Source organism: Molossus molossus, unplaced genomic scaffold (assembly GCF_014108415.1).
Source record: "Molossus molossus isolate mMolMol1 unplaced genomic scaffold, mMolMol1.p scaffold_m16_p_9, whole genome shotgun sequence".
Lineage (NCBI taxonomy): Eukaryota > Metazoa > Chordata > Mammalia > Chiroptera > Molossidae > Molossus > Molossus molossus.
This window is the reverse complement of record NW_023425403.1, coordinates 34,732,943-34,805,031: the sequence shown is the minus strand read 5'-3', so window position 1 is coordinate 34,805,031 and position 72,089 is coordinate 34,732,943.

Here is a 72,089-nt window from a genome sequence, read left to right as displayed (position 1 = left end):
GCATTCTCACCCAGTCTGTGTGGCTCAGTGGACTGAGCCTTTTCCCACGGACTGAGAGGTCCTGGTCTGATTCCCGGTCAGGGCACATGCCTGAGTTGGGGGCTCAATACTCAGTGGGGGGTGTCCAGGAGGCAGCTGATGAATATTTCTCTCTCACATGGATGTTTCTATCTCTCTCTCCTTTCCTCTCTCTCTAAACAAATCAATAAAAACATATATATTTTTAAAAATCACCTATTCTCTTGTGTAAGTTTTAGAAAATTCTTTTTCTCAAGATATCATAAGAACCCGACCCCCAGCACCCAGTGGGGAAAGGGATCCCCCACTGCCACCTATACCATAAGTATGTGGAGAACAGGCTTGTATCATCTCCTATTGGCAGGTACAAAGGCTGTGGAGAGCAGCATGCATCTACCTGACCCCCATGGTTCTTCACTGTGATGGGGGAGGACAGGTATGACTAACCTATTCCCTGAGTTTGGAGTCTGCTAATGATATCTGTAGCTGATTACTTCATTGTGTCTTATTCTGGTATGGCCATGTGCTGTGGTCCTCCCTGTAGGATGATTGTGTCTCCTATTTTGTTTCTATATTCTGCTGTAAAACTTATCAACAACTTACTGGCTTAAAACAACAAAAAATTATTACTTTAAAATTATGGAATTCAAAATTACTAAAACGAAAGTATTAGCGGGGCTAATGTTCCTTCCGGAGGTTCTTTGAGAGAACAGGATTCTTTGCCTTTCTCGGGTTAAAGGCCACCTGATTCTTCCACAGCCCGTCAGAACAAGGAACGCATCTCACGATTTCCCTCTCAGCTCTGCTTCTGCTGTCATGTCTCCTTCTCTGACTGTGTCCTCTAACCTCTAATAAAGACCTCCCTGTAATAAGCACCCTGTGATTACATTGGTCCCACCCATATAATGTAGGGTAATTTCCCCATCTCAAAAACCTTAACTCTACTCACACTCTCAAATTCCCTTTTGCTATGCTAGGCAACATATTCACAGGTTCCAGGGGATAAGATATCTGAAGAGGGAACAGGGGAACTATTCTCTCAACCATAGTCTTTCATCTACTTGGTTACCTTGTCCCATTCATAATGACCACTTCATCATTTTTATCACACAGCATTATTAAGCACATTTCATATACCTCTATGGGACACTGGAAACTGGAGCCAACATAAACTTAGGAGGTCCTTTTCTGATCTATCACAACTTATTGCCACATACATTTCTCTCTGGTTACTCAGTGATTGCATGGACCGGCTCCTGGGGGAACCTATTGCAAAAATCTGTGAGATCATGAACCAAACCCAATCTGGTTTTGATTGTCCCATCACAAACCCAAAAACCTCTTGCTTCCTACTCTTTTTAGGCAATAAAAAGGAAAAAATAAAATGCTAAAAAAAGGCTTTCAGTACCTCTCAATCTTTTTTCTTCCCAAATGAAATGGTCCTTTTCAACTGAGGGGTCTCTTTTAAATAATTTTCTTATTTGTCAGGGGTTCTTTTATATCAAAACTATTTTGCCAGTGAGTTGGTGATTATATTTTTGAATGCATATGACTTGGTATTTTATAACCTCTCCCTTACTGGAATTCAACTACTAGTTCTGAACTAACTGCTATTAATTTTTAAATATATATGCCAGAATTGTACTATCACCTCTTACTTTGTTTTATCCTCAGTGTGGAAATATTACAACATTGGAGTTCTTATTACTTATATTCTTAGTCTAGCTCTAAATATATTATCTGACCTTGGGAAAGTCAATATTCTCTCAAGGCCTTGTGTGTTTTTTAATATAAAATGAGGTTACTGGACTAAATATTATTTGAGACACAAGTTTTAAATTCTCTGATTCAAAGAAAGCCTCTTTATGATTTTTATCCTTTATGTAGCTAGAATATGAAACTATTGGCACTAGAAATAAATTTTGAGTGATTTTGGGGTGGTGTCAAAGAGAACCAGAACCAGATACTAATTAAATCAGTGAAGATAGATTTTATTAAGAAACTATTGGCCCGGTCAATAGTGGCTCAGTGGATTGAGCACAGTTCCACGGACTGAGGGGTCCCAGTTGGATTCCTAATCAGGGCACATGCCCAGGTTGTGGGCTCGATCCCCAGAAGCCAATCCATGTTTCTCTCTCACATCGATGTTTCTATCTCTCTTTCCTGTCCTCTCTCTCTAAAATATCAATAAAAACATTTTTTTTTTTTAAAGAGAAGCTATTGTAATAGAGGAAAAGAGAATTCAGGATATAACTGAGCTCAGTTCTGAATATAGCAAGTGAGTATTTATAGCCAAGGAGCTAGGTGGGAAGTCAGGAGATAAAAATTGAGTAAGAGGAAAAACAGAAGAATTCTTGATAAATTGACTGACCGGAATTTTTCCTAAAGGCCCAAGGTGATCAGATCAGAGTGCGGTATGAGGAATATTATCAGATGTAGAGGGTAGTCGGCTAAGAAGTGTGGGACATTTTCCTTAAGCTGATTTAGCAAGATTCCCGATACAACTGGACTAGGAAGATTTGAGAACAAGACCCATGGACAGCCTTAGTCAAAGAGAGGCCTCAGAGGAGACTGAAGTTTGGTGAAGGAGTTTTTGTCAGGTGCTTACAACACCTGCTATCTCTGTACCTGCCAGAGAATGTAACAGTGTCTTGGTAACAAGTTATATTAGGAACTATCCATATGGAGCAATGCATGATTTCTCATGCTTACTGAACGTTAGAAACAGCAGAGAAGCTTATCAAACGCGTTTGCCTTGGAGCTAACATAATTTTTAGCAATATTTCTTGTTGGGAGTTGTCCACTGGACTTTTAAAATAAACCCCCCTACGAGATTCTAGTGTATGTTTAGAATTGAGAACTATTTGTGCAAATTGTTATTATTTTGTTGGTTTTAAATGAGTTTACAATAGTAACATATGTTTTTGGTTACAGAACATTAAAAGAAACAAAAAATAGATGATATGTTTTAAATTGCCTTAATCTCACCTTCCAATCCAAAATGTATTGCCCTACAAGAGTTCTAAGGTGAATATGGTATTTAAAAGGAAACAAAGAAAGAGCATTTCAGAAATTACAACAGAAAGGTATAACCATAAATAAAAATATGTCTGATATTTTTGCCAATCCTGTGTCCTAAGTTACTTAAAAGGAATATTGCGAGAATTTTAATAATTAAAAAAAATTTTTTTATTGATTTTAGAGAGAGAGGAAGGGAGAGGGAGAGATAGAAACATGGATGAGAGAGAACATCGATTGGCTGCCTCCTGCATGACCCCCACTTGAGATCCAGCCCACAACCTGGGCATGTGTCCTGACCAGGAATCAAACTAGTGACCTCTTGCTGCATGGGTTGACACTCAACCACTGAGCCACACTGGCCAGGTAACCACTGATTTTTAAAAAATTTCTCCATAGTTTTGTATTTTTCAGAATGTTATATAGTTGGAATCAGACAATATGTGGCTTATGAGATTGATTTTTTACAAACTTAATAGTATGCATTTAAGTTTCCTCCATGTCTTTTCAGAGCTTGATATGTTATTTCTTTTTAGTGCTGAGTAATATTCCATTGTCTGGATGTACCACAATTTATCCATTCACCCACTGAAAGACACTTTGGTTATTTTCAAGTTTTGGCAAATATAAATAAAACTTCTGTAAATAGCCTTGTGCAGGCTTTTGTGCAGACGTAGTTTTCAACTCCTTTGAGTATGTATCAAGGATTGTGATTGCTGCGTTTCCACCACCACTGTCTGAGGGTTCCTGTTGCTCCACATCCTTGTCAACATTTGATGCTGTCAGCATTACCCCACCGTTGTGTGCATTTGCACTGCCCTTATATATGATGGGAAGCATCTTTACATATACTTATTTGTCATCTGTATAACTTATTTGATGAGGTATCTGTTAAAGTTTGGTCTATTTTTTAATTAGATGGCTTGTTTTCTTATTGTTGAGTTTGAAGTGTTCTTAGTACATTTTGAATAACAGTCTTTTATCTGATGCGTTTTTTGCACATTTATTTTAGTCTTGGCTTGTCTTCTTAGTCTCTTGCCTTTATCTTTCACAAAGCAAAAGCTTTTCAATTTATTTAAGTCTAGCTTATCAATTATTTTTTACATAAATCATACTATTGATGTTGTATCTAAAAAGTCTTAGATAAACCCAAGGTCATCTAGGTTTTTTCCTGTGCTATCTTTTAGGAGTTTTATAGTACTGCATTTCATATTTAGGTCTGTGATCCATTTTAAGTTTGTCTTTGTAAAAGATGTAAGGCCTATGCCTAGACACCATTATATTTTTACATGTAGATGTGTAGTTTTGTAACACCATTTATTGAAAAGAGTATCTCTACTCTATTTTATTGCCTTTGTGGTTTTGTCAAAGATTAGTTAACTACATATATATGTGAATGTATGTATATATTAATCTATTTGGGTGTTTGGGGCTCTCTATTTTGTTCCATTGTTCTCTTTGCCTCTTCTTTTGCCAATACTACTATCTCTATTGTAAGACTTGAAGTTGTACAGCATCAGTCCTCAAACTTTGTCCTTATTCAATATTATATTTTTTATTCTGGATAATATAATTAATTTGTTGATATCCATAAAATTGAGATTTTGACTGGGATTGCACTGAATCTATTTATCAAGTTGGGAAGAACTGATATTCTGACAACTTTGAGTTTTCCTATCCATGAACGTGCTATATTTTTCTATTTATTTAGTTCTTTCTTGATGTCATGCATCAGAGTTTTATAGTTTTTCTCATATAAATTTTGTACATGTTTTTTTGATTTAGACCTAAGTATTTCACATTTGGGTGTTAATGTAATGATAATATATTTTAATTTCAAATCCCACTTGTTTATTGCTGATATATAGTGATTGATTTTTTAAAATATGTTTTTATTAACTTTTTGGAGAAACATCAATATGAGAGAGAAACATTGATGGCTGCTTCTTGCACACCCCCTACTGGGGATGGATCCCACAACCTGGGCAAGTGCCCTGACCAGGAATCAAACCAGGACCTCTTAGTTCATGAGAGGATGCTTAATCCACTGAACCACCCCTGCTGGGTTATAGTGATTGATTTTTATATATTAACCATGTATCTTGCAACCTAGCTATAATTGCTTACTGGTTCCAATTTGTTTTTCATCAGTTCTTTGGGGTTTTCTACAAACATGGTCATCTCATCTGTGAACAAAGAATTTTATTTCTTCCAATTTGTATTCCTTTTCTTTTTTCTTGTCTCTTGCATTAGCTGGGACTTCTAGTACAATGTCAAAAAGGAGTAGTAAGAGGAGACGCCTTGCTTTGGGCCTGATTTCAGTGAAAAAATTTTCTCACCTTGTATGATTTTAGCAGTATTTTTGTTTGGTTTGCTTTGTTTTTAAGATCTTCTTCTTCTTCTTCTTCTTCTTCTTCTTCTTCTTCTTCTTCTTCTTCTTCTTCTTCTCCTTCTCCTTCTCCTTCTCCTTCTCCTTCTCCTTCTCCTTCTCCTTCTCCTTCTCCTTCTCCTTCTCCTTCTCCTTCTCCTTCTCCTTCTCCTTCTCCTTCTTCTTCTTCTTCTTCTTCTTCTTTAATTTTTACCTGAGGATATTTTTTCATTGCTTTTTAGACAGAGTGGAAAGAAGAGAGGGAGAGAGAAAGAAACATCAATGTGAGAGAGATATAATTGGTTGCCTTCTGCATGACCCCCACCAGGGCCAGGGATCAAACCTGCAACCCAGGTTTGTACCATTGACCAAGAATCAAATCTGAGATATTTTGGTCTACAGGCCAACTCTCTAACCACTGAGTCAAACTGGCCAGGGCTGTTTTATAGATATTCTTGATCAAGTTGAGCATGTTTCCTTCTATTTCTTTATTACTGAATGTTTTTATGATCAATGGATTTTAGATTTTGTCAAATGCTATCTCTACATTTATTGATATAGCCCTATGACCTTTTCTAGCTAATTGACATAATGAGTTACTTTAAATGATTTTCGCATGTTGAAGCAGTTTTGCATACCTGGGATAAATTTCACTTGGTCATGGTGTATAATTCTTTTAATACATTGTTGGACTCAATTATCTATTTTGTTGAGTGAAATACATTTTTAAAAAGCATATGACTGTCACTTTAATTTCCTCTTTCAACATAGCTGTAATTACAATAGCTGTGTTCCGGAAATAACATCTCTACCTTCCATAAGGAGCCCCAGGCCAGGTTCTAGAATAGAACATAAACAAATTTATTCAGATCCTATTTTCTATGAAGAGATTACTTGTATTTGCTTCTACACTTTCATACTGAAACAATGGGCTAAGACATAGTTCCTTCAAGGCATAATTCCACTAAAGCCTTTATCATAATAAGCTCTTTGATTTAAATTTAGTACCAAGAACCATTATGCAATTGTAAAGAAAACCATTCATGCTGTTAATTCTTGGCTGTGATTATGATGTAATCCTATGTATTTACCGATTGAGAAAAATGCATATTTTATGTTTGCCATTAACAAAGTAGCTTTTATTTTATTAATTTCTGAGTTATAGATTAAAAGTACTATTTGCTACCAGTTTTAAGAAAGTTGTATTGTGTGAGGTGTAACATTCTAGGACGTACCTATGTGATCTATTGCCAGTTTCATGTCAATTATATGAAAAGCAAAACTGTTTGCAAGTGAAATTACCCTCTTTATGCTCAGGCTCTCAAACTGTGGATGCCACTGGGGGCTTCTTGGCATGCAGGCTTCTTCCACCTGTTCTTAGATGAAGCAGAAATGCGAAGCATAGAAAATGCGATTTTCAGTGCTAAACAGAAAGCATTTACTTTACAACTTTGCATGGGAAAATTACCAGTATGTCCAAGTAGGTAATAAATACCTTAAACATTTTTCTTTACCAATCTGACATGTTTGTCTAGAAACGATTTCTTTGCCCCACCCCCCAAAAGTTTACATATTCAAGTAGGCCAATATAATAGAAAAAAAAAAAAAAATGAAGCAATGATATGGGAAATTAAAGTGAAATAAAATGTCATTGGGCTTAACCCTGTTTAGCTTTATTAAAGTTCAACTTGATTGATTGGAATCCTCTTTGGTTAACCTATAGAAGCAGATTTAAGGAAATAGCTGAGTAAAACCATGGTAAGCTGAAAGGGTTTATTTACTTTTCTCATGTATATTATTTATAAGTAAGGATAATACAGGAAGTGGTAAAAATGAGTTGTATGCCACCTTAAATTATTACTGTAAGACCTGGAACATTTTTTTAAATTATTTTTTTTTATTTTTATTGATTTTAGAGAGAGAGGAAGAGAAAGGGAAAAAGAGATAGAAACATCAATGAAAGAGAACATCAATTGGCCGCCTCCTGCATGCTCCCAACTGGAGTTGTGGCCCACAACCTGGGCATGTGCCCTGACCAGGAATGGAACCGGCTATCTCTTGGTGCATGGGTCGACGCTCAGCACTGAGCCACACCACTGGGCAAGACCTGGAACATTTAACATTGAGAATCTTTTCTTGCACTGTTCCTGTTCTCTCCAGAGTTTTAATAAGGGAACTCCTTGTTAGTAAACTTGATTGGACAAGGGCGGTACTTCACTCAGTAGGTTTCAGAATATGGAAGTAGATTAATATTGAAAGTAATATTTTTTACTAGAAAAAAAAAACTAAAGATAAAACTTGAGTTTTTGGTATCTCCCTTGATATGTGCATGATGCAAACCTTAACACAGTAAAAACAAAAGAAACGGATTTAAACAGAAAACAATCTTTAGAAATGTTAACATACAAATCATGATTTATTAAAGTTTTTTGAAATGTTCCCTGGGGTCTGAGATCAAATATATTTCTCTTATTTCTTAAGGTACTTTAAGAAGAATTTCCATTGCTTGTAACCAAGAATAAAAAAATGTTTAATTTTAGTTTAAACAGGATTTTCATTTTCCTTTGTTTTCATAATAAATGGCCTTTATTTTTGAAACACATAAGCAGCTCCTTTAAATATAAATTAAAAAAATTAATATTCTTAAAATAGAGACAAATCTTTGGGAACTAAATTGACAAAGTAAAAGAACAGTCAAGACCAGATCATTATTAGGCTACAGAATTATTTTAAAAATTAACATAGCTTAATTGTATGAAAACATTTCACTTTTTTCCCCCAATTTGGATGTTTTAAAGAAGCTATGCCCAAATAAAACCTGTAATTAACAGCATTTTACCACTGGAAATCATCTTTTGGATAAATATTTACTCTTTAATTACAAGATTTTAACAACATTTGAAAATAAATATTTATCTGGAAGCATTTAAAAATGAAATGAACTGTTCAATAATGGAAGTGTTTTTTTGTGTGTGTGTGTGTGTGTGTGTCTTTGTTTTGTTTTGTTTTTTTAATTAATGATGCTAAAGTGAAAGAAGTAGACCAAGAGAGTATGACAGGGATATGCTAAAAAAAATTGTAATAAACTTTTTTGGTGCATTTTAAGGGCCCTTTAGCATGGTATAATTGACATGATGTGCACTTTTTAGGGCTGAAAACATTACCCAGTATCTAAGTCCTGGAATAAACTTGTAAAATACTAACAGGTTTGTGTTGTTGTTTTTTTGTTGTTTTTTTTCCAGCAAGCTCAACAACTTCCCCTTATATTTCTGGTAATAGTACCCCAAACTTACTTTAAGTTAATAGTCATTTCCAATTATCTTTTCATGTTTCACAGGTGAAATCAATTTCACCTGTGGCTCTGAGGACTGGAATTTAGTGCAGTTTTAGCAACTCAGAGTAACCGATTACAAAATACGTCATTTAACTCCATTGGAGGCTATGAGGCATCTCTGTAGGTTTTTCTTGGTCTATGAATATAGAGAAGCAGACTGTACTTTTCATGAGTTTGGAGGACTGGAGGGCATTAGGAATGACTGTGGTGTCACTGCATGGCGATACCTTATCTGACCAAGATGACAACCTTAAAACCAAAGAGAGGGTACTGAGGACACATTAGCTCTTAGGTCCAGCTTCACTAAACCCTGGATTTGAGCAGTGTAAGTTCTAAGTTTAATTTTACTTAAAAAAACTTTGTATTGGATTTTTTTTACTTGTATTTAAAAAAGAAAAATCAGTCAGAAACTTTAGATTCCCAGAAACAATGTAGAAATAAGAGATACATTTATAATTATGAGCTTGAATATCATCTGCGGTATTGTCCTTCTCCCATTTATCCATCCTTTTTTTCCTTCTGTCAATTTCTGCTACTAAAGGATTATTGTATAGATCCTCAAATTTGTGTGTGTATAAAATGACTTACCATTTTGACAGTGCTAGTTATATCACAAAGGGAGTAATTACCAAAGCTGATGCAAACACATTCAGATTTCGGAAAAACTGAATATAATATTGGGAGATCTTGGAATATCTTCTGCTTGCAATATAGGTTTAAAATGCAAATGCGCTGGAAGTAAAATAAATGTGTGACAGTGTGGCAGTATAATAAAAATATCTCCCCTTCTCTCTCTCTCTCTCTCTCTCTCTCTCTCTCTCTATATATATATATATATATATATATGTATGTATATATATTCTGACTCAGGTTGTTATGGAGTGCCACAGTGTCCTTTGAACTATATTTGCTAAATTTAATGCAATTTTCATTACTTTTGAGGTTATGTTGGAAGCAGAAACAGGATGTGGAGAGACTGTTTGTGATTCCATACATCAAGACACATAGCTTCCAAGTTCATTTTCTCTGTTTTCCTGCCTTATTTTCTAACCTCGCTTTCTTATCTTAGACTACTAATCCCTGCTGTGTTTACTCTGATCTTCCAGCAGCATCAGAGGGAGCTAGAATAAAAATAAAAATTTTATACTGTAGTAATTAGAATAACAGGTAGGGAGATCAGTGAATCCCTGGCTCAGTGCTAAATTCTTGCAGATGTTTTGACTGAATTCTTGCCAACTGAATTTGAAAGCAATGTATGACTGTTTTGGGGAGCTGCAGACAATTAGCTCTCCCTTTCTGCACTTTTAAATCCAAACTACTTACAAGCAACACAATAAAATAACTCACATCTCTCCAGTCTGTTGAGACAGAAACAACATTCTGAATCTGAGTGACTTGGTCACAGTTCATTTTTGAAACTTTTTCAAAAGCCTGATTGTGTTATTATTATAAGCAAAAGTATCCTTTAAATCATAATTATCTGAGTTTCAAACATCTGTTGATAATTTATACTCTTATTCATACAAAATTATTTTTAGTCCAACATTGTCCCAAGTTTTTGGATTGTGAGATTATCAGGGAATTTAGATAAAAGGGTAGATATCCCTGAACTCATTTCAACTCTAATCTAACCAGAATCTATAGTGAAAGGTCTTGTATCCAAAATTTTAATAAGGCCCCCCAAAGTAATTCTTATCCTCAGGCAAGTCTGTGAAACATTTATTCAGTCTTGATATAATTTTAAGGCAGATTTCGCCTGCTTCCCCTTTGTCTTCTACAAATAACTAGTAACCCAAAATACTTGTGTCCTTTGATTAATCTGTTCCTCAATCTACTTCAAGACCTTATGTTCTACCTGTGCCCTTCACACAAACTCCTGTTCCTTGAACTGTACCTCTTTTCCCATATTTTTGTTCCTTTGATACTCAGCATGCAGTTAAAACTTCCTGAAATTATATTTTTGCTTACATATGCTACATAATATGAAATAAAATCAGCTTTGGACACTCACATTGACATTTACTTTAGAAACTCACATGCTTTTCCCTCTATATCAGTTTGCATTCTGGTTTGAAAACAGAAAAAACTAACTGTAGCTAACTTAAGCATAAAGAGACTTTTTGTAAGGATATCTAGTTACTCAAAAAATCCTCAAAAAGACTAGAGGACAAAGTTTCAAAAAGTTACCAGGAAAAAAGAAAGCTAAGCAATGTGAAATTTGACAAAGAATTTATCACAGAAACTGATTCCTTTGGATGTTCCCAATTGGCCCACTTCATTGGCTCTCAATATCACCTCTAATCTACACACCACCGATGTTACTGGCCATCTGTTTTTTAAATTTTATTTTAGCATGTATTTTTAAAATTTTATTTTTCAATTACAGATTACACTAAATATTACTTTTTTGTATTAGTTTTAAGTGTACAGCATAGTGGGATCCGACAATCATATACTTTACAAAGTGACCACCTCAATATTTCAAGTACCCACCTGGCACTTTACATAGTTGTTACAATAGTATTGACTATATTCCCTATGCTGTACTTTACATCTCCATGACTATTTTGTAACTACCAATTTGTACTTCTTAATCCCTTCAACCAGCTCCCAACCACCTCCCCTCTGGCAACCACCAGTCTGTTCTATTCTATGTATCTATGAGTCTGTTTCTATTTTGTTTGTACATTTATTTTGTTCTTTAGATTCCACTTATAAATGAAATCATAGCATTTATCTTTAATTGTCTGACTTATTTCACTTAGCATAATACCCCTAAGGTTCCATCCATGGTGTAGCAAATGGTAAGATTTCATCCTTTTTTTTTTTTTTTTTTTTTGGTACATGCCCCTAGTGAAACCTGAACCTGGGACTCTCTGGTCCACAGGCTGATGCTCCAACTGCTGAGCCAAACCGGCCAGGGCAGATTTCATCCTTTTTATGGTCAAGTAATACTCCATTGTATTATGTACCACCATTTTTTATCCACTTGTCTATTGATGGGCACTTGTGTTGCTATCATATCAGTTACTCATAACACTGCAATGAACATAAAAGTGCATATATTCTTTCAAATTAGTGTTTTGGATTTCTGTGGATATGTACCCAGAAGTGAAATGGTTGGGTTAAAGAGGCAAGTGACAGACTCATTTCACTGTCATAAAGTGTTAACTAGAGAAGCTCGTCTTGCTGGAAGCCTTTTAAGGTTGGTTGTTTTTCAGATCACAAGGTAAACAGACTGAGTCAAATTGTGTCTCCTTTTGATGTTGGTGAGCAAATGGTACAGCAAGTCATTCAACAATGTGGGGGAATCACATAACCTTCCCTGAAATGAAAGTCTTACATTGTATGCAATGGATTTTTTATTCTCTGACAAATGTATTACTATGTCACTAAATTATTTATTAATTTGAATTCTATAATTTAACAGCATAACATAATAAACATACTAAATCCATGTGTTAATATCCTTTGATCTCAAGATCAAAAAGTGCTATCAAGCCCTGGCCGGTTTGTCTCAGCAGTTAGAGCGTCAGCCTGCTGTCCAGAAAGATCCGGGTTTGGTTCCCACAAAGGGCATGTACTTCGGTTGCAGTTTGTCCGCAGCCCTGGTTGGTCGTGCGGGTGGCAGCCACTTGATGTGTCCCTTTCACATCGATGTTTCTCTCTCTCTCTCTTCCTCTCCCTCCCACTCTGTCTGAACAAAAAAATAGAAGAATGTCCTGGGGTGAGGATAAAAAAAAAGTGTTACCAAGAGTGAGAAATGGCCTAGTTTTGAGGGAAGATGTTAAAGTATATTGATATATCTATTAGATTAAAGCAAACTATGATATTCTATGTTTGAAGAATAAATAGAAAAACATCGCTATATCAACAATGAAATGAAAAGTAGTAGAGAATAAATTAATTTGTTCCCAAATGATCTTCTCCAGAATAGAAGCTATAATTATGTATTAATATACGGTCATTCTCTAAGACTTCTTAAATTTCAATTCAGACCAAAATGGTTTTAGTTGGCCTGTAGTAACAATTATCATCCTCATATATTAAATGCCTCTAAGTTTCAACAGTACAAAGACAGTGATTGCTTTTGATGAATTATTTTGGTAGTGAGAGGGAGCTCCAGAGACTTGCACTAAAATTGCTATGAAATCCTTTAGTCTTCGGAACAGGGAGTCACTGTGAAGACAAGGTCATTGTGACGATTCTTAACAATATCTTTCATAATTTTATACCTAAAATTTGCTACTATTACAATTAGATGGATTCAGAATTTCAATAAGTTGAATATGTGCTAGTTTTAGGTCAAATTCCATTTATATACCTTTTCGTCTATAATTCTATGCTCCAAACAATTGACCACTGTGATGATCTAGATCTCTGGGCAATAATGCAGCTCAGAAGCATTCTTTTCTGATCCCTGAAATATATCAGTTTTTCTCTTTCCACTTCTTGCTTTCCTTGCTAAAATATCATGATAATTTTGCATAGTCTTGGGAAAAGCCTTATAGTTTATTTTCCTGTTGTTATCTACTATGTGTATATATAAATATATATGCCAAATATATAACATATCTTTATCTTTATGATATTTATATAACTAATACACACACATTAATTAAAAATTAAAATAAAGCAGCCTTTCTTGCTTGAAAAGAAATATTATACTTGCTAGGATGCAAACATGACTAAACATAACTTTAGAATAGATAAAGGAGAATCAAGAGGAATTTATGTAATTAGCATACTGAGGTCTACTGGGAAATATTTCATTCTTAGGGAATAGTAAGATGAGATAAATGGATGAGTAAAAAAAAAAAAAGGTTGAAAGATTTCTGATCCCAGTAATGACGGACTATGTTGTTTAGCATAACTCTTCAACAACTGCTTATTGAACCAAGTGAAAATGTGTCAGAGGAAAACAGGGCAGTGAGGAATTGTGAAGTCGGGTCTGGATGAAAGGAGATTAAGTGAGTGAAATGGATTGTGGGACCTTTGCTCCTTTAGGAAGGTGCAATGTTTGAAAGCAGTAGGGGAGAGGGTGGGAACTGAGCTAAGCTTTGTGTAAACTCACCGGCCTAGAGGCACACATTTGGGGTTCATGACCACTTGGATCAAAATCATAGAATTTGCAATGGGCCCTCAAAGAGTGACGATACAGAAATAAAAGTGAACTAAAGAGACTAATCACCAAAATTGAAGTCAGGTTCAGATTATCTCAACTTTATAATATTGCCAAAAGCAAAGATAAATGATCTCTGGATGAAGATTACACAATCCAGAGTCTCAAATTATCTTAATAAGGTATAATACAATGTGGTAAGCACTCAGTCAAAATTAACCAGGCATATGAGAAACAAAATGGAAATGAAAACCAAGAGAAGCAACTGGCCAAAGGTAATGATGCATAAGGGATATAGATAATGGAGTGACCAGTTACAGACTTTAAAATAAGCAATAATTAGTATGCTTAAGGATCTAACACACACACACAAATAAATACAGAAAATAAAATAAAAATGAGAATATTGGAAGAAAACCAGAATCTATGATGAAGAAAAAAATATAGTTAGAACTAAAGTTATAATAAATGAAATTAAGAACTCAGTAAATGCATTTAAGGTCGGATTAGATACTGGTGAAAAGGGATTATTAAACTAGAACATAAAACAAAATTTAAAAAGTTAATACCCAGATTGGAATAGAGATACATGTCAAAAATTATAAAAGATTTGAGATTATACCCTGCTTGCAAGTTAACAGATTAACAGTCTATCTTGACTTTATAGATGCTGTCAGAAGACACTAGATTCTTTAGACAGAAACAATGAACAATGAACTTTACTAGAGAGCACAGCAGTCAGTGTGAGCTTTATGTTCTTATCCAATATTCTCCCCACACCCCACCAATTCCACAAGGTAGGTGCTCAGGTAGATCCAGGTAGAGGCTGGGTTTATTTCACACCAGAGGATCACCTAGCTTAGAAAACTGCCATTCCTAAAAGAAAGTCGCAAGCAAACTACACAACTTTTGCTCTAGAGAGAGATAGTATCTTTATTATCCTGGTCAGGAAACAAATCTTTCTTCTTCCCTATGGGAAGACAACACCTCAATCTTCCATTGTTGTTTGGTAGGTAGACCTCTTTTAAAATATACTCTGACTCGAAATCTACCCCGCAAATATATATCGAAATACCATAGAGAATTGCCAACAAAGAATACATACTTTACATTGTCATATTTTCTGGAAAAATTTCCCATGAACATTTCACCTCATTATCCACTCAAATTAATCTGAAAGACATGTACGGCCACTCAATAAAGCTTCCATCAGCAGGATTATAAGCAGTGGGATCCGGTCAACCAATCATGCCAGCCAGCACTGCATATAGTAATAACAGCACTGTTATAATAACCTCTGACTGGAAACAGCTCGGATAATCATCAGAGTAGAAGATATTAGATTAGCGTGTATGTACACACAGAAAATTCCTGAAATTGATTATCCAAATTACAACTACAAGCACCAATAGAAATGAATCTCACAAAAACAATTTTGAATGACAAAATAGAAAAATGAGTGTTCATATTAAGATTCAATTTACATGAATTTCAAAAACAAACAAAATGATTCATGGACCTAAATGCATATTTTGGTTAGTCACTTGGAGGAAGCCTCAGAGGGTAGAGGGACTTAGTGAAGTTCTCTTAATCTGGGTGTTGTTTACATAGGGTTGCTAAGTATATAAATATTTTACTGAGCTGTGGATCTAGGCTTTGTGCCCTTCACTAAAAGGCCCTAAAATAAATATTAATAAATATATTATACTAACAAAATGAGGAAAGAGAAGAAACAATCATAACTTAGAAATACAGATATTGTAACACAAGCAATACAGGTAAGTCATTTGAAGACACTTAGTCATTTGTGATTAAAACACTTAGAAATTTTAGTATAGAAGTTATATATTTAAATAAAAAGTATGTACCAAAAATTTACAGTAAACATTATATTTAATGTGAAATGTTAAACTAATTTTTTTCTGAGATCAGAAATGAGAAATGATTAATAATTTTCAGTACTTTCATTCAATATCGTATAGAAGGTATTAGTCAATAAAAGAAGACAAAATATTAATTAAAATAAGAATTTTAAATAAAAACATCTTAAATTATTCAGATTACATCATTGTGTATGTGCCATATAAGAGTCTGAAAATAAATTACCAGAATTGTAACTGAATTTAACAATGTACTTGGATGCAAGATCAAAATACTAAAATCAATTTGCAACTGCTATATGCAAAATCAATTGTATTCATATAAAATGAAATAAAACAATTATAAATAAATATAAATAAAACATAGAATAAAATAAAAATATATCAAATATCCAATAATTAATCTAAATAATATTTGTAAGATATCTACATTATTGAGTAAAATTGAAGAGAGTGTTAGCAAATGGAGGGATATAAAAAAATTCTTGAATTAGAGATTTATAAATTCAAGGTAAACCCAGACAAAACTATAGATTTTTAAAAGTAAATCAAGTTGATTTAAAGACTAAGAACAATAAAGAGAATTAAAAATGAATAGAGAGCGATATTAATTCTACCAGACATACCATGTTGTTATAAAATAGCACTAGCAAAGCACTCTGTTTTATTTCCTATAGCACAGGCAAAGAGACTCATGGATCAGGATAACTAATTCAGAGAGAAACCCACTTCATTGAATACAAAATTATATTACAGTGCTGAGAATGGTGCTTAGATTGCCATATGTAAAAATATAAAAATGTGTATCTACCTCAAACCACTCATAAAATTTTGTTACTCTTGTATATATAAATCTGAAATATATATCAGTTAATCTTTCAGATCAGAGAATATCTTCATAAACTTAGAGTAGAAAAAATTATTAATTGACACTTAGAAAACTGTAAACATTAAGAAAAAGACTTAATTGGACTACTTAAAAAAAAACTTTTATTAAACAACAGAAACAAAGGAATGAAAAAGAACAAATATAACTGATGAGGTGCTTATTTAGAACAGAGCATGAATTTCTACAAATCAATGATAATATGACAGAAAACCCAATTTAAAAATTTAACAAGTGCCTCAGAAAGAAGAGGACATCGAAATATCCAAGGTGGTCATTTTTTGAGCAGTGCAAACTGAAGGAGACAGTCACCTGCATCGGCAACTCTGATCCCAGAAGCTTCCGCGAAGTAGAACAATGGTTTGGTTCTTCAAAGAAACGCATCCTCAAGGCAGCCATAGGCAGAACCATATGCTCTGACAATGGGATTTGTCTACAAAGCTTCTAATGTTTCCATTCATAGTAACACAATAATTGACTGAAGCAAACCTCAGTAGCTTAAAAAAAAAAAAAAGCTGTCTTGAAATATCAAGAGAATCACAGAACACAGGAAAGATCAGGAAGAAGTCTGGGAGACATCCAGAGAAACCCGAAAGAGATTTGATTGGATTATGATTTTCCAAAAAACACAAGGAGGCCATGGGTGGAATACCCTATGTGATTGTTATAATAACCCTCTTTTATGATCACCTGCGCATGGCAACAAAAATATTTTTACATAAAATAATATCAATCAAGTCCTGTTGACCATAATTCAGAGGAAATCAATGAGCTATAAGTCATTATGAAAACTCTCACTGTTGCCTTTGTTCCTCAGCTTTGCTTTCATTTAGCCAATTTACTCTAATTTGAAATGAGCCCTTGGGAAAATCCTCACTCCTCTGGATAAACTAGGCTCACATTATGAGACACATTTTTTGCTTACTATGATTGTTCCTGCAAAGGCCTTTGTTTGGCTGTTTAATGAACTAAGCCATAAAGACTGAATCCCCCAAAGTTTCTTAATCACCTTATTTTGACTATCCTTCAGAAAAGCTAGTTCAGTTTGGAAACGCGGCTGTTTATTTAAAATGAAACAAATTAACCCTCAAAGGTATCGCTTTAGGACAAGAAAATTTTTCGCTTTCCTATATGAAGAGTTACTTCCTAGAAGTATGTTATTTGATGTTAATTTAAAGATGCTACTTTAGTTTGTACCAAACATAAAGAATACCATTTCAAGCATATGAGAAACATATTTTTTAAACAATTAAAGGATAAGGTTAGTTTTGAAGTAAAAACAGATGGTTTGAAAATTTAGGATACGACGTAATTCCCAAATCAGACATTTCAAATCAACTCACATTTGAATGGAGGATGTAAAGATACCATTCTGACTAAATGTCTTGAAGATGAAGAAATGTCTCAGAATGATTTTGGAAACTGAAGATGGGACCAATCATATATATCACTGCATGTCCAAAACACTTACGTCTGCAAGAGTGTGTCCAAGAGGTGACCTGTGGCTTCAATTCTTTTATTTTATCATAAGGCCTAAAAGCATTTCAGCCCAGAGTTTGTTCTATAAATTATATTCCCCTTTTGTTGAATCTGGGTTTCTTTTCCACAGCAGTTACGCTTACTCTACCCTTCTTTACACTTCTCCCTGCACATTCTTGTTAGATGACAGTCTCTCCATCGAGGGATTTCTGATTTGTGGTTCATCACCGCCCCGAAGTTGTCAGTACACAGTTGCCGAGTCTCAGGGCTGCAAAGGCAACACAACTGATAGGAATGTTAAGTAAGAAAGAAAAGGAACCAAGACAGCAATACGAATTAAAAATACTTCAGAATCCAGTGGAGGGTGACTTCACAAGTAAAAAGTCAAACATTTCTTTGTTTGTAAAAAAATACAAATTTAAAACCTCATCATGCTGTTAAAAATGTATTTCTGCAAACCAGCTTTAGAATTTTTCATACATTTTAATCAATAAGGCTGAAATACATGTAGATAGGAAGTTCTCCCAATCTGAATAAATTAATGTTAAGGTAATTGAATGAATAATTAATTCATATTAAAATGAATTTTTGGTAATTTGAGTAACTCTATAAATAATCATAAAGATATCCAGTCATCCTGCACGAATCTCATAAACATAATTTGATTATTTTATTTTTCTGTTATCATTCCTAGTAGAAAATACATTAAATGGTCAGTTGAAACATATATTCACCAGGTCAGAATGGGGTTGTCTAGTTCCTCCAAGTGAGTGATGGAGAAATCAGTGCAGACTACCAAATGAGAGCAAGGGAAGGGCCATCCATGCTAGCCACAAGCAGTGAGGATCCATACCACCACCTGTGCTTGGCCCAGGCTCAAAGGGAGCAGCAGAGGGGGAAAGCTTTATAGTGGAAGAAAGGAGGGACCTCAGGGGTGTCCTGATTGGAGGTTGTTGGCATGAGGAAACTGGAGGTGACCTAGTAGAAATGAGGCATCCTATGTTATTGATAGGAGAGTATATTTAGCTTCCTGTGGTTGGTCCTAAATTGGAAGTAGGACTAAGAAGAGAGGAACGTATTAGGAAAACTGGCAGTTGGAGATTAAGTTTTGACCATTCTGGACCAATTGCTGCAATGTTACCGAGGCTGTCCTTGGGTTTCTTGGGCTATAGATTGTGGGACAGAACTGTATGTGTCAGAATTCTGTTTTTGTGTCTGGTATGGTCATTGTCCACTTGTATAATCAGTCTCTCAGAGACAAGTGTTAAAATAATAACTGTCAAGTATTTTTCTGTTAGATATACATTTATTAGATAGTAAATATTTATTAGCTATTTATTAGACATTTAACCCACCTTATGTGGATACATTTCTTTATGTAAAGAGACATTGACTTTCTGAATAGTTGAAAAGTTCACACAAAGTTTTATTCATTTGTAATTAAAATCAAGGAGGACCCTTGACCTGTGTGGCTCAATTGGTTGGGTGACATCCAGTGCACCAGAAAGTTGTGGGTTGGATCTCCAATGGGGAGCGTGCAGGAGGCAGCTGATGGGTGTTGACCTCTCACATCAATGTTTCTCTCTGTTTCTCCTTCTTCCTTCCTCTTCCTAAAAATCAATAAACTGCCCTGGCCGGTTTGGCTCAGCGGTTGGAGCATCGGCCTGCAGACCAGAGACTCTCTGATTCGGTTCCCACTAGGGGTATGTACCAAAAACAAAACAAAACACACACACACACACGCGCACACACACACACACAAACAAAATAAAATTCAATGAACTGTTATATATATGGAGAAACGTATACCCTTTGTTAAAAATAACAGAATGATATGCTTTTTGACAGTGAATAGACAAAATACCTTGGCAGATTTTTATGTAGAAACGTGGTTTCCCTAAAAACAAATGCCTATAAGAGAGCAGTGGTTTCTCATCACTTATAGAATGTAAATAAACCATCAGGAATCAGTCGCCTTCAGTTCCCTCTCTGCCTAGTGGCAATTTGGGTGGCATTTTCCAAATTTAAACCTACTCAGGCCTAACTACTCAGAAAACAGAGGGGACCATTTGGCCTTAAAATAAATCTCCTAGCATGGAGACTATTGTGTATGTGCAGCTCCATCTCAGATGTGGTCATTGAGAAGAGTGGACAAGATTCTCATAGGGAGAGCGAGATCCAGAGAGCACAGAAACATAGACAATGAGGAATTTTTGACAAATACTGCTGTCAAGACCTCTTATTTAAGGGCCGGCTTAATACTATCAAGCTCATACTCATATGATGAAGGATTGGGGGCACAGAGTTTCCACACAGGAATTTTTTATACTTGCCCTTTGCTGAGGAGTCTCTTCTCTATTCCCAGTTTGCTGAAAGTTTTGGCAGTTGACTTTTCTCAAGTGTTTTTTCAGCATCTGTTAAGCTAATCATGTTTTGTGTCTTTATAAAGTCTGTTAGAAAGTGTTTCTTCCTCCTCTACTTTTGAAAATTGTGCAGAATTGGTGTTCTCAACTTTTGTTTATAAGATTTGTTCATTTAATATAAGTTGTTGAATTTTTTGCCTTAATGTTCATTACACACACACACACATAAAAGTAAGTGATAGGAAAAAAAATTGGAGAAATCACTATAGATAAAGAAGATAGGGTCCCTATCACCCACTTTCTGTGGCTGTGTGGGCCTCTAACTTTAGTTGGCACCTTGCTCCAAGTTTCAAAACTGTTTCCTGTCATAAAAATATGAGAGGTTTGTTTTTCCTTCGGATAAAGCCAATTAACTAACAGATGATCACACTAATTACCAGGTGAATCTAGGATGACTATGCATGACAAACCAACAGATGGCCATACTAATTACCAGGTGAATTTAGGATGACTGTGCTTGACAAATAGTGCTGTCAAGACCTTTTATTTGAGAGCTAGTTATTGTTTATCCTGAGAATATTTATGTAATGGGTTATTTATGCTTGGCTATGTAAAAAGATGGGGTTTCTTAATATCTTTGAGATGTTTTTAGTGGACTGCTGTGATGAGCATTACACTATTTTATTTTATTTTATTTTTTTCTTTATTGATTTCAGAGAGAGGGAAGGGAGAGGGAGAAAGAGACAGAAACATCCATGAGAGAGAACATTGACTGGCCTCCTCCTGCATGCCCCCCGCTGGGGATTTAGCCCACAAACCAGCGCTGGGAATCAAACTGGTGACCTCTTGATGCATAGGTTGACTCTCAAACACTAAGCCACACCAGCCAGGGAGAGCATTACATTTTAGATGAATGTTTATTCAATGTTAAAACTGTTTCCTTTCTTTCTTACCTTTGTGGTGAAGTTTGCTGGATTGAGAGTATATTTTGTTTTTAATTATACTTCCCCAATAGTTGCATTTTTGTTAACATTAAGTTTGAAAAAAAATTTTTAATTTGAGTTTTTTTGTCCCTAGTGCTTGTTTTTTAATTTTCAAACATTTGAATTTAGTCAATTTTTCTGCTTCTTTATATGTTACTCATCAAATTAAATTTCTAAGTCTTAGTTCAATACATTGAAATTTCAAATGTTATAATGGATAAAAATAGGATTTAAATTAATATTTTTTGACTTAGAAATACAGTTTTGTCACTTAATATGTGTGACTGGAAATGTTAGTTAATGTGTCTAAGCCTTAGTTTCTTATCTATAATATATTAAAAAGCAGAGTTAATTGGTTTGTTTTAAGACATAAATGAAAGAGAGAGAGAGGATCTGGGTTAAAGCAAGAATCAAATTATTAGGCTTTTACGTTGTCATAGGAGACTCCTTACACCCCACTGCAGAAAGTAATCATTATCATTTAAAATTACATTTAATCTCTGATGTAATCAATGCAATCATATAGGTAATGAAAGAATAAAAGGGTGAGGTAAGCAATAGGGATATTCTTGAAGAGCAGAAATTAATCTCACTGTTTATTTAAGCAGCAGGAATAAAAAATCAGTTTACATCACTGATTGTAAGCAGATTTGGGAGTATTCTCTTTGTTTAGTACTTAAATGAGGACCAAATGAGTTAATATAAAATGAGTAAAAAGATGTGTTTATCAAATAAATAAATAAATAAGTACAACTATCGCAACCAATGGCTTAAAAGTAAAGAAAGCATTGCTTTAACAATAGGTCAATGCTAATTTCTATTAGAATTATTTTCTGCTTTTCCTTATTGATTGATATGTATTAATATCAAACATTTACTTTCATTAAATACAGAAGCAAAGTTTTAGAATTCCTTACATTTATTATATTTAGTACTTCGTACCAATAATGAATAAATATGAAGTTGTCTACTTATACTTGATTACAATATAAGATTTTAGTCCAGTTTTGCTCCTTAACTTGTACCATAATGATTTATCTGTATGTGCTAAATGATACTTCATTCAAATGTTCTTATATGGTGCTTGCTTTTCAGTTATAATTATAAATGTATAATATATATATTTGTTTCTGGAAGTCATATGCAGTTTTTTAAAACTGGAGTTTTTTAAAAACTCCTCTAGAGAATGAGTAATTTCTTACTGTAGGAGTTAAAATATTCTTACCTGGAACTTGGATATCAAGGAAAAGGCTAATAAAATGATCAAATCAATAATACTTTATTACTGAAGGATAGATATATGAAATAATTATTGCTAATTTTTAAGCTCATCATTTATTAGTGAATCAAAATCATTAAGGAGTTATTGGAATGGTGACAGCTGAAAGATGTAGAGATGTTATAAAATGTTTTCCCCGCCCTGGCCAGTTTGGCACAGTGGTTGGAGTGCCGGCCCACAGACCGGGGAGTCCCAGGTTCAGTTCCCGCTACGGGCATGTATCTTGGTTGTAGTTTGTCCCCGGCCTGGTTCGGGTCTTGTGGGTGGCAGTCAGTCCATGTGTCTCTCACACGTCATTGTTTCTCTCTCTCTCTTCCCCCCTCTCTCCCTCCTGCTCTATCTGAAGATAAATGCAAAAGTGTCCTCAGGTGAGGATAAAAAAAATATATTTTCTCAACAAAAACGTCCAAGATTATAGTAGCAAAGGCATCAAACACTAGATTCTTGACGAAGTTATGCATATCACAATATTTTTTCCAGTTTAAAATATTTTTAAATGTAACCATTTGCAATATTAAAAAATTGTTCAAACCACAAATAATATTATATGTCAGGTAACAATTTAATATGAATTTTCTTTTTGTTTTTCAAGAATCCCTGTGAGATAGATGAGTCTTAATTATTAATTTCTCCATTTTACTTATGAAAAAAAATGGACTGCCCTGGCTGGTGTGGCTTTGTTGTTTGGAGCATCGTCCCATATCCCAGAAGGTGGTGGGTTCAATTCCCAGTCAGGGCACATGCTAAGGTAGTAGCTTTGATCCCAGGTTGGGACATATTCAGAAGGCAACTGATTGATGTTTCTCTCTCACATTTATGTTTCTCTATCTTGCTCTCTCTCCAAGGAAAAAAAAAAAATTTAACCAAAATTTGTGCATCTACTGTGTAAAGATATAATTTAGACCCTGGGATAAGTTCAAATTTTTAATATCATTTTCATCTGTGATTCCTAAATTTTTGTGTTCATAGGAATCTCCAGGAGTCCTTGTAAAATAAGATCCAGATCCCAAATTTCATATGTATTCTGATGAGATTCATAGAATAGATATGTCTTTTAAGTAAGCACCAGCTATTATTCATAATCAAGTTGTCTACTGATCGTATTTTGAGAAAAACTGCTTTTCAATCTGTGCTGTTGTATATATTAAATGTACATGATTAGTATGGAACATATACTATCTCCTATTATGTTCCACCTTTGGAAAGAAATAAATATAATAGCTTTGTTTTTGTTAGGTGATTGTTGAGTGTATGGTATACCCACAAGGTTTTCTGAATGTCAGACATTTGCTATCGAAACTTCCTTAAAGGTTATTATTTTCTACATAAATAAATGGGTTATGCAGGTTCTTAAGCACCCTTTAATTAAACCCACACCCTAAATTCCAATTATTTTCTCACATCTTGTTTGGATTTGATTAACATCTATTTTAATCCTACAAAGTAATTTTTAGTCTCTGCTAAATTATTGTACTATAAATAAGAAATAATCATTTAAACTTCAACCTTGTCTTTTCAAAGATTATGACAATCAGGTTTGATGGTATTTCCACAGAAATGTCAGCTCAATTATTTTTAGAGTAATTAGCTTCATTATATACAGAAGGTATGCAGATATAAAATTCAGTTTCTTGATTCTTAAGTAGCTTCAGTTGCAATCAAATCCAAATTGAAAGAGGCTCACATCTGCTACCTTCATCTTTTGTCACTCTCCTATGGAAAGATTTGCTGTCACAGGATCTGAACAAGTATTAAGTATTAGCATAGAAATAATTTCAAACACTAACACAGATAGTCAGAAGTTAGTGATTTAAAATTACTTAACTTTTTTCAAACATAGTCCTATATAGGGTTGTCTGTGTTGCTAGAGCATTGGCGGTACAAAGAACCTTTATTGTTTGATCAGAGAAAAGCTTGCAATAGGATTTAGGTGATCTGACATATCACTCCTGCTACATCCATTCATCAATCACATGCATAGAACGTTGACATTTTCTGTATCAACTCAAAGTTTTCTGATAGGTCCATATTAATGTCCACCTACACAATTTTTTGAAGATCATGCAATGAATAATATACAGTTTGGAGAGGAAAAAGTAAGATTAGGTTTAATTGAGAGAAGGACTGAGAATGGGGATTAAGATAATCATATGCAGTATAAGTCAAGGGCAAAGGGTAACAGCTGAGAACTACGCTTATCTACAAGTTACCCTAGAGGACACCTTGGGGCTTTTCAGGTTTTATACATCACTTAGACAGGTAATGCTTCCCATCTGAATAAATATCATGAAGATATTCAATAGTTTTAAAGGAGTAACCTTAGGCGTATCCTCCCCAAAATTTGCTCATACAATAATTATACTTTTGTGATGAATGAATTTCAAAGATATTTACATCAAAATAAATGTTAAAAGGTATGTTTTCCTTTCAAATGTGTTTTAATAATTCTATAATTATATGAACTTGGTATATAATGTTAAATATTTTTTACCCAAAATATATTGCTAGATATGAGATGCACTTTGATTTTTAAAAAATTAATACAATAAACATTGTTACTATGAATACTGAAAAATATTTCGATTTTTACAAGCCATTTAAAAATTGTAATTTAATTTTACTTACTCTTCTAAAACTGGTGAACACATATTATATGCAAAAATGTGTGTTCCAAAAATAAATGCATGCACCTCATTACTCAACAAATTACTAACATTGCGTGATCCATGAACAGACGTCTTGATGTTGTTGTCCAGCTTAAAGGGAAGGATGTTCTTATCTTAGACCTGGCAAGAAAAAATTATCATCTTGACCTGTCATTCCTTTTATTCAAAGGTAACCAAGCATTTCATTGAATATTTAGGAAAGTTAATCTATGCATTTTTTTAGTAGATTACTGTTGTTGAATGCTTGAATCATCTGATGAATCTTGGCAGTTGAAAATATTTTCTGAATGTTGCAAATATTCAGGCATTTATTTTTGTTTTCATAAAAATAAAAACAGAAACAAAGATTTAGTGATTAGAGAACACCATAAATAAACCAAGTTTCTGAGTCCAGAGAACATCCAGTCAAGACTGCCAACCCCGGCCTGCTGGGGGTCGTTGCAATGCAATGACCCACAAGCAGACACGGCTTGGAGTGAGGGGAGCATCACAAGGGAGCAAATGGTCCTGATCTCTAGACGCGAATTGATTTATTTGCAAAGCAGTTTTCTTGGTTACACTATGCTTTAGGTAATGATGTCCTTGAGATAGCGTCTCTGCTGACCCAGCTTTCCCACTGTTCTGGCTACACATTCACTTCCTTGGTGGGCGGTTTTCCAAGCCCGATTTTCCTCAGATACACATCGACTCCCTGGGGCAGTTTTCCAAACTCTTTGTCTTTTCTCAGACATACTTTGTCCTTGGCTGGCCAGGCCACGAGAATGCATATCTCAAGGTTACGTTTTGTTCATCCACCAAAACTCCAGTCCTGTAGAAGACTTTTAGACACTGGACTCAAAGCATCTTTAGATGATGCAATAAACTGTCTAAATTTCCCAGTCCGAAGTTGGATGCTTCTGGTGATGACATAGACATTACAGAGGTTTTGAGACAATGATAATAACAGCTTTTTGTGACACTAAACTATTAAGAAATATAGATAAAATGTTTTAGGGCATAGTAGGTAAGCTTTATAACAAATATTAGTTATTTTATAAATGATTATATCTTGTTAATATCTTTTATAAGCTAAATAGTAAAACATATAAAACAATTCTATTTTGTGATTTAGAAGAACATTTGCACATACCACAATATTTTTTTCTTATATAAAAAATATATATTTTGTAAATCCTCACCTTAGGATATTTTTTCCATTGGTTTTTAGAAACAGTGGAAGGGAGTAAAGGAGGGGAAGAGAGGGAGAGAAAGAGAGACATCGATGTGAGGAGACACATAGATCGGTTGCCTCTTGCATGTGCCTAACCGGGGCTGGGGATCCAACCTGCAACCCAGGTACGTACCCTTGACCAGGAATTGAACCCATGACCTTTCGGTGCTTGGGCCAACACTCCAAACTGAGCCACACCATCCAAGGCTTGTATAAAAATATTTTTAACTGTAACCATTTTTAATTTTAAAAAATGTTTAAACAACAAATAATACTGTGTCAAATAACAATTTAATATTTATTTTCTCTCTGTTCTTCAAAAACCCCTGTGAGATAGATGAGTTTACATTGTTAATTTCTTCATTTTACTTATGAATTAAAAATTAACCAATTAATTTTTTAGAGAAAAACCTGTTTCTTTCGTATGTTATAATGTCTTGGACAGGATATAGAATCCCCAGATAGGAAATCTTTTGTGTGATATGGGGGAAAATAGGCTAATATTAGACAAAAGAAAATAGACTAATAAACTAATATCATCCTTGCCCAGATTTCTAGAAGTTAATATGTAATAAAATGTTGTGTTTAAAAAATTATGTATTATAATAAGTATTCAGATATATTCTTGAGAGAACTAGAGAAACTAAAATATTTTTATATTTAAAAGCTTATATTCTATTTAAGTGAGTTTTAAATGTTGATATAACCTCGATTTCTCTTCTTTATTCTCTGATAAACATAGCTCTGAATATTGGAAAACTCATAATTTAAAATAATGAGGAAACAACTATTTACTTATTACTCATCAGTCTTACAATTAGCTGTTCCTATCGTAAATGCCAATGAGATAATTCACATAATTGCAGATGGTTCGGAATGCCATGTTGCAGTAACATCATTTCTAGTACAGAATGATCAACTGCTGCATTAAGTTTAAAAGGGCTGTTCATTTCAATTGAGTAAAAAGGTGCTCTTTCCACTGTTATTTATGAGAAATAAGAACGTCATTACAACATTTTAGAGTTAGAGCAGTAAAACAATTACATGTGCTCTAGTAATTGTCATGCATTTTCTCATATATTTTACTCAAGTTGATTGCTTCTGAGGGGTTACTTTTGACTTTTTCATAGAACATGAATGGGTTTATCTTTCTTTTTCTGGTTATATAACATATAATTTATATTATCCTTAACCATTTCCTTTCTCTTTAAAATCACTGCACAAAGTATTTTAATTTATTTAGTCTTTTAAGAGCTTCACAGAGGAGGTTTAGGGCCTAAAAAGAAGACTATATCAATTCCCTTGTAGGTCTTTTTCATCAAGTAAAACAACCATCAAACTTATTGGCTGGAAACAGTCTTTGGCTTTAAGTGAATAGACTAGCTCATTTACTATATTTAAGGAGTCAAATTAGGGCAGTCTTGAACTCCAACTGCAGTGTTGCTCATCTTAACCAGGACCTGAGGTTAGGATGCTAAATGTCAAACAATATGAATATAAAGCAATGACCACAATTTTTATGTGATTTTTGATAAACCTGTCCATTGAAAGTTATTCTGAAATTGAAAAAGCCAGAACTTTTTTTTGGCAATGAAGCGACACCAGAATGTTACCAGCAACTAGATCTCAGTTAAGCCACTGCATTCGGGCTAAGAAAGAATTCAGAGTCAAGACTCAAATACAAATCAAAGTCTATTTAGAAAGTCACAGAGGTAGAAGAAGTGAGCCAGCTGGGGTGTGTGGGCTCAGGAAACAAGTTACAGAGGCAGAAGAAGGGCCCTTGGAGCTTAGGGGGAAAAAAGGCAAGGATATATGCACCTGGGGGAAGGAAAAGGGTGAAGGCTTGGCATTATTCAGAAAGAGTAGGTACTGAGGAAAGACAAGCCGGGGGTGGGGAAGGGCTAGCATGCTTGAGAGAAAGAAAGAGTGACAGAGAGAGAGAGGGAGAGGGAGAGGGAGTTTTGCTGGCTGCTTTGTCTTAAGGGCTTTTAAGGGTAGGGATTATAGGGGACGTCTTAGGAGAGAATCTCAATAGAATATTCATCAACTTTTCAGGTGTGTTATTTTGGGGTCATGGTCTCTACTGATTGGTTAGCACCAGGGCAAGAGGTCATGGAAGCTGATCCTAATGTCAGGGTAGATTTGCCCTGCCTGGCTTTGCTGTCTGTCTGGGCCTGGAGCTGAAACACAACTGAGGCCTAGATGTTATTTCTAGGACTTAATGCTTAAGGGAGTGGTCATGAAAAGGCTTGTCATATGAAGCTCTTCTCCAGTCCCCTTGTTCCTCTTCTAAGGGGGTCTACCACATGAATAGTGACATGCCCAGGGCGGAAAGGTCAGGGGAGGGTCTAAACCACACAACTAGTGATATGTATGGGGGTGGGGGGGCAGGGGTCTGGTATGCTAGGGGAAGAAAGATCCCACCCTACAATCGCCTATTGCTGAACACCCAGGGCTCTTTGCTCTGCTGACCTGTAGTGCCTGACCCACAGTCTTTGCTCTGCTCATGCCTAACTGCCTACCATATTTCTACTTGTAATATATTTTTATCACAGTATATAGAAGGAGCTCCTTTGAAATTATACTCGTATTTAAATTCAATACATATTCTGTAACAGGATACTGGGATAATGTGGGGACAGAGAATAACGTTCATTTTACTGTGAATTTAGCCACCTTTAAAAAAAATTACTTTCAATATAGTAGTTAGGAAAAAAGAAAACAATTACAAAAAAGAGTTTAAAGAAAGCATGAATTGCCTGCCAGCCTACACAGAGGTGAATAAAACTATGAGAGTGAGTAAAGCCAAAAAGGGAGAAAGAAAGTCATACTGTGGTCGGCAGTTAGACACACATAAGCAGAGCAAGGATGATGGGCTAGGGAGAGAAGGTCACCAGGATGAAAAGCTCAGCTACCTAGCAATGAACAAAACTGGGAAAACAAGGACCTCAACCCCGGGGTAACCTTCCCTCCCCTAGCATATCACGGGTCATGTGATTTGGACCAGTTCGTATTGCTGGTCCATCAGTTTGGACCATCCCCTGATCTTTCTTCCCCTGGCATGTTGCTAGTCAAGCAGGTTAGACCTCCTTAGAGGGGGCATGAACAAGGTGGCTGGAGAATAGCCCTTAAGCATTAAGCCCCCAGGACAATGAGGTTCTGACCCGCATCAGATACATCTAGGCTTCAGTTGTTTCGGCTCCAGGCCCAGAAAAGCAGCCAAAACAGATAAGCAAAGCCATGGCTGACCTCAGCAATCCGCTGCATTGACTAATAACCTTGCACTGGCACCAACCAATCAGTAGAGACCATGACTCTGAAAGGACACACCTGGAAAACTGATAAATATTCTATTGAGATCCTCCCCTGGGACCTCCCCTAAAATCTCCACCCTTAAAAGCCCTTAGGACGGAGAACTCAGCGTGCTTTTTCTCTCAGGAGCACAGCACTGCCTTTCCCATATCTCTCTTCCCGCCAAGGTGCTTTACCTCTACCTTCGTCTCCCCTAGGCTGCAAGGGCCTTTTTTCCTCCTCTCTAACTTGTTTCCTAGTCCATTTCTTCCATCACAGAGGCAGCCAATTAGCACCGTCACACAAATCACTCACTTCTACCTCTGTGACTTTCTAAATAAGCTTTCTCTTATAGTTTGAGTCTTAGCTCTGAAGTCTTTCTTAGCCAGAACTCAAGTACCAAGGTCACTGAACTGAGGAGGTCTGGTTTCACTGCACTGGTCTAACATCTGGTGCTGATTTGCTGTCACCAACATTACTTCCTGCAGTTGTGCATACGGGGGCATATGAAGGAGTCCTGATAATCCAGATATATAATACACATCCTGGGAGAATAAAAATAGAAAAATATGTATTTCTTTTTCTCTCTGCACTGGAGATTTCCTCCATGAGAACTAAGAAGTCAGCCTTGAACAATCATATTGTGGACAAAAAAGGGGCCACACGCTAAACCTGACAAGCTCAGGGGAGGCCTGCATGGTGGCCTTACAAACTCAGAGACCTAAAATAACCACAAAGGGTGTTCTGAAATTAAAACTTCTTAACTAAAAGCAAGTCATGGAGGGTAGTCATGTCCTTGGCCAGTACAGTGGAACCTTAGTTCTTGAACTTAATTTGTTCCAGAAGGCTGTTTAAAAAACAAATCATTTTTTCCCATTAGAAATAATGTAAATTAAATTAATCCATTCAAGAGTCCTAATAATTCCTTTTTTTTTTTTTATCCTTACCCAAGGACATTTTTTTTTTTTTTTGTATTTATCTTCAGATAGAGCGGGAAGGAGAGAGGGAGGAAGAGAAAGAAAAAAACATCAAAGTGAGAGAGACATATCCAGTGGTTGCCATCCACACGACCCCAACCAGGGCTGGGGACAAACTGCAACTGAGGTACGTGCCCTTAGTAGGAACCGAACCCAGGAGTCTGGTCCTCAGGCCGATGCTCTAACCGCTGAGTCAAACAGGCCAGGGCTGATTCCTGTTTTAACCTTTCTTATACACAGTGCATGTCTAATGTACTGTTTAATCGATAAATGAACACTTTTTTAAAAGGCAGAACATAAATTATAAATAAAAATTTAACAAAAAAGAAATAAAATGTACAGTAAAAAACAAAAATGTTATAATAATAAGCAGCAACAAAAGCAAAAAAAAATACAAAAATATTGACAGCACAATTTCCTGCGATGTTAACAACGTGAGGTTTATCAGTAACCTGATTCATACTCACACATTCTCTCCTTTGTTTGTCACCTGAAGGATGTGTCTGATTATACAGGTAACAGCATGAAAGGGTTGTCAGGTTGAGAAGGGAACTCTTCTACATGAGAGGTTTGAGAACCAAGGTTTGACTGTATCTTCCTTGAAAAAGGTTTATTTTTCCCTTAACTGCCCCTGTCTATTGTCTTTTTGCATGTACAATAACTGACATTTGGAATGTCAGGGTAATTTTTTTTCCAGATTCCTGAGGGTACAATGTCCCTCCAGAGCAGACACTACGAAACCCTTCATTGTTATTATCAGGTTAATTGTTAATTGTTAACCAGCCTGCATCTACCTATGTAAAATAAGTATGTGTCTATTTGTTTTGGTTTGCATTCAATCCCAGAGATTTACCTGCTTTGCTTTCTCCCATCTCCCTAATCTATCACCAGTGGATTTCATGTAACCCCCTATTTGCTGGAGCATTTCTCAATCCGTTGAGACTGCTTCCAAGCAATTGTTGTGAGTTTGGCTCAAATAAACTCATAAATATTCTTATAGGTTTGGACAGTTCTTAGGTCAACAATATTATGGCTCATATGGGTTTTGGGTCATAGATTTATGCTGGTCAGAGAGCATACCATCATTCCCAGCACTGCTCTCAGAAAAGAAGCACATGTTCATATTTTCAACAAGTATGTCACAAGAAATATTTGGAACAAAAAGTAGATCATAAAATGAAATTACCAATCATATATTTGAAGCAGAGTTGTGACTTCTTTAGCTTTCTAATACAAATTTGGGCAAGTTGATTCATTTTCCCAATTTTCAGTTTCTTCATAGATAAAATTGAGACAGCTGAACTGCAATGAAAGATTTCCATGGTTTGCAAATCTATTAATAATTATTGTATTTTTTCAATAAGTAATATTATCTAGTTTATCTGTATTTCAATGGCAGCATATAGCATTTTTTTTACACAATAGCAGGTTGAAATATACAGAAGTAGTTGCTTAGAATTATATATTTTCTAAATATTAAAAAAGTTAATAAATAGTATAATACTGTTGTAATTAACCTAGTTATTGATAACAGGAAAAAAGCAAAAGGAAGGCCATGTCATTTGGATAACTGCACCAGGAAGTTAAAGCTATACATTCCCCAGGGAGCCAGTCTATTCCTCACAGATCCCCAGGGAAGGGACTGGAAAGGGAGGAGATAGACACATGCCGAGTAAAGCTGGGGTGACAGAGAAGGGACTTGCCTGTCAATCACACTTGGAGCAGGTCATGGGCCAGAAGGGTCATGGACGCTGAAAGCACAGGAAGATTTGAAATAGTTAATGCAAAAAAGTTTGCTCTCTTGTCTCTCTTGTGCTCTTCTTCCTCTTGTCTCTCTTATGCTCTTGGGACGCTTGTTGCAGGGGGTACACTCTTTTGGCTTCCTGCGCTTGCCCACACGACCACAGCCATGTGGATCCCACACACAATGGACCAATAGACTATAACTAGTCTGATGCTGAACTGCACTGGCTACAACATGGACTGAAAACTCTGGACACTAGCTCTGATTTTAGCTCTACTGAAGCCAAAGCTACCTTCTTCTATGACTGGATCAAGGCAAATGAGACTTTGGAAACCTAAGGATGTATTCTACACAAATAAAAATTAGTTATCCCTCTGCGCGAGTCTCAGAAAATTCTTTTTCTCCAGATTATCATAAGTACTCCACCCCCCAGAACTCAGTGGGGAAAGGGATACCCCACTTCCACTGATAACAGTAATAGAGCTCTAAATAGTTCCAAATTCAAGTGTGGACGCTTAAAGAACACACATGCACTTTATTCTTCCATAATTTAATTTCATTTGTCATTTAATTATTCCATGCAAAAATAATTAAAGGTTTGTAGGCCACATTTTGTCTTGTGAAAACAAAAACAAATCAGTACCCCTTAATACTTGCTCACTGCCACAGATGCTTTGCTTTTATTGCCATGTTTTTGAACTTTGAAATTATGTTAAAATTTTTAGACATCTGTGATCAGAAAATATTATTTTCAGATGCATGCTAGAAACTATCCATTGAGATTTCTCTATGAAGTAACACTGTAATTTTATCCTTTTCCTAAGGGAATTTGTTTTTGAAGTGTCTATACTTATATTTTTTTTTTTTTTTTTTTATCATTTTTAATCTCCTGCTTTGTTTCCATCCTATGGATTTCAACGTTTCTTTTTGATATTTCCAAGTAAGACTAAAATGTGCTTTTTTTTCCTTTAATGCTCATATAAAGATTTTTATTTTTTGTTTTTGGAACAATGCCATTTTCTTAACCCACAAAGCTGTTGCAGTGACTAGGCTTGATCTCAGATAAGTCCTTCTGTAGCACTGTTCATGATTAATTAGCATTTCTAAAAGTAAATGAGTGCCTTGCTTTCTATTTTTTTTGCAAAATGTTTGACATATTGTGAATGTTTGATTTCTCTGTATTGTTCTTAATATATGCTAATGCATGTTTAAAATCTGATAGAATAGCATAGTGATTAAGCAGCATAAGAATCTCAGTGAAGTGGTTAAATGCTTTTCTTCTTTAATAGTATGGTGGCATAGTAGCTTGTCTATTATTGATAATGATATCCTAACAATAATCTAAAAGTGGAAATGAAAGAGGTCACGTCCCCTCCCCTTGAAAAATTAGAATTCTGATATCCTCTCTATTTTTAATTTCCAGGAGGGTATCTATATACACTAAAGTAAAATTTTAAAATAAGTTAAATGTATTAGATTTAAGATGAATAAATGCAGGTATTTTCTATTTGTTCACCTCTACAATCACAATTCAAAACAAAAAAATACTTTTCACCTTTAGTATAAGGACTATATAATTTTCTACATATTTACACATTTACATGAAATAGACAAATACTAATGTGAAGAAAAAAACAACAATCCATGAAAATATAGTAAATTTATATCTGACAAAGTGTTACCAGAAGAAAACATGCCTTGTCTCCCCCAGTTGCTGTTGAGGGTGATGTTCTTGCAATATCCCAAGAAAAGGAATTTTCTGAAATTTGCACAGGAGGATGAGATATGGTAGAAAGCTTTATTTTCATGTAATTATACCCCTTGGTTTCCAAAGTCTCGTCTCCCTTAATCCAGTCATAGAAGAACCATAGCTGGGATTTTATAGAGCTAAAATCAGACCCAGTATCCAAAGTTTTCATTTCATGCTGGAGCAGGGTCAAGTATAGTATTAGGTTAGTTGCAGTCCATCAGTCCATTGCATGTGGGGATCTGCATGGCATGGGCCACACGGGAGAATGCTAGGAAGCCAAATGTGAGCCATTAGCCAACTGTGTCAAGAGGAACCAAGAGGGAAAACTTCTTTGTTTAGAGGATAATATATCCTGAATATTTATATTTTTGCAGTGGTCATGCCCATTTTGCCAATGACTTCTGTTCCCAGGTATGACTAACAGGCAACACCTTCCCTATGTCACCCCAAATTGACTGGGCATGTGTCTATCTTTCCCCCGTTGAATCCCTCCCTCAGTTTTTCCCAGGGAACATGCCTATAATGTCTGGCCTTCCCCTTGCTCTTTTTCTGTTTTTAATAACTCATTAGTTACAATGGTATCAAAAGGAGCAAAGGCAATACAATGGAGCAAAGACAGTCTTTTCAACCAATGAAAGAACTGACATCCATGAGCAAAATGAATGAATCTGAACACAGACCATATACCCTTCACAAAAAGTGACTCAAGATGGATCACAGACCTAAGTGTAAAACACAATCTATAAACCAGAAGATAATATAGGAGAAAACCTAGGTGACCTTGGGAATGGAGATGACTTTTTAGATACAACATCAAAAACATGATCCATAAAAGTAATACATATTTGATTAGCTGGATTTCAATAAAATTAAAAAACAAACAAAAAACCTCCTTTGTGAAAGTCACTGTCAAGGGAATGAGAAGATAAGTCACAAACAGGGATAAAATATTTGCAAAGACATATGTAATAAAAGACTTACATAAAATGTACAAAGAACATAAAATTCTACAATAAAAAATGAACAACCCAACAAAAAATGGGCAATAGATCACAGACACTTCACTAAAGAAAATATATACATGATCATAATTGTATGAAAGTATGCTCAACATCACATGTTATCACAGAATTTTAAGTTAAAGCAACCATAAGATATCATTCCACATCTATTGGGATGGCCAAAATCCAAAACACTGACTACACCAAATTCATTGCCTGTAGAAATGTTAAATGTACTAGGCATTTTGTAAGATAGCTAGACAGTTTCTTATACAACTAAACATACTATTATGACATCATTCAATAATCATGCTAGCTCTTATTTAGCCAAATGAGTTGAAAACTCATGTCTACACAAATACCTGCAGGTAGATATTTATAGCAGATTTATTCAAAATTGTCAAAACTTGGAAGCACCCAAGATGTTCTTCAGAGCATTATCTGTGATACATCCAAACAAAGGAATATTATTCGAAACTAAGAAAAAAATGAGCTGTCAAGAAAAAAATGGAGGAATTTTAAATGCTTATTACTAAGAAAAGAAGGCATTCTTAAAAGGCCATGTACTAAATACTTCCAATTATCCAACATTCTGGAAAAAGCAAAATGATAAAAACAGTTTTTCAAAAAAATCAGTGACTGCCAGGGTTTAATGGGGAGGAAGGAATGACTAGGTGGAGCACAGGGGACTTTAGGGCAGTGAAACTCTTCTGTATAATCCTAAAAATGGTGGACATGTCATAGCACATTTGTCTAAACTCACAGAGTGTATAACACCAACTGAATGTAAACTGTGGATTTTGGATAATGATGTGTCAATGTAGGTTCATTGATTTTCACAAATGTACCACTCTGGTACTGGATATTAATAGTAGGGGAGGCTGTGTGTGTGGGGGGGGGGGGGGAGGGCGGGCAGTGGGTAAATGAGACATCTCTATTCATTTTGCTCAATCTTGCTGTGAACCTAAAACTGCACTAAAATTAAAGTCTATTTAAAATAAAATAAGCAGAATATGTGAGAGCTTAATTTTTTTTGTAAGCCAGTCATCACATCTTAGGGGAAAGAAAGCCAACTGCCAGATGCTAGGTGATCTGCCCAAGGACAGACAGGTAATTACAGACACGTTTGATTTCTTGTTTACTGTCCTCTCTGTTCCTGCCTCCCACCAAAACTTAGGGCACAGATTTTGTTAAACATACTTTCTATAATGTCTAAATTCTATTTCCATTTTATGTTAATTTATGTCTCCATGTTTTTAGTAAACCTTCTAAGGCATGCTATCCAACGATGATTGCTGTTGTTCCCAATCACCACAGCACGTGAGTTTCATACCGGTCAGGAAATAAATTTAATTTTATTTCAAGTTTTATGTTATGCAACCTTTTTATTCTGTGAGACTGTGAATGCTGTATAAACTCTTTCCAAAATAAGTAAGCTATTTTAAAGGTGGGTTCATGGCCCACAGTTTCTCTACATACCGTTCACCTAGCTTACCCTAATGTTATCTTACATAACCATGGGACAAACACCAAGCCAGATAATCAGCATTGCTATAATACTATTATCTAAGTTTTATTGGTGCTCTTAACACATCACTTAATTAAAATTGTATCTGCCAGGTTTCTAGATTCTAATGTTATTAATTTTCTCTTTCTAATTAATAATTCTTTTGGGGGGAGATATTTTGAGACTGTGATAACTTCCTCATACCTCATCATATTTTGTCTCACTCATTTTAATATCCATCAATATTTCTTGATCGAAGTGATTACTACTATGTTGTTTGGCAAGTGGTAATTTTCTACCTTCATCATTCCTTCTATGTTTTAATTAGAATTCTGTATTACTAAATAATTTATTTATTTTTAAATTTTTTTCCTTTATTGATATTAGAGAGAGAGAGAGAGAAAGGGAGAGGGAGAGATAGAGAGATAGAAACATCAATAAGAGAGAACATGGATTGGCTGCCTCCTGCACGCCCCCCATTGGGGATCAGGCCCTCAACCTGGGCATGTGCCCTGACTTGGAATCAAACCAGTGACTAGTCCATGAGTTGACGCTCAACCACTGAGCCACACCAGCCAGGCTAAATCATTTATTTTTCATTCATTTATTGATATCAGTGTGTACTCATGACTATTTATTTTATTACATGGTTAAAAAGCCTATTATTTTCATTATTTGTTTTGTACATATTGTCTAAGTTTTGGCCAGTGGGAACTTTTTCAAGTTGTTTCTTTTTTTTTTTGGTACGTGCCCCTAGAGGGAACCCAACCCGGGACTCTGGTCCGCAGACTGATGCTCCAAACACTGAGCCAAACCGGCCAGGGTCAGGTTGTTTCTTTTATCTATGTGACATATCCCTTTCATTTTCTTTTTTTAACTTTCTTACTTTCTAACAATGGAGAGAGAAAAGAAATACATGTGTATAGAATACACATATACATACATGTCTACATTTATTTTTATATATGTATATCAATTTGTACTTTAGCTGTTTATATATACAACCATTTATATACTGAATATCTACATATGCACTCAGCTTTTATCCAGTAATCCACTTCAAGAAAACTATCCCTAACATACACCTCAACAATAGGATAATATGTATGCACAAGGTTATTTAATGTAGTATAATGTGTAACCATAAAATATTGAAAGCAATCTAAGTGTCTGGGAAGGAGGGTGTCAATGGGGAAAAAAAGAAGAAATATCTGTAACAAAAATATAATAAATGAAATAAATAAATAAATAAAAAGATTGAATAAATTATACCAAAAAATATATGAGAAAGATCTATTTGAAATTATATGGAGTAATTTCAGGAATATATTTTAAATGAGGCAAGATAGCAAAGTAAAAAAGAATATCCATATTATATACATGAATCATAGAGTATATATAGCATAGTGTATTATGCTATAGTATAGCAACTCTTCATGTAATATAGAAAAAATGTAAGAAAATATAGATCAGCTCTGACCAGTTTGGCTCAGTGTTTAGAGTACAGCCCATGTACCTGGGTTGCAGGTTCAATACATGGCTCTGGTCAGGGTGCATGCAAGAGGCAACCAATTGATGTGTCTCTCTCACATTGATGTCTCTCTCTCTCTCTCCTTCCCTTCCTTCCACTTATCTAAAAAAAAGGAAAAATATCCTTAGGTGAGGACTAACAACAGCAACAACAACAACAACAACAAAAACACAGAAAAAAAAGAAAATACAGATCTATTGGCCATTCACGCAAAAAATATTTTTAATGATCTGAAAAATATATATGCTACTGGTAATTTAATTGTTAAAATAATTGAAATAATATATGAGCTAGTAGAAAAATCTGTAAATTATTTACTTACAATAAGATCCAAAAATTGGCATCAATTATGATTACATACAGATATGAAGAATGAATAGTATTTTTTAATGCAAGTATATTGGTGCAAATATCTACATTTGTGTATGTCAGTTTTAAACATAGACTAGATGCATTTTTTTACATTTATTTATTTATTATTCATTTATTTATTTATTTATATTGCAGATGTTTCTCCTTTTTCCCTCATTGACTCCCTCATTGACCCTTCTCCCTCCCCGCCCTGTCCCCAGCTTTGTTGTCCATGTCCATTGGTTATGCACACATGCATATATGTTCTGTGGTTTGTCTCTCCCCCCCACCTCTTCTTCTGGGGATTGTCAGTCTGTACTCTACTTCCACATCTCAGGGACTACCTTGTTCTTCAGAAAAAAACAACAACAAAACAAAAATAAACATAGACTAGATGCATATCATATTTTATTTATTTATTTACTTTTATTGTTGAAAGTATTACAGATGTCCCCCTTTTTCCTCATTGACCCCCTCTTTCCCACTCTCACCCCTCTCCTGCCTTCCCCAGCCGAATGTTGTAGTCAATTGGTTGTGTATATATTCATATAAGTTCTTCAGTGTATCTCTTCCCACCCCTAGCCCTCTGAGGTTTGTCAGTCTGTTCCCTACTTCCATGATTCTGGATTTCTTTTGGTAGACAGCTTACTTTGTTCTTAATATTTTTCAAATAAGTGAGATCGTGTGATATTTGTCTTTCTCTGACCAGCTTATTTTGCTTAGTATAATACTCTCCAGGTCCCTCCATGACATCTCAAATGATGAGAGATCTCTCTTTCTTATAGCTGCATAGTCTTCTATTGTATATATGTATCACAACTTTTTTATCCACTTATCTATTGATGGACACTTAGACTGTTTCCAGATCTTAGCTATTGTAAATAGTGCTGCTATGAACATAGGGATGCATACATTCTTTCTGATTGGTGTATCAGGCTTCTTAGGAACATACCAATATTTTAAATACAGTTTTCCAAATAATTCTGAAAGTTAGTCTTTAATGAAAGGGATAATATAGATTTCAAGTAGCATTTTATGTCTGAAACTAAGATGTAACATATAGTCCTTTAAACACTTCATTGTGTGAGGCCTAGAAAACATATACATTTGAGATAAGAGCTAGTATTTTATAGATAGATATAGAGAATGTAGTTAGATGACAGATGAGTAGATAAATAGGTAAGTTGATGATAGATGATAGATAGATAGATGATAGATGGATGGATAGATAGATAGATAGATAGATAGATAGATAGATAGATAGATAGATAGATAGATAGATGATAGATAGATAATAGATAGATAGAACAAATTTCTTCTTTTTTTTTTTAATCCTCACCTGAGGACATTTTTCAAATTTTGTTCAGATAGAGTGGGAGGGAGGGAAAGAGAGAGAAACATCGACGTGAAAGGGACACATTGAGTGGTTGCTACCCACACAACCCAACCAGGGCCGGGGGCAAACTGCAACCGAGGTACTTGCCCTTAGCGGGAACCGAACCCGGGTCTCTCTGGACCGCAGGCCGACGCTCTAACCGCTGAGCCAAACTGGCCAGGGCTAGAACAAATTTCTTTAAGTTCTAAAGGTAACATAAAAAAAAAAATTACTTTCACTTAGCTGGTGTGGCTCAGTGGTTGAGCGTCGACCCATATACCAAGAGGTCAATGGTTTGATTCCCGGTCAGGGCACACTGTTTTTATCTCTCTCTCCCTCTCCTTTCTTCTCTTTCTAAGATCAATTAAAAAAAAATTAAAAAGAAAATTAGTTTTTTTCCTAATTTATTATTCAGGTTTTTCTGATTAGTATGTAAATAATACCAAGAAAACTATCGGCAGACACACATATAAAAACCATAGGTATTTTACATACTGTACACACACACACACACACACACACACATACCTGTATATATAAGTATGGGCATACAAGTATATTAATATACTTAAATACATGCTTACATGTACGTATAGTCTCTTGTGTTTATGTTTGTATGTTTACATGTAACATATATATTTAATTGCATGCACAAATGATATCCTATGGGTTGTGTGTTTCTTATTAATCTGTCTTGGGGATTCTTCTTACTGAATAAAGTTTTTCATAGTTTTACTATGCTATTCAGAAATGATATTACTTATTAAGACTCAATGACTAAAAACATTTCTTTCTAAAATAGAAATCAATGTTGGAAAATATATCTTCTTATTCTTTGTGACTTTTAAACCCAACTTGCCTTTTACCTACTCATTGATTATATCTCTAGGTATCCCTACATAACTACATATTAAATATGCTCTCCTGTCCCTCAATAAGCATAATTTCAATTTTTTGTTGATTATTTGTTATTAAAACTTATTAATATATTGTTCTTTTGAAATATAATGGATTCTAATTTTACTTTCATATTAATTATTTTTACACCTATTTTTGCAAGTTCCTACTTATTTGCTTTTCTTTATTTTTTACTCCATGTCCATACTATATGTACACATGTGAGAAAACAGAGGAATGTTTCTGCATTTATAAAATAATGTCCCAGTTGAGTCAGAACACACTGTGTGACAAGTCTCTAAGCGTCAGTATTTGTTCTGTGTGACCAACCTGTCCCCACTCCATAGCTGATGTTATGCACGTTACACAGTCAACCACAGCTGGTTTAGTCACATTTGCCCTCCTATAACTCTAAATCTGGAACAGAGACACACAAAGATTTGTTATTGAACTTGGGTTACATTAATTGCAGTGCTTCTCAGCCTTTGTGCATAAGGATATGGTCTAGAATATTGTGTGGATTCTGGTCTAGACTATTGTGCCCAGTTCTGTCTCTTTGTAAGCTCTCAGTGGTGCTGATGCTGCTGATACACTTTGCATACCAAGGATATTTATTAGAGAGACGGTCAGTGGAATTATTTGCTGGTGTTCTTGATGTTCCCAGGCTTCTTTCTTATCTTTATTTCTTCTCTAATTTCTTGAGATAGCCCACTGTCTTTTCAATAAATTAATTTTTTAAATGTTAACCAAAGACAGGTTATTGTGATTATAATAAAAAAAAAAAAAAACAACCAATGAATTCTTTGTGTACACATTATCCACAAAGAACTTTGTTTAATTATTGTTTATTTATTAAGTCATAGAACAATAAATGAATTAAAAGAATATTTGCAAGTCTTGCTTCCCACAAAGCATCTTCTTTGTTGTTGACAGGTACTGTTAATACCTGAGGGTCTGATAAATTAAAATACAGAAATTTCTTTCTTTTTTGTATATGATTTGATGCACATAACCTCTGTTTCTCTGATAAATGTGATTCTATTTACTGAAGGGTGTTTCACAATGCTGTATGAGTTTCTGAAGGATAAGTGAGCATCAGATACCAAGAAAACTGTAAAATTGTGTATTATATTTTCCTATTAGGAAAATGAAGAATAGATGATGAGACTCTAGTGTGATTATCAGTGAGTGTTTCCCTTACTGCTTGAATTTAAGAGAATATAATTCTGATACATTTTTCTCTTTTATAAAAAAATAGCACAAAATGTATATACTTTTTAGTTGTAAAATAATCTATACCCAGCACAAAGAAAAAGTTATTGGCAATAATAATACAATAATTCAAAGCATATATAAAATAAACCATTATATTTGTACATTTTATTTGATGTATATCAAATATAATACATACATTTGAGAAATTTGCATGATGGGAAAAATTATCTAATGTAATTTACAGTGAAATATTTCTTTTACAGTATTCTTGCACAAAATTCCTTGTGTTATGACTAAGCAAGAATTAGAAAACTAACTCAAACAAGTACCATTAAATTTTGACCTGTGGTGGACACCTGCTGCTTTTGTTATTGGGAATTCTGACATCTTTTTGGCAAAATGCTACCCTAACTTGCCATATGTAGCACACTGCACAATGCCCACACCAAACTCACGTCCTGTGCATGGAGAGGCCCCAGTTGCTAGCTAATTGGTAGGCTCTGGCTGACATCTGTGATAGGCCTATAACCCTTGGAGTAACCTAAAGAAATTGATTCAAGAATGGGGTATTGCCCTGGCCAGTTTGGCTCAGCGGTTGAGCATAAGTCTGCTAACCAGAGAGTCCCACGTTCGGTTCCCGTTAGGGGCACATACCACCAAAACAAACAAACAAACAAAAAAAACAACAAGGAATGGGGTACTGGGTCAAAAGGGGCCAGTGAGAGCTTCACCCAAGACTTTTGTCCTCTGCTGAGAGAAGAGCTCTCTTTGTTACAAACACGAGAGGAGCTTTTCAAAAGACAAATGCGGGTGTATAGGTCCCATTGCAGACCAGTGGGGACTGAATCTGAGGAGGTGGATTTGCGTACCAGGTGCTACTGAAAGCTCCTTCAGCGAGGTAATGAGCGCTCCAGGTGCCCTCGCTGCTTCTGGTGCACATTGCTGTCAGCATCCCGGGGGACGTGAATGTGAAGGCAACGGAGAGGAGGCAGAAATCAAGTCTTGATGACAGAATTTAAATTCATGTTTGAGTTCCGAATTCCCCACAAAGATCTTTTAACTGCTTTGCAATCAATTTTTGGGGGACACAGATTAACTCAAGTTAGTTTCTTATCACTTTTTTACAGAAATGGATGTAATAATATGGCAAATAAAGAACTTTTAAGTACTTTTAACTTTATTACAAATCTCTGAAAATTGGCTTTGTATCCATTTAGCAGTATTAATGCAGTGATTTTCAATAACACTATAAAATAAAAACTATAGGATTATCATATGTATTCCTATGATCTCAGAAATTATCCATGCAAGTGAGAAGGTGCTTGATACAAGAAATTCTACCCACATAAAGTCTAATTCCATCTGTCCTCTGAGTCATACAAAATGAACCATTTTGCTTATTTTGACTATTTCTCAGATGAATAGTAAAAGTGAATAATACAAAAGAAGAAATGTTAAAATGCATTTTGTTCAGTTTCATGAATTAAATAGTGAGTTTTATAGCAGCATTTCTTTCTCGGTGAGCTGGTAAGATGCTTATGATAGACTTTGAGCAACCATAAAGGGCCTCTTCATATGACATGCAATTTTAACCTATTACATATATTTCAATAAATAAAAGAGGACTTCCACTAGATGAACATTATGAGACCTACTAATAAAATATGATCAAAAAGCTTATAATTAAAATAATCCAATTATAAGTTAACAGTGTAATGTGTGCCTTTTCTTCCCTTAAGAACTTCATATCATTATTTTATGGTCATGATGTTTGATCTGAGAGATACATGTATCTTTATGAAAATACAAAGATAAAAAGTATACCATTCAAAATTCTTCTTTATACCCAATAGATTTTTCTAATTTGATCAGAAAAACAGCTAAATATAAATTTTACCATCTTCTGTATAATGTATATTATATCATTTTAAAATAAAAATTCCCCATTTTAATAGATTCTTATGTTTGTGATGGTGATTAGAATATATCTACAATGCCCTGGCCGGTTTTGCTCAGTGGTTAGAGCATCAGCCGGTGGTCCAGAGAGACCCGGGTTCAGTTCCCGCTAAGAGCACGTACCTGGGTTGCATTTTGTCTCCGGCCCTCGTTGGTTGTGTGGGTGGCAGCCTCTCGATGTGTCCCTTTTACATCTATGTCTCTCTCTCTCTCTCTCTCTCTCTCTCTCTCTCTCTTTCTCTCTTCCCACCTCTCCTTCCCACTCTATCTGAACAAAAAATAAAAAAATGTCCTCGGGTGAAGATAAAAAAAAAAGAATATATCTACAATACCAAACCATTACAGAACTGTTTATGGTTATCTATATTATAACCTATGCTACAAGAGATCAATAATAGCTTATTCTTTTTCAGCTATCCAATCCTGCATAAGAATAGCTCCAAAACTTTGTAGTTTAGAATAAGGACTTATTTTTTCTGGGACAGACATTCACATAGTGCTAGGATGGGCAGTTTCCTGTTCCATATGGTGACGGGTTATTCTCTCAGCTGTAGTCAGCTGGTGACTGCAATAAACTGGACTCAAAGTTGACATTATACATACACCCCTCATCCAAAGCAACACAGCATGAGCCCAGAACGTAGCATGCAAATCAGGTTCAGGTCAGAGGGGCCTCCTTGGACGCCATATCTCAGTTGTAGCTTCTCAGTTTAACTCTTCTTCCAGAATTACAAAGTAAAGTTACCTGAGGTTTCTCTAAATCTAAATACATGTACAGAAATAAAAGTTGTCTTTCCCCCTTACTTTACCACCCAAAATAATGATGAGGTAGGAAAAAAATAGCAACTCTAAAAAAGGAAGGGACTAGAAGCACACAGTAGTCACTGGCCCACGGTAATTTTGGAGCCCAGTTGTGTGCATATACTGTTGGAGAACCTTCCTTCTGGAGCAGGACATATTCTTCATTTAAGGCCTAGTTTTTCTCTCTGCGAGTGTTTTTCACAACTTTTAGCACTAACTTCTGGAAGCTTATCTCTACCCTGTGAGTTTACTCTTATAATATATTGATTAAAAAAAAAAATAGCCTGTGTTATGCTCAGTGAATAAGTCAGCAAGAGAAGGACATATACTATATAATTTCACATATATGTGGACTCTAAAGGACAAAATAAATAAACAAACAAAATTGAAACAGACTCATAAGCACAGAGAGTGAACGGGTGGTCGCCAGCGGGGAGGTGGAGGCCTAGCTGAGGGAGGTGCAGGGATTAAGAAGCACAAGTTGCTTCAATGATATCACAGTTGCTATGTATGGTGCCCACTGCAGTACTGGAAATACTGAAGGGGACGCTGTGTGGAGTACATGATTGTCTAACCACTAAGCTGTACACACAAAACCAATAAAAAACAAAATTGAAATAAGTAAATAAGATAAAATGTTGATCATATGTTAAAAGTAAATCCCAAATCTACAAAAAAGAAAAAGAAAAAAAAGTAGCCTGTTTTTACAACTAAATAGTTTCTTAGATACTCACCGACTTTATAGGACACAAAGTTCATATTTCTTTTTTCTTTTAAATGACCTCATCTCTTTTATTCTAGGCTGTTGATTCTGTCACCAATACAGTTCTCTTAAAAACATTGTTGGATTCAGTAAATAACATTAGGATTCACTCCATGTCCCCAAAGACTTATCCATGATTCCATTTGGGACAGGCATACCCCTATTTATGGAGGTAAGGCTGATATAGGACAATGCCCCTTAAAATTCTAAGAATCCATTTCGTCTAGCTGCAAGGGATCTTCCAAAGATTTTAGTAAGAGATGTGCACTTCAACTCGTAGTTTTATCTTTAACCTGAAGCATATTTTTACTGAGAATAATATGGATTGATATTTAGTTTAATGTTATTTTTCACTTTGAGGAAATTTTTCTGTCAGGATAGTAGGGGATGAGAAAAAGTTATATTTTCTAACTTGGCAAGCTCAGGTTTGAAATATTTCCTCAAAATTCTGCTTGAAAATGGAACAATCCCTTCTTTGTTTATTTATTTATTTTTTTATCCTCACCCGAGGACATTTTTTTATTCTTTGTTCAGATAGAGTGGGAGGGAGAGAGAGGAAGAGAGAGAGAGAGAGAGAGAGAGAGAGAGAGAGAGAGAAACATCGATGTGAAAGGGACACATTGAGTGGCTGCCACCCACACGACCAACCAGGGCTGGGAACAAACTGCAACCGAGGTACATGCCCTTAGCGGGAACCGAACCCGGGTCTCTCTGGTCTGCAGGCAGACGCTCTAACTGCTGAGCAAACTGGCCAGGGCACAACCCCTTCTTTAAACATTATGCTTTAAAAGATGTTCAGTCAGTCTTCAAATTCATTAAGTATATTTTCTTTGATACATGTATAATGCAATGAACAGTCTTGCCAATTTTTTTCACCCAAACATGCCCCTTTTTTCTTCAGTTTCTAGTATCAGTTTTCTTACTGAAATTTGTTTTTAATAGTCAACTTGCTGTCTTTCTGGACTTTGCTTACTGCTGGGTTCCAGAGCCTATACCATGTGATTTAGGTTTTTAGTAGAGCATCAACTATTTTCTTCTTTTTTTTTAATGAAAAATTTTTAATGTTGACACTGTGTCCCTCAATGCCCGCCCCCTTTTACCCACCTCCACTCCCCCCATCTTCCCCCCCCCCCCCCCGGGGGCTCTCACCGCCCCCTCCTCTCTCCAATCAACTGTTTTCAAAGAAAAAGTAGATTCACCTGCTGGTAGAATTGGTGTGTATATAAAGATAGAAAAAATAAATTAATAAAGCCTGTGTGTAGACTATTTATTGCATGATCTGTATCTGGACGTGATCTCGAATGTGACGTTATGTCGAAGTCTGAGGCTGTGTGACTGACAGCTGCAAACTGCATATTTGTCAAGTCGTGAGGGTTTGAAATGCAAGGATAACAGGTAACTTTTTCATATGGGATGTTGCATATTTTAATACACTTGATTTTATACCTTTCTATAATACAGCATGGATAAACAGTAATATTAATTTACCATTTCCCCAATATTTATTCCTATTGTTGACTTGTAAAGAAAGTGGTTCTTGGATAGAAGAAAGTAGTTGTTTAGGGTGTGGAAAGAAATATCTTCCTTTTTAAATGTTGTCAATTGTATAAGATATGTATATCAATCTCATTTACACTCATTAGCATAAATCCATCTCTGGAAGCCCAGATAAGTGCTGTTTGGAAAGCAATATACTCAGTAGTGAAGACAGATCTGATTCTGATTCCCATGTTCTCAACATTCTATTGATGTGGCATTAATTAGCTTGCTCAGTGCTATAGTAATACTTTATTCATAAGTTGTTTTTTTTTTAATGAAGCATACTGCTTTACTCTTAGCTTAATAATTTAGCTATTGAATAAAAGCAAGTATTTATACAGGAAAAGTGGAAATCACCACACAACGATAACCTACTATAACATATCTGACAAGCAAGCCAATCTTCCTTGATGAAAGTCTATGTTGATTCCCCATAATGTTAACAATGCATCAAAATGCATGAAAGTATTCTATATGGAAATTGGTTTAAATAGTGAAAAGGAAAATACATACATAGATAACATTTCTTTAATAAAACTTCAAATATAGGTCATGTGTTTTTTGATGGGTATTTAGAAGTATGAATTTATTTAAAAGTAATATAGTATTTAAAGCCCAAACAGGCATCTCTTTATGAATATTTGTGACAACCCGTTAAACTGGAGTTTGTCAGACTTTGAGTGTATATTCTTATCGAAGCAGAGTTGAAACATGGAATCTAATATTTTCATTTCTGTGCTCAAATAACCTATTAAAAAGGTCAAAACAAAATCTATCTGTTGGAGTTTCACTGCTTTACAAATTTCCCGTGATTTTCCAGTGTGTCTGTTCTTAACATAAAGTGACAGTAGGGCAAAGCCAGTCACTCCCACACATTTTCTTGGTGTCAGTTACACACATGATTACTTGGGATCCCTCTAGTGACTTCAAAAATATTTTATGCTAGTGATTTCTTCAATACCTGACTGAATTTATTTCTTCACATTTCACAAGCCTATTTTTTTTAAATAATATAATCATTGTACTTTTTTTTTTTTTTTAGCTTTTAGTATCTTGAAGATTTTATGCTCTATGAAAGATCCGAGGAAACTGCCGAAAGTCATTCCTTTCCCTTTGGAACTTCTTCCAGTACCTGCTGATTTATGAACCAGTCCAACTGTAATATAACTGGGGGACTATAATATATTCGTGGCAATATATAAGCCCCCCGCCATCGGCTCTGAAAAAGCTTATATTTGATATGATTTCAACTTTAAGACACTGTGGAAAAGGCAAAACTATGGAGACAGTGAAAGGATTCATGGTTGGCAGCTATTTGGAGGGAGGGAGAAATGAAAAGGTGATATTTTAGGTGAAGCCATTCTGTAGGATATCATAATAGTAGATACATGTCATTACATTTTTGTCAACATCCATAGAGTGCACAACAACAAAAGTGACTCTTAATGTAAACTATGTACTTTGGGTGTTAACGATGTGTCAGTGTTTATTCACCAATTATAAAAAGTGTGCAACTCTGTGTGCTATGGGGGGGCTATACATGTATGAGGGGAGGGCTATATGAGAATTCTGTACTTTCCACTCACTTTTGCTGTGAACCAAAAACTGCTCCAAAAAATAAAGCCTATTTAAAAAATGAAATGCAAAAGCAGAGACCTCTTGCAATAATAATATGAACGCTTGCTGCTCTGGCTAAAAAACTAAAATCTAGACTTAGGTGTTCACAAATGAGCCTGATAGGTATTATACTTTTGGTAGCTTTCAATGTCAGTTTAAAGAGCAATTGCAGCAGAGAAATTCTTGAATGATGATGCTCATCTTGACTCCTAATAGGTTTCTTATTGGCAGGACATGCACAGACTGAAGAACAACTTGTATTCTGTCTTCCAATATGTAGAATCTGTGAATAGGCCATGGAATTCTGGGAATCCTTACAGGAAATCTATTCTTTAGGGACAGTAAACATTTATCTCCTAAAATTAAATCACAGTCTTCATTTGTGTATTTTTTAAAGCAATAATTTTTGTAGGAGATCAGCACCAACAGTTCTATAGTCTTTGTGTATCACTTTAACAGTTTCCAATTATATTATTAAAATTCACATGTTACTATATCACAAAGAAACAAAATGGAGAAGTCATGCCATATTTATTCTTGTTTGTATTCTTGTAACATTCTTAGTTCTTCTTCTGATCCTGACTTTACATATTTAAAGTCATCATTATAATTTAAAAATGTTAAACCATTTAATATAATATTCAAGATGATGTGAGTTCACCCAGTCTAGGGTTCCAGGAGCACCAGGGGACAGCTGAAGGGCTCCACCTTCTGGCATGACACCAGAACCTCAGATTGAAATTACACGTGTGTTTGTTACAACCAGGTTCGGAATTAAAGCTTAAATACTTTTGTTCTAAAACACTGACATTTCTTCTGGCTTCTTTTCTCCTACATATGCAAGTACACAAAGCATATTTCTTAGAGATTAATTATTGAAACCTAGGTAGTAATTGCAATCAAAGCAACATGGTTTTACATTTAAATTATTTCAGGTTGCTAAGCTCTTTTGACTCCAAACTCCAGTGCTTCAGTCACTAATGAGGATTGTTTTCTCTTTGAGGACTGTAAGCTTAAGTGTGTCTTTATGTAGCTGATTTTTCCCCTCTATCTTAAAGCTCATTAATTTGAAGCGGACCTTCCCCAGTTGCAGCTTTTTAACGTGCTGCTTTAGAAGGGCTTTCACTGATTAGCATTAAAATGTCACTGGATCCAAACAACTTTTACTTTCTCTTAAAGAAAGCACTTTTATAAAAAGCCCAATAACACAGTAAGCAAAAACTAAAAGAATGAATACGTTTTGTGTTTCTGAATTCCATACTCAGTGTTCACTTTTTTCCCTTTTTTCTTTTAAAAAGTGAAGAAAATAGTATTGCAGTTAAAGATTTTTCTAATTAGCATAAGCCTAGAATCAAGATGGTATACTCTAGATAAGTTTTGTCCTTAACTCTGAAATTACCAGCACTTGTAGAATTTTGGCCTATACTTTTCATAATGGTAAATTTTAAATGGGTCAGCAGTTCCTACTAAGTACTTCCCATCCCTATAAATCACCTCCTATCATTTTTTCTTTCTTTCTTTTTTATCCTCACCCGAGGACATTTTTCCATTTTTTGTTCAGATAGAGCGGGAGGGAGAGAGAGGAAGAGAAGAGAGAGAAACATCGACGTGAAGGGACACATCGAGTGGCTGCCACCCACACGACCAACCAGGGCCGGGGACAAACTGCAACCGAGGTACGTGCCCTTAGCGGGAACCGAACCCGGGTCTCTCTGTAGCGCAGGCCGACTCTCTAACCGCTGAGCCAAACCAGCCAGGGCTCACCTCCTATCTTTTATAGTTTATCTTAAGTATACTTGTTTTTTGGACCCGAGGTGCAGGTAGTCAGTCACATGCTTATGCTCATGGCCAGATGCACTGACACCACACTTCCTGTCATTGTTTAGTTCACTCATTTCTCACTCCCAGCCCTCGCCTCTAATCACAGGCAACCATAGAAAATGTGTTTGATGCTTAGTCCTTTACTCTTATATTCTTTGTAAAATACGTAGTTCAGTTTTATGTGCACATACTTTAAATGTTCCTAAGCACAGTGCTTTGTTTTTATGTTACAATACGTCCTTATTGCTATGTGTGTATTTATTTCATCATTATATTTTCCATTTGAATTACATATTTCTCAGTTTTGGACATAGTTATTGTCAACAACTTCCTTCAATCACACACACAGACACACACACACACACACACACACCCCTCTGTGACATATATATTCAATATGGTATACCCTATGGATGCTATGAAAAAAAAATTTGATAGACTGGGTTCATTAATTCCTAGGGCTTGAGCATTATCAATTTGAATGCGTTTTGTTCTCCAGAATGGCTGGAGTAATCTATACTCACATGAGTAGTGTTTTGGATCCATATCTATTGAAAATGAAGAAAATAAAATCGAGCAAACATTACTAAGACAGTAACTAAAAAGAGAGTCAGGAAGCCACTGAGGAAGTGTGGCCCGTGAACATCTCATGTCTCATTTCTCAGAGCTGCTATTAAGCTGTTAACCAGTTGCTACACTCAGCTTAAGGTTGCGTCATAACATTGTGGAACAAGGCTGCATGGACATGTATGGGCTTTACTTCCTCCTGTAGTTTCTGCCTCCCCCGTTTGCATACTGATAATGACCAGTTTCCGTGAACCTAGCCAGAATCCTGCATTTGCATGGATGAATACAATGAGAATCACACTTGTGAATCTGACCCTGCTGCCCCGTCAGGTGGCTCAGCTGGTTGGAGGTTCACCCAAACACCAATAGGTTACAGGTTGGATCCCCGGTCCTGGCAAGTAAAGGAGGCAACTGATCAATCTTTCTCTCTCTCTCTCCCTTTCTTTCTCTCTCTCTCTCCCTTTCTTTCTCTCTCTCTCTCCCTTTCTTTCTCTCTCTCAAATCAATAAACATATCCTCAGATGAGGATATAAAAATAATGATATAATAAATAAAACCCTGCTATTCCCCTTATTCTGTTTTCTCAGAGCACAGTTTAGGTTGCTACCTGAATCTGTGCCTCCTGGGTTGCAACCCATTTTGCTCCAATAAATGCTTTTTGTTCTTTATTGCAACCTGAACCTCTCCTTCAGTTCACATTACAACACTTAGGATCTAGACTTTCATTCTTTACTAAATTAATTGTTCTTACAATAAGCATATCTAATTACTGAGCACATCTTCATACTGACGCAGTGATGTGGGGTTCTCCTGACGCCACCTGCTGCTGTCTTCGCTTCACTTTACTAAGGAGCTGTCGGTATGAAAGAATTCCTTGTGTTTTCTTAGTTTCCGTCCTTTGCTGCTATCAGATATTTTGAATGTTTTCTCCCAGTTGGTCATCTTTGTTATCATTGCTTCAGGTATTGTTCTTTTAATAACATTTCTTTCTTTTAATTAAACATTAATTTTTCATGACATAGAGAAGTTTTGTTTTGTCCTATTTTGTTTTGCAGTGAAGTTTTCTTTATGATGGCGGCTTCTATAGCATAATTCTATTGTCTTTACAGCATTAATTTTTTAAATTAAGTTCTTGAATTCACCTGGAGTCCACCTTAGTAAACGGCTCTGTCTGTGCCCAGATTCTGGATGGACAATATTGCACACACATTTCTTTAAGCACAAGTTAGATGTAGAACTCTATGATATTAAAGAGTCTTAGACTAGGTCAGATGGGCAGTATTGAGTACTTTTTTTAATATTCTAAAATATATCATTACTTTATAAAAAATCCCTAGCTGCACTATAGTAGCATTTGTTTTTATTTATTTATTTTTCCTTTATTGATTTTAGAGAGAGAGGAAGTGAGAAGAAGAGAGAGATAGAAACTTTGATGAGATAGAATATCAGTTGGCTGCCTCCTGCATGCTCCCCACTGGGGATTTGGCCCACAATCTGAGCATGTGCCCTGACTGGGAACCAAACCAGTGACCTCTTGGTGCATGGGTTGATGCTCAACCACTGAGCCACACCAGCCGGACAGCATTAGTTTTTAAATGAAAAAAGTAATGAACTTCTGGTTACTCACATTGTGCTGTTTTCTAAATTATAAGTGCCTTGGCCCAAAGTGTTGAAATAAGGACACTATCCATGCAAAACATTGCAGTATCCATGAAATGACTTCTAATTATGTCTACACTGCAGTAAGAGAAGTTGAGTATATACATGTTTAAGATGACTATTCCCATCTTTACCTAACTAATATGGATTTGGGATAGAAGCAGTTCATGAGTATGAAATGGAAGATTATAACTGTATTTGAAAAATCCAAAGGGAGATTATAGATGATATGAGAGAATGTAATATTATTGATGTATAAAAACACAAGAAGCAAATTGTTAGGTTGGGTTAGACATTGCTACTCTAAGCCTTTTGTAGTGCTCAAGGCTGCTGGGAAACTAATGGCATTTGATCCCAGTCTATGAGAGCTAGGCTGTCAGCCTAGAGAAAAACATTTACATGGGGCCACTTAAAACACTATGGCAAGATTAATTTTATTTATTCATTCATATATTTATTCATTCATTCATTCAACATTAATTTTTTTTTTTAATATTCACCTGAGGATATTTTTTATTTATTTATCTTCAGATAGAGTGGGAGGGAGGGAGAGAAGGAGAGAGAGAGAGAGAGAGAGAGAGAGAGAGAGAGAGAGAGAGAGACATGATGTGAGAGGGACACATCAACTGGCTGCCTCCTGTCAATGAACCACAACCAAGGCCAGGGATGAACCGCAACCAAGGTACGTGCCCTTGACCAGAATTGAACCTGCAACTCATTGGTCCATGGGCTGGTGCTCTAACCACTAAGCAAAACTGGCCAGGGCTCATTCAACACTTTTTAAAAGACAAAAATTCATGAATAATCATATCTATGTGTTGATAAGTACTATGAAGAAACAGAGGGGACTGAAGAATATTGGCCTGAGGTATGGAATTGCTTCAACCGGAAGCTGTCAGAAGCAAGACCGTGTGGCTAAGGGAAAGAACAGTCCAGGTTGTAGGAAGGGAACATGGAAATACTCTGAAGCGGAGCAAGCTCAGGACATTGAAACAGGATACTGTTATCCTAAGCAAAATATGCAGTCAGAGAAAGGGAAGTATCAGATGACCTCACTTCTATGTGGAATCTAATGAACAAAGTAAACTGAAAAACACAATAGAACCAGAGGCATGGCTGCAGGGACCAGACTGACAGAAGTCAGAGGGGAGAGATGTGGGGCAGACCAGACAAAAGAAGGTGAAGAGATCAGCTGAAGAACATGGAGTATAGCCCATGGAAACAGTTAGGGAGGCGGGGGAGAGGGGACCAGCAGGGGCTGTGTGAAGGTGGGCAAAGGGGAGAAAATGGGGGACATCTGCAATAGTGTCAACACGTTTTAAAAAGGCCAATGAGGCTGGAATGGAGAGAGCAAAGGAGAGGAGGACAGAGATATAAAGAGGAGAAAATCTTATATTGTCTGCACACTACTGTAAGGATTTTAGCGTTTATCTGAACTCCGAAGCCTACACTGAATCAGTTCTACGTTGTCCATCCCAACCTGAAGCCGACCAGGACAGCCACTCAACAACAACAACCACCGCCATGACCAGAACAGGCCTTTGTGTAAATCTGTGGTTCCTTTTCTTTACAACCTGTTCCATCTTGGAGAGAAGCCATGGAGAAGAAAAAAAATAAATAAAACTTTGAGTTCTAGACTGGGATATCCAAGCAGAGCTTCAGTGCTTAAATAATTGGTTTAAATTATTGGATCTTACGAATTTAAATAAAATTACGTCTTTCTCCCTACCCAACAGGATGAAAAAGTGAGAGACAACAGATCACTTTAACATTCCTTCCTTCTTTTCTTCCACTTTCCTTCTTTTTCACCTTGTCATTTTCTCCTTCATCTAGGACCTATGACTATTAAAAGGTCTACTTCTCAATTACTGACAGTTAATGCAAGTAGGAATCAATCATATCTTTGCCTTAAATCTAGTTTAAAGCTTGATAGGAATAAAGTATAGAGTCAGAGTAAGACTATCTAATAATTTTAAATTGGCAAATAATATTTGGATCATTCCTGAGACTAAAGATTCTTTCTTACTAATCCGGTAGCTACATTTCCAATGTATGAGTATCAATTGGTTCAATCATTTAATCCAAAAATGCTTGTCTCACATGTCAACAGTTTTTCAGTCTGCAGAGAAATGGACAGTAAATTGAGAATCAATATTTAACCTTAATCTCTTTACCCTCCCCTGACTCAAGGGTAGACCTTATCACTCAATGAAACTTGGAAAAACAAGCCAACACATAACCACCAAGGTCAGAGGAAACAAGGTTTGACAAAAAGAACATCTTTAACTTTGATGCCTATTGCTGAATTAGATAGTGGTCAGAAAAGTGGCTCTGAAATGAATAGGTCTGGGCATGGTGACCATATAGGGAAAGAGAATGCAGAAGTATATATCCGCGGTGCACTGCAATGACGAGATCTTTCATTCCATCCATAAAGAAGCAAAAAGATGAGGGCAGGAAAAAGAGAGTATATATCCTCATTGGCCAAGTATTTTCACAAAGTGGGTACTATTTGGGAGAAATTAACACACAGAGTTGGCAAGTCTCAATAAGGCAGCCCCCAAGAGTATACCCACAGTGAGTATTCTAGGACCACACCTACTGATGAACCCGGCCATCCTGGGTTAGGGGCTGAACACTTCCTTCCCTTGTGGACTTCATGCAGAGAAGAATTGGATATTCGGGAACCTGGTTAACAAAATAAAAAGACAAATTATATTTCTGCAATGTGAATTTAAATATGAATTTAAATTAAAGTTAATGGAGTATCAAACCCAAAGTATTTACATTTTTATTCTCAGCCTTATTTATTTCATGAAATGTTTTTTTCCCAAGTTAAAAGAATTTAAGGCATTATTAAGTAGTAAAAATGTACCACATTAGAAGGAGGGAGTCTAATAAAACAAGATGGTTTTCACTTTACGACCCCAGTATTTGTGTCATTCATCATCCCCCCCTCTTTTCATTCTCTGCTAAACTGTACAGAATTAAATCTGTGGTCTATGTAAAAAAAATATAAAATAAAATACATCTTTTTCTGCATTTACTTCAATCCAAATTAGCCTTATTTTTCCTCTTTTCCTGATTTTATAACGCCTTTGTCTCAATTTGCAAAATATTGTATAACAAGCACCTACTCTTTTTAGAGTGCCGGGAAAACTGCTAGATGAAGAAATAAAGGTGTGTTTTTTGTTTTGTTTTGTCTCGTTTTAACTCATATTGAATGAGCAACAACTAATACTCGAGGTAAGCCTCAAGAAGGATCTTTAAAATTATTTTAGAAGATTCCCCCCCCCCCTTCACAAGTGAAGATTCCTAAGATAAGGCTTTATTGAAGAGGTCCACAAATTCTCTGCCAGAGTAACTGATTTCACTGAAGTCTCATTTTAAATTGATTGATGGTCCAAAAGTAATCTCCTTTATCTGATTAATTAGCACAGTTTTCAGTTTTTATACTAATTAAAAAGTTTATATTTAGAGCAGGAGAACATCACTGCCTGTTCTCCAGCCTTTCATCTGAAGAGTAGCCTCAAGGGCATTTTAATCTTTCTGAGTCCGCTTATCAGCGAACTATTCACAACAGCCCAAAGGTGAAAAGAACCCACATGCCCATCAGTGTATGAGAGGATAAAACAGCTGTGGTTTATGCAAACAGCAGAATAGAACTGATGTTCTGCCAGGATCCAGACTTCTCACTGTGTTCTCTCAAAACTTGTTCTCCCTGACGACTTCAGGGCATGGATCTCTTCAGCATTTTAAATCTTTTACCATCTTCCCAACCTCATGGTCCAAGAGGAAGGAATGAAGATTTTCTCTATAGAGACAACCCAGTCTACTGCCTCATCCTTTTCCTGGTAAGTTTTCTCTTCCTTCAAGCTACAGTTTCCAGTATTAATTTGGTGGGTAGAAAGCTTTTGCTAATTCACTTCTCTCTTAAATATTTTAAGGGGAGTTATTTCTCTCCCTTTGATGACCAAAGCTTTTTTAAATTCAAAAGTCAAAATGAGACTGTATTATCTGTTTTACATTCCATTCTTTTCTTGAATTATTCAACATCCGCTAAGGCCTAGATGTTGCTTGATTAGGGAGAGTGAAAAGGGAGATTGTACCAGTTACATATTAGTGTGTAACAAATTACTACAAAATTTAATGGTTTATTATAACCGACATTTTTAAAAATCACAGATTAACTGTGGATCAAGAATCCAGGCCCAGTTTATGTGAGTTTTGTGCTTCAGTCTCTCTCATGAGATTATAACTAAGGAATAGGCCAGGATTAGGGGCTCAGATGAACATTTGACTGCAGAGTGATGCACCTCCAAGGTTACTTGACAGCATTTAGTTCTTCGAGGACTGTCTGACCAAAGGCCTCATTTCTTTGCTGGCTATTGCCACATGAGCTTCTCCAACATGGTCACTTTTTTCCTCACAACCAGAAAGAGAATTTGTTAGCAAGATGAGAGTCATAATTTATGCAGCCTGGTCATGAAATGACATTCCATTAGTTCTGACATCCTGTTTGTTAGAATAAGTTCACTAGGCTAGTCCAATACTCCAAAGGAGGGGATTTTACAAGGGTATGAATACCACAACACGGTTATATTGGGGGGCCATTTTGGAGTTTGCTGCTACAATAAAAAAGAATTACAAAATGAATTAATATTTGAAAAACATTTCCACCCCAAATTGCATATTTTAAAGGTGGGAGGATGTGATAGGGAGAATAATGGCTCCCCAAAGATTTTTCACATCTTAATCCCTGGAATTCATGAATGCATCACCTAATAAGAAGGAATTAAGATTGCAGATGGAATGAAGGTGCCTAATGAGCTGAAATCAAGGTAGGGACATATTCTGGATTATCCAGATGGGTCAAATATATTCACAAGTGTCATTAAAATTCAGAGGTGGGCAAAAGTAAGTTTACAGTTGTGAGCACACGAAACAGAGTTTATTCTTGTATTGTTATTTACTGTATTATTTTCCATACAAACAACTGTAAACCTACTTGTGCCCAACCCTTGCACTGAAGGTAGAGTCAGGGAAGTCGGTGTCAGATGGTACAGCGTGAAACCCTGCCCCTGCTGGGTTTGAGGATGGAATGGAGCCACCAGTCAAGAATGTGGGCAGCCTTTCAAAGCTGCAAAAGGCAAGGAATGTTTTCTCTCCAAACTTTCAGAAGGAGGACAGTTCCTTCAATAATATCTTGATTTTAAGCCAGTGATATCCATTCTAACTTTCACAATTGCAAGATAATAAATATTGTGGATGAAACGATATAGATATAGATATAGATATAGAGATTTACAATTAGGTAAGAATGTATTTGTATAAGTCAGTGTGTGTATATGTGAGTGATATGCATGATTAAAGTTAGATTAGACAGAAAATGCTATAGGCAAAATAAAGTTTGTGTAGCTATAAAACTTTTGGAAAAAAAAATTCTTAAAGCACACTATATACCAAATCTATGCCACAGAGCCTAATATTAAATCATTAAGATTAATGATTAATATTTGATTTTAGTTTCTCTGAGAAAATATTTTGAAATGGTGGAAATTACATTTGTTAGATAATTCAAAATTATACCTTTTATAACATAATAAAAAATTGGACCTTATAACCTCACCTCCATAGGTACATAAGTTTTTAATCACTGCTTCATCCAATCAGAGACAATTTTCACCTACAGGTGGTTATTGTGTTAATGACTTTGGTTTAGCACTAACTCGTAAAGAAGCCTACTTTCCAGTGCATTTCTACTTTTCTGGATTTCAAAATTTCTATTTAGCATTTGTTATCACAATCCCCATTCAGCTTCAGAGACTTGTAAATGTTATGTTCAAGTGTGATATAAGGCCTTAACCCTGTTTTAAGAGGAATACCAATGTGTTATTAATAGCAAGAAGTACCTGAGAGCATATATTATGCATTAGGGATTACATTTGATTTACAAAGCCCAGGAACTCTAAAGAAAATGCGTGGATTTATAGCATTTGGGCATTGGGCTATGTTTCAAAATTTATATGATACACCAAGGGGACATTTTTTTCCTAATATATAACATCCATGAATTTTTAAAGAAAAGTTCTATCACTCTCAGATTGAGCAACACTCCCTTGGGGTATTGTAAAAGTTAATTATAAGTACCATAACGAAGAATACAATGAAACAATTTTATTGAAATTAAATTCATTGGAGAACATTTATCTCTGATACTGTACTGAATGACAAAAGTTCTAGCTATCTTTTTACATAATAATGCCCTATTTATGTTATGGATTCCAACATTTTTAACTCATGAGAATAGACAGTTTTTTAAAACCATAATTGTGTTAGCCAGAACTTGTGTTTCCTTGTGCTTTGTGATCCTAAGATTCCTAGAGATAAAGAGAAGCATACAATGTAACACTTGGATGAAACCTATCATTCAGACCAATACTCACATTTTCCAATTATAAAACCAAAGATTTTATAGAAACAGGAATCTCGAAAGGTACATGCATTTACATATAGTGAGTTACTACGAGAGCTACTATGTAACATAGCTCTTTACTCCCAGACTAAGGCCCTTTCCATTCTCTCTACCACATTATCAAACCAGCAGCCTATCTCTAGCCATTGATGCGGCTCAGTTTTTATAAAATAACTTCATTTTTAATGAAATCCCAGGACAGGAAAAAAAACACACACAAAAACACTTTCATATTATTATTTTTTTTTAAAGAAAACCACAAAAAAGCCAGATGTATCGGGGTTTGCATGGGACAATCCCAATTTGTTCCTGTGAACCCAGCTTAAATAGTAAGAGCTTCTTCTTTCGCAGTCAAGTAGGGTGCGGAACCATCAACTGAGTATTGGGGTAGATTTGTGAAGAAGATAAAGGAGAAAGGATAAAATAGAATTCATGTATAGTAAGAAGGTGAGCTTTCTAAGGGCACAAAGTAAGACCAGCAAGAATTATGGCGTCATTTGAGATATGTTATCATTTATTTAAAAGTAAGCCATTGAGACTGATTGCATAATATGTTTTAGAGGTTAGTTGACTTCGCCTGTGATTGGGATTCACCAGTGAAGCATGATGAAAAAGAGAGGGCTAGTTGTCTGAGGAGGTTTACAATAGTTTGACTATAATAAACAAATCATGGAATCCAATCGGGAAAGGAAAGAAATGTAGAAGTCAATACAATGGATATTTAAATGATAATGATCATGGCAGATGATGTTTTCAGTAAGTGGGAAGGATGGGAGGGGGTGATCCAGGACATTCATAAACAGTAAAGTTATCATTGATAATCAAGGTGTGACTAAAGGAATTAGTGTATGTGGACCATGTGTTTAAGTAAGGAGCTCAAGATATCCCTGAAAAGGAAGTGGTGAAGAGGTCTATGTCACCTTATAGCTGAACAGAGAGGAGGTTTGGAAGTACTACTGAGCAACAGAACAAACATCTAGTCCACACCACCAAGCCTACTCCTTTACACCCTAAGATTATATAACAGTAAAAACAGCTTTGTCTTGATAATGCTATAGCCCGGTGGTGTCTGAGGAGTAGCTATTAATGGAAAGAACATTCAGAGGAGAAGCGGATGATAAAGCAGAATTTTCTGCTAACAGGTGTCAGGTTAAAAAATGGCAGAGAGCAATGTACTAGTTGGTCAAAGAGACAGGATTCTAAAAGGCATCATCATGAGAGAGAGTAATTATGCAACTATATAAAGCTCAGTTAAGTAAGATACTCCCCCATAGAACACTGTATTTAGGCAGGCAAAAGCAATATCATAAGGTCAAACACTAAATATCATGGCATTTATTCCCCTGGCTCTCAAAAGTATCCAATTTGTTTTCCAGCTAAAATACAGACTAGAATCAGTAAATTGACAGGAATATAAACAAGTAAAAACAGCATTAAAATGAGATAGCTAAGAACCTGACTAAGAGAGAACAGAAAAAATAAAGAACGAAGTCAGAAGGGTGTGGGACAGGGAAGGAAAGAAAAAGGGAGGGATGACGAAAGAATGAAAAGGACCAAAATACTAAAAATAATATGTGTCTATTGCAAATTGGTATGCTAGTCAGAAGCCCTCTTGACACCTATAAACAGTCTCTAGGGGTAGTATTGTATTCTTGTATCTTTATATTTCAACACTTTGGCTCTTTGTAACACTCTCATGACCTTCAAGTTGTCATATTAACATAAAATTTTTAGTAGGTGTCCTAATAACCAGTAACCATCTCACACAGGAGCAGGATGAAATCGCCTTGGGTGATGGAAATGTTCTATCTTAATTAGGGCCCTGGTTACATGCATCAAACAGTGTACTATAAATATATGATTTTTTGTTATGCAGTTTATGAATCAATTACATTAATGAAAAATACTAATGCCTGGACACGAATCGTAGAGTTTCTGATTACCTGGCTCTGGGTGCCTCCTGGGTATCAGGTGGTTTAAAGCTTTTCAGGTGATTCAAATTGAGAATGACTGAATTCCAAGATTTTCTTTCCTGGGGAATGGAAGTCTCAGGCTGTCAATATTTGGATGTAGTAATCAAATTTACCATGAAGAACACTCCATAAATACACATAGTTAGATTGTCTACAAAATTGCTGTGTACTAAAAATTCTGTAGTCATGCAAGCTAAGAAAAGCTGAGGAACTAGCAAGACATACTAAGTGTGTGCAAACTGTAATCCTGGCTTGGATATTTTCGCAGTAAACAAAACAAAACAAAACAAAACACTGGGACAATTGGAAGGTCTTTGGATGATAGGTGTAGGAAAACCCCTATATATTTCTTACACTATTTATTGAGCACGTAGTTTGTAGATATGAATGTATTTAAACAATCTAATGAATGTATAAATATAAAGAAATTCAATGAGTTTGAAAAATAGTAATTCTGGATTGTTTTATTTTGTACATTTTAAGTTTGAAACTTTGATCAGTTAGTTCATAAAGAAAACAATTTTTAAGAAACATAAAATATGTTGCTGAATTTTAAAAAGTACATGATTAACATTTCAAAACGCACAAAAGTAGAGAGAATTTAAAATTAAGTTCCACATTTTTCTTCTGTTTCTTTTAACTGCAAACAAAATAAATTAAACATGGCACATTTGTTCCATTCTTTTCAGAACCACAGATTCATTATTTTAAATTCTGAAACATTTCAAACTTCCCTAAAATTGCAAGATTGTGATAGAGAAAGAGAGAACACATGGTTTCTACTCAGAAAATAAACAGCAGCCTCTTTTGAGAACCAAGATCCTCTGTGGTGTTGTTAGAGGTGGCCATAAGCCCTTTGTATTACTAGGTTGCGATGGATGCGATATTGTTCTAGATGGAATTTTAGCAACCCGAGATAATCTCTGCATAACTTTACACTGAGAATAACTTGGGCATATCACACCATAATTTACACGAGCTCTTTCAACTGTAAAATCTGCTACCTAGCCTTTTATGAGTAACTACTAGATTCAGCCTATTATAGGTTCATTCAATGTGCCCCTGGAAATGGAATAGTAATTCTATATTACTTTTTTATGATGCTGTTCAATCTCCCCTATTACCTCAAAAAGTCAGACTTGAACTATTTAGAAAATTAAAAGTTGAAAGCAGTTCCTCTTTTATTATAGCAATAATTATCACATTATAGCGTACATTAAGGATCCGGTGAGTACTGAATAATTTGATGTTGACATTGGTGTTCTTTCTTCTTGCATTTGGTAAAGTGCTCTGAATACTGCACTCTTTTGTTTTAAATAAACCTCCTTTGTATATATTCAGTAAATTACATAAACTTTTAGAACCAAATATTTTTCCTGAATAATTACATAATGTAGTTAGTGCATGTAAAAAATCCAAATTACACAGTCTAATGGCTTTTATCATGTTTTCTATTAAATGCAAACCTATAATTTGTTTTCACTCTACTATTTTATAATGAGTTTAATTTAGTTATCAGTTAGTGCAAGCCAGAAACCAACACACCTTAGAAGATGACTCTTCCTCCTTTGACAATCAGTTATTAAAGTCTGCCAATACTGTTGCTTCAATATCTCTTTAATATGATTAAGTTTTTACACTCCATGGAACATTCAATGACTCTTCAAAATTTAATGAATAAAAACGAAATATTAAAAATGATGGTACATGATCTGCATCTACCTCTTTCTCCCAGTTGTACCCCTTGTAACCAACACTTGCTGACTGTTAGCTGCAGTGGGTTTTTCATGCTGCTGCCTTGTATAATGTGCTCCCCGTGGCTGCAGATCAGCATCTCTCTCAACTCCCTCCCGTCCGTGTCTGCCCTTCCTCCTGTGCAGTGCCTCCTCCTCAACCACACCAGGGCTTAGGCATCTTCTCCTTTGCTTGCCTTACTTGACTCAATTGCATTTCCTTTGAAAACACCTCTCTTAACGACTGCCTCACAGTGCTGAAATTATGTATTTACATGCTTTCCATGTAAATATATAGATATTTGGAAAATAGATATATTTCGCAAGGACAACAATTCCTCCAATTTATCTCCAGAAAGAAAAAAAAGTGCTTTACCCAGGTTGTGCACTCAGACAATAAGTTATTGCATTAATTTAGGAAATGGTTAATAGAAAAATGAAGGGAAGAAGGAAAAGAATATATGAAGCTTCTATAAAATAGAACCTGAACAAAAAAAAGAAGGGAGATAGAAAAATCTCAGATGGTTCTATAGATGTGTCTTTAGCGTCATTTTAATTCTAAAGCTCAGATCTTCAGTTTAATTTCTTGAGAACATTTAAAAATTAAATTAATACCAAAGATAATTCAATATTGAAAAGTTTTTACTATAATTATAAGATGCTGCAGCTGATTATCAGTTCTGTGGAAATATTATGTTGTAAACCCGTATTCTCTTGAAGAACACTACATTAGGATATAAAAGAAAAGTTTTGAGCAATTAAGTATGTCCAAACTTATCTACTTTGGAACATCACTTATCATAATTCTCTTCCTGTTCAGAAAATACCAATATCAATAGTTAATATGCATTGAGCAATTACTCTCTTGCAGGGATTTTGCTTTGTTTCAGTTTATTTAATTTTCAAAATAGGCATACAGAATAGGTACAATAATTATTCTCATTTAACATATGAGGAAACTGTCTCTGGCTGGTTTGGTTCAGTGGTTAGAGCATTGGCCCTTGGACCAATGAGTCTCAGGTTCAATTCTGGTCAAGGGCACATACCTTGGTTGTAGTTCTGTCCCCACTCAATGTGTCTCTCTCACATCAATATTTCTCTCGCTCTCTCTCTCTCTGCCCCTCCCACTCTGTCTGAAAATAAATGGAAAAATATCCTTGGGTGGGGATGTGAAACACACTTCTTATGGTCATGCAACTGGTGTAGTGCTGCGCCATTTTGATCAAGCAATCTAGTCCAGAGATTGTATTCAAGCACTAAAATTGTAAAATGTTGCCCAGATATGCCTGTGTCTTAAAACTATATACAGTATACATGAACTTTTAACTTTATAAGTTATTAACAAATATTAGCTTATTTATAGCAATTTTATATTTTTCATGTTTACCCTAGATTGACTTTAAGGTTTTCCGTATAGTACTAACTTTATTTCCCTTGGGATTATTGGGCTGAAAATACACTGGTCTTCCTTTTTTAAAAAAAAAATCTCATCCAAAGATGTATTCCATTGATGTTTGTGGAGTGGAAAGGTGGGAGGGAAGGAGGAAAAGAGAGAGAGAAAGAGAGAGAGAGAGAGAGAGAGAGAGAGAAAGAGAGAGAGAGACACCAATGTGAGAGAGACACATTGATTGGTTGCCTTCCGCATGATCCTGACCAGGGCCAGGGACTCACCCTGCAACCCAGGTACGTGCCCTTGACCAGGAATCAAACTCGAGACCCTTTGGTCCTCAGGCCAACACTCTAACTGCTGCGCCAAACCTACCAGGGCCACAGATCTTCCTTTTAAGTGTGTATGTGTGATTTTTACCTGACAAATAAGGTAACATATAGCTCTAAACAACCTTATATATATATTTTTGAAAATATTTTCTTCATTTATTTATATAAGTCAAACATATTTTGGCATTTAAATGTCAAACAACATATAGCAGATTATATTTCTTATTTACTTTCTCTTAAAATGTTATAGTTTATTCTATACTTATAAATTTATCTATAACAAAATCTCATAAATATGAGTATATGAGAAATGAATTACTGGAGTTTCTGATTTAACCCTTATTGATGGAAAAGCTTTCAAAATATTTGACTCAATCAAAGACTGGGGCATTGGAAACAAGATGTATGATTCACCTTGATGGTTGAGAATGTCTGAAATGTGTTATGCTCTTTTATGACTTTTTACAATATACCAAGTTTTTCTTACATAATATGTGAGCAAATGATAGTAAAATGACTATACAATGTCAGTTATAAGATGTTTGGTCAACTCATCTTTTTTGTGTGGACATGGTTGAGATTGTTTATCACATGTAGCTTTTAGATCAGATATTATCACTGCAAGAACAGGAAGCTGCAGAAGTTCTACAGTTTCCTCTCTGTAAGCTTTATTATGCAATGGATTTAACATTACTGCTTTTATATCTTATACACAGCTTCCAGGTTCAAAACAAATAAGCAAAGCAATGGAAACTATATTTTCTCTTCGTGGGGAGCCAAAAACTACATTTAGGGTACTATGTCAGTCAATGCAGGCTGCAATAACTCCAAAATATCAGTATCTTAGAAATACCAAGGTTTATTTCTTTCCTACACTCTGTAGAGTTCTATCATTGGAACTGCTTCTTAAATGTTTCTGTCTGCAAGTACCACATATCACTGCCACTCAGGTTTTATTGGGAAGAGCATGTCACTTAAACTCCCCATCAAGGTCACTGTAACGATCTGGTATGCACAGAAATAGAGGAGAACTAAGCATTGGCAAACAGAGGTGATATTTATCATAAGTACTAAAAAGGCAGGAGAAGATAGTTGTGCTATAGTCTCAGGTTTCTCCGGTTAGGTCTATTTTGTAATATTTGCTATTTCTATCGTTTTGTTTTTCCAACATATTTTTGTTTTTTCTTTCTAAAATATGTACTGTTGTTAGTAATATGATATAGCATTGTACTGCTGCAGATCCGATGCTTCTCTCCTATTTTTTGGACTGCTTAGTACTTTTTGAAGACCTAGGAGAAGTCCTGATGTATTACATATATTTATAGCAGATAGGGGATTTTATTGGACTTAACACTTTTAAAGAATTGTTTGCTGCTCAATGTGAATAAAAATGAATTATAATAACGTTTTATTAGCAATTGTTTGCTGTTAATTATTGTTTATATGTTAGAGATGGGAAAATCAGCTGAAATGTCTAGTAATATAGAATGAATATTATTAAGACCATACAGGGGTTCTGACAGTAGGAAGAGGCAAATAGAAAATCAAAATATGATGAAAGAAAGAAAATAAATATCTTGCTAGAGTCAAAACTTGGGGTTAAGAAAGAAGAAAATAAAATCTAGGAAGTGTTAAGTAGTATCCAAAACATCTGAGTAAATATGAAGAGGTACATTTAATTATTATCATCTTCCTCTTACTACATTCTCTTTAGAACGTGAGACCCTGAGGCCTTTTTGCTTTGTACTACTCTCACGTAAGCACCTATCTGTAGCCATATCAAATACAATTTTTATATTAAGATGCTTCACTTTTCCATCAGATACAAGGAATGAAAAAAATAAATCCAGTTTTATAAAGGAAGTTGCACATTATTTCAGTTACATCAAACCGCTGCATTGCTGTTTATAATGAGGCCTGTGACAATGTACCTCACAAAAAATGTATAATTCACCTACCTTTATATGAGAGATTGAAGTTACTTGCCTAGTAGAGCAGAGTATTCACACACAGCTCAAGTGCTGTAAACTAGAGGCAATGAAAAAATAAAATAAACTTTCAGTTCTAAGAAGATAGATATTAATGTTCCTATGAGAATCTAAACATAATCATCATTTCAAATAGTTCTTGCATTATTCCCTGTACAATATGAATACTATATTAATAGCTACAGGGCCAAGAATACAATATAAAAGAATGAGAAATACAAAATTAAAGACAACAGTATATTTAAACCCTTTTTCTATTACAATATTGCTTTGCCTAATCTCCTTAAAACCCAAGTCATGCTATAGGCCAAAGACAATATTATTTAAAGTATGAAAATGTGTCATCTAAATAAAAAAGTATTGAAGAATTAATGCATACCTTGACCTATTTACAAGAATACATTTTATTTTACTACAGTTGTATTGCTAACGGGTACAAAAGAAAGTAGTCTTGCCCAGCCAGTGTGGCTCAGTGGTTGAGCGTCAACCCATTCACCAAGAAGTCGCTGGTTTGATTACTGGTCAGGGCACATGTCCAGGTTGTGGGCCTGATCCCCATTTGGGGGCATTCAGGAGGTGGCCAGTAGATGTTCTCTTTCATCAATGTTTCTGTCTCTTTCTCCCTCTCCTTTCCTCTTTCTCTCTAAAAAAAAAATCAATAAAATAAAAAAAAAGTGTTCTGGAAATTAAAATGTATTATAATTTTTTATAGCATATTATTACGGAAGGAGATTAAATATTTATCTATAGTTAAATCTTAATATACAATTTTATTTTAGAGTGCATGTCATGAATTTCAAGTGTTAATAAGATTGACTATAACAATAACATTGGATATTTCAGGATATTTATCTCCTTATGCAGATCCACACATATCTTTTCTATTAATGTGTCTGAGTGTTAAAATAAGAATAAAGTGTATTAGGCATAAATGGTAAGTTATTGCCATTTAAAAACAATTGCCAAGTATTAAATGTGTACAACAACTCATATGTATATATTTCAAGACTTCTATTTTCTGTATGGGTATGTATCTATATGCAGGTGAGTTTGCTGTTTTCAAAGTATATGAATGTGCATAATGACAGTTTCTTGAAAAACCAATTCTTGAATACTTCAAATCATTGTAAGTTGAAGTTTATGAATGCTTATAAACTGTCAGGAGCTACAATATTACATGCACTGACTTTGTTAAATTTATTTTATTTGTTCCTTAACCAATATGAATCAAGTATCTTTCTCTTTTTTTTTTTTTTTCTGTGCCGGTGTGGTTCAATGGATTGTGGGTCATTCCATGGACTAAGAGTCGTCCCATGGACTGAGAGATCCCAGCTGATTCCAGGTCAGAGCACACGTCCAGGTTCTGAGCTCGATTCCCAATAGGGGGTGTGCAGGAGGCAGCCAGTTGATGTTTCTTTCTCACATCAATCTCTCTCCCTTCTTCTCTACCTCTCAAAAAAAGGAATCTGTTTTTGATACTTATATGTTACATTAAAATATATATAGTTTCTCTGGTTTCATGAAAAACTTAGTTTGCTATATATAAGTTTTATTAATAAGGAAAGTCATGCATTTTTTATTGTTGCTTTTTAGTCCTCACCCGAGGATATTTTTCCATTTTTTGTTCAGATAGAGTGGGAGGGAGAGAGAGGGAAACATCGATGTGAAAGAGACATGACAGCAACCGAGGTACATGCCCTTGACTGGAATCAAACCTGCAACTTATTGGTCCACAGGCTGACTCTCAAACTGCTGAGCCAAGCCTGCTAAGGCAAGATATGTATTTTTGAAGTTAATAACTATAATATTAAATTTCATTTAAAAAGTAAAAACTAAAGCATTCCTAAAAAGCCCTCCTACCAAAAATCTACTTAAGTATGTATATTGGAATAATTAATTCTCTTTTTTGTAGTTTTACTTCAATCCAATGAGATTATTCAAGAGAAAATGGAATGGGTATGAAACCCAATGATAAGTAACTTAGAATGTTGGTGTGAAAGAACACTGAATTTGAGAGAAATACTGTATGCATCACCTAAAACCTTTCACGGCCTTATTTTCAAGCTAGACGCCTTCAAGTGAAAACCTTAAAATCACCTGAAGAAAGTATAAAAGACACTGGCTATACTCAGAGAAAGGACCAAGTCCTCTGGATAACTTCCTCTTCAAATAGAACATCTTCTGCTATAATTTTTCACTGGGAAGTTTACTTGATGGTAAACGTATTTTTGTACATCTTTGGTTGTCATGGTGTCCTCAGTAGTAACCGATGGCTCTAGCAGCCCTACTCTACTGAATGCTTTAGTCCATGTTATTGAACCTCGAGGCCTGGATTCTCAGGCATCTTAGCCTTTGCTTCCTTCTCTTAAAAAATTGCATTTTCAAGCCAACACAGAGAGGATAAACACTCTGAAGGAACTGTAAACAAGGGTCCTAATATAATGCATATATTTTAATTACCTAAATTGTATCTTCTTTGAATAAATTATCTTATTTGTGCTTCAGTTTCCACAAACCACACACACACACATACACACAAAAGATTTTATCTTCTTGTGGAAGTTTTGCTTCTATAATATGTAATATTCACTAACTGAATCAGTCTAGGAAATATATTCTGACAGTTTAGAAAGAATGAAAATTAGGTAAACATTTTCAAGTCTGGTATAGATTTCTAGATATTTATTTGATATATGGTAGCAGTTGTCATTTAAAAAAATACTTTGGTGATATAAGTTTATGAAACTCTGTATTATTATATGCCTTCCTCTTGAAAATTCAAAGTGTACATCAAATAATAATGGTTCTAAGATTTCCCCTAGTAAAAACAGCCATTGACTTTTAACATAGAATTTAATAGCTGTGAATAATTGTTTCATGAAACAGGTACTTGTTTAGGCAAACTTTGGCTAAAAAATGATGATGCATATACTCCACAATGGCTAGTACCAATAGACAACATGAAATCAAAACTATACAATTTCTATATATAACCCAGGGAAAAGTAAAGATTCCAATTATAAATTTATAGAGTTCACAAATATAACAAAAGGAGTCTCTCCATAAAATTGTTGAAGAAATGTAAAAACTGTGTATGTCTTGTAGAAGAAAAAGCATAAAGACATTTGAAAGTCAAGGCACATGTAATATAGATTTTTGGGTGTTTAAAAACACAGTTCATCTAAATATTCTTTTCTAGAGATGAATTAAAGGTGTTAATAAAGGTGGTAAATTAACTACCTTAGCATTTATAGAGGAATAAGAAGAATGTATATATAATTTTATCAGATATTTATACAAATATTTTTGAGCAACACTGGAGATATATATAAACAAAAGAGAACAAAGGAAGCAAAGGGAGGGGCTGAGAGTTCTCCATTGAGGGGGTTATGTGACTAGCAGCACAGCCTGCACAGGTAACTGGTGGAAGGCTAGCAAATCTCCCAGAGCTGGACTGTCTGGAGGTGAAGTCTGCTTCTTTGGAAATTAGTTCCTAGAATTCTTAAGTAAATAAGCTGTTTATCTGCAGTTGCTTATTACTTAGCAGGTTATTATTTACAGAAACAATGTTAAAAGAATGGGTTGGGTTGGGGTAAAAGAGCAGAAGTCCTGGATTGGGGGATGTGAATGTGTGGATGTTAGTACCATTGATGAAGGTAGATTTAGGTGGAACAGATTTTAGGTGAGGAGAAATAGTTGTATATAGTAAGGTCAGGTTCAACTTTTAGTATCTTGTGAAAAATATAGATATGACATGCCATTAGATACATATGTGTCTTGAAAGTAAGGTGAGAAATATAAGGTAAAGATACAATGTTAAGAATCACTAATACCTAGGCACCATGTCACTGCTTAGAGGAAAACCTAGCAGATACATGGTGATATTGAGAAGGAACCATCACAGAGACAGAACCATGGTAGAAAGGTATGAAGAATAGAGAAGTGTTATAAAAGGTGTGTTGTGAAGCCAATACAACAATGGGATCAAGTATGGTATATTTCCAAAGGATCAGTTAAATTTGGCAATTGAGAACTCACAGCAACTTTGCATAAAGAATCTGGCTTTGAAGTAAAGGAGCTATAACTCAAAATTAGAAATAATAATTTAGTTTCGACTTACCATGAAGAACTTCTTACTCAAGCTGTTGTTTTTTTATAGGTTTCAAAACTGATGGATGGTGATGTGGAAGAAATGGAAAATACACGGATCTCTAATTTTCTTAATTAGGTAACCCTTCTTAACTAATAATTGAAGATATTTTAAAACAGACTATAATCTGGTATTACAATGTGTAAGAAATCTATGTGTTTTTAATTTTGTTCACTGACACAAAGATTTGCCTGAACTCTGTAATAAAAGTTGAATTTAATCATGGCAGTTTCTTGACATTTTTCAAAATGTCATCAAATACGTAATTGAGCTCAACTTGTTTCATGCTTTAATGTCATGATGACACAGCCTCGGTTGCATAATTATTAATAAAACTCAGAGGCTATAATTGTTTTTCTGAATTTTTGTCTCAATCAAATTATGCAAAAACAAATAAAAAACAAAATCATCATTACTGACTTGTAATAAATTTGGGCTTTTGTTTTTGTATTAATTTCTACACAGAGCTTTTTTTTTTTTTTTTTAGCAGAAATAATAATTTAAAAAAGAACAGATAGTCCTTCCCTGGAGTAGCCAAAAAAAAAAAAAAAAAGCAATTCACTGGCAACCACTGTAAATTGCTTTAGTACAATAAAGTATGTTGATTCACTGGTGCAGCGCCAAGACAGAGGACTTGCAGCAGTAAAACGCCAGGGAGAGTTGGGTGATGTGATGTCAGGGGAAGAAGCTCAGTAGTAAAATGGAAAGAGGGAAAGCACTGATCTATTCTGTGGTATAAAACTTCGGATCTGATGCAATATTTTAAAAGTAGCATGATAAAAAAAAATGCACAGTAGTATATAAAGCAGGACTCTAAGCCCAAAGTAAAGGGAGAAAAAGGACCCCAAATCAGTACGCCAAAAATAGAAATGGATTACAGTCATAGGAATTGAGAATTAGGAAAGAAGCTGAACAAGACTGACAGCTAAAGTTGAGATGCTGTGAAGAGGGAAGGCAATAACCTAACAGGACAGAGGGAGAGAGCTCATTGCAAAGTAATCTAGGACTAGCCTGCTATGATGACAGGGAAGACTGACAGTTAAGTCAACCAGAAGGCCTGGGGGAAAACTATCAGTAGGAGAT